The sequence below is a fragment of the Bombyx mori genome, chromosome 22, assembly GCF_030269925.1.
Source record: "Bombyx mori chromosome 22, ASM3026992v2".
NCBI lineage: Eukaryota > Metazoa > Arthropoda > Insecta > Lepidoptera > Bombycidae > Bombyx > Bombyx mori.
In genome coordinates this window covers 227,790-290,207 of record NC_085128.1, presented here as the reverse complement: position 1 = coordinate 290,207, position 62,418 = coordinate 227,790, and the positions used below count along the sequence as shown (strand labels likewise).

The 62,418-nt window shown below is 41.8% G+C and overlaps 2 protein-coding genes across 4 annotated transcripts; one reads left to right on the top strand and one right to left on the bottom strand.

Moving 5' to 3' along the window:
* Positions 1-32,546: 32,546 nt before the first annotated feature.
* On the bottom strand, positions 32,547-55,762 carry LOC101745226 (uncharacterized). 2 transcript variants are annotated; one of them, XM_038018787.2, is made up of 19 exons: positions 55,550-55,762; positions 55,130-55,293; positions 47,599-48,296; positions 47,322-47,528; positions 46,696-46,792; positions 46,527-46,616; positions 44,574-45,181; positions 44,143-44,350; positions 43,633-43,873; positions 43,376-43,527; positions 43,111-43,308; positions 40,932-41,225; positions 40,601-40,843; positions 38,710-38,845; positions 37,600-37,762; positions 37,467-37,524; positions 36,376-36,431; positions 36,138-36,192; positions 32,547-33,774 (listed from the first exon to the last, which is right to left on the bottom strand). In XM_038018787.2, exons 1-19 carry the CDS (start codon positions 55,605-55,607, stop codon positions 33,676-33,678), a joined length of 3,825 nt encoding a protein of 1,274 aa, XP_037874715.1. In that variant the 5' UTR covers positions 55,608-55,762; the 3' UTR covers positions 32,547-33,675. The 2 variants fall into 2 exon arrangements, with proteins under 2 accessions (XP_037874715.1, XP_037874716.1); XM_038018788.2 differs by having other exon boundaries at positions 32,547-33,771.
* Positions 55,763-58,377: 2,615 nt separating this feature from the next.
* Positions 58,378-61,293, top strand: LOC119630274 (uncharacterized). Of its 2 annotated transcripts, none has more exons than XR_009976036.1 (3): positions 58,378-59,140; positions 59,642-59,893; positions 60,257-61,293. XR_009976036.1 is itself a non-coding variant. In XM_062674839.1 (3 exons), exons 1-3 carry the CDS (start codon positions 59,380-59,382, stop codon positions 60,404-60,406), a joined length of 585 nt encoding a protein of 194 aa, XP_062530823.1. In that variant the 5' UTR covers positions 58,378-59,379; the 3' UTR covers positions 60,407-61,293. The 2 variants fall into 2 exon arrangements, 1 of the variants encoding a protein (XP_062530823.1); XM_062674839.1 differs by having other exon boundaries at positions 58,378-59,562.
* Positions 61,294-62,418: the final 1,125 nt, after the last annotated feature.

The window sequence follows — 62,418 nt, the reverse complement described above, 5'->3', positions numbered from 1 at the left end:
CGCATCGTTGTATCCATGCACTCTAATGTAATATAGCGTCAGTTAAGCTGTGAAATTTTTTGTTCACCTAAACTGTGAAATGAGCAATAAATAAATAAACTAAGTTCAGGTCGACTTCTTGTTGTGAGTTTGAAAGCAGACAAGCCGCGGCACGTGGAGTTAACACAATCAGCAATTCATAGCCGCGGAGGGAGCAGGGCTGCCGACTCTACAAAAACAGAAACAAACTTAGATTCAAATAGTTTTTATTGTGATTAAAATAATCGTACGCTATTATCGCGTGTAATATAATTTCTGTGTTATTAACGCAATAACAATCAAAATTATTTTGTTGCTAATGATATTTATAAGAAAAAATATTTTTAAAATTTGGGATATAAAATACTCGAAACCTAGCTATAGATATAATAAATAATTCAAATCCAGCAGTGCATACAACCTAATATTATAACGGGGTTATAAAGTAGCATTTCGTTTTTAAAAAAGCGGAAACTGAGCGGTTACTGTCACATAGCGTCTGAGATAATTATTTAAAAAAAAAACAATAGCTTAAGAATTGTTCCCGTGTAACAGCCCTAAAAGAGTACAAGAACGGCCGGCTCGTCCGGAATCCCTAGCTCCCCGGGATTGCGCCGGGATCTGCTGCATTTCCCCGGCGCCCGTCTCTTCCCGGAATTCAAAACGTTTCGCGTGCTGCATTTCGAACAAGTTAAGTGAAAACTTTGTAAGTTTATTAATCGAAATGCTCAATAGCTGTAGGTGCAGAGGTGATTAGCTTCATTCAAAGATTCCGTTACAGGTCCTGCCAGTCTTCTATTGCGGCGTAATACGAATGAGCTTCAATAAGCAGTAGGACGTGTCTTTGAGATCGCGGCTCATACATTCGGTGAGCTGACAGAGACGGTTGCCTCAAGCTGCTGCTTTACTGGTGGTAGGACCTCTTGTGATTTTACTGGTGGTAGGATCTCTTGTGATTTTACTGGTGGTAGGACCTCTTGTGATTTTACTGGTGGTAGGACCTCTTGTGAGTCCACGCGGGTGGGTACCACCGCCCTGCCTATTTCTGCCGTGAAGCAGTAATGCGTTTTGGTTTGAAGGGTGGGGCTGCCGGTGTAACTATACTTAAGACCTTAGAACTTATATCTCTAAGTGGGTGGCACATTTACGTTGTGGATGTCTATGGGCTCCAGTAGCCACTTAATGCCAGCTGGGCGTGAGCTCGTCCACCCATCTAAGCAATAAAAAAAAAAAAAAAAAAAAACACGTTCAATTTGTGACGATTACGAGCTCTGATTACCATTTTACAACTAGTGAACTTGTTTGAGCTTGGGTTTACATTTTAATGATTTCATTTTTATTTCTTTTTCTACATTTAACGTGAATTAATATTCTTTGTGCTATCAGAAATCTAATAAACTTAGTTAGTTTAAACTTAAATTTAGTTAAGTTCTATGGTCGTAATTTGCAGTTATGACACTTTAATTTTTGTATAGTATTCCCGGTTAACCTGTTTTATACGGCCGCCATCGCCCATAGACATTAGAAGTTCTATGAGGTCAGTAAAGCCGTCGTTTACCGCAGTTTTCTTGACAATGTTTAATCGACGCTATTTACCATAAGTGGTGAAGCCCAAATACTAAATAACTTCTAGCAGCCGTGGTCATCGGTGTGCCTTGATAGCGCCTGTCCCACAGTGACCGCAACTTAATGTATGTACCTTTGAGAAGATTTTGTTCAGATGAACTGCCATTATCGAACAGAAAGTCGTCTAGAAGTATGATTAGCAAAGCCGTATAATATTCGTAATCCCCGAACAGAACTTCTCTAAATTCGCACAAATTAAAGAAGACTTACAAACGTTAGCTGTAGTCTCCCGGAGAACACGCGACGAGCTAGTTAATGCGAGTTTCCGACGCGTGACATCGCTGCATTGCAAGCCCCGGGTATTTATACTATATATCCGGGTTATTTATACCAATATTTTTACGGACGGCACGCGCTGCCCCGGCACTTCACGGAGAGCAGGAGCGGTGCGCTGCAGTCACCTAGTTCTAAGTTAGACTAAGTTAGGTTTACTTTAGATTAAGTTAGGATAAGATTAAATTATAAAAAGGGAAAAAAAATGGAGGAGAGCAGCAGCCGTCCCCCCAAGAACGAAGAAAGAAGAAAGGAAGAGAAGATAGAAGAGGAAGACAGAAGAAAGAAGAGACCGTCCCACCCATCAAGTCTTCAGGCCTGCCAAATCCCAAACCTGCAGCTCATCACTCCTGCCTCAATAGGCTGGGAGTAATATGCCTGTGCCCCCGCAAGGGGACGCGACGACCCCACGGCACGCAGTCAGTCAGTAATCGGAACTACTCGAAGCGAAACAGCATAGGATCACCTGAAGCGAAGCGGAACAAGCGAATTGAGAGTTTTAAAGTGTTTGTTAAGTGTTTTAAAGTGCTTGTGAAGTATTTAAGTGTTCTAAGTGTTGAATACAGTTTTAGTTGTACTTTGGTGGAACATTTTATTTGTCCCGAACCCCAGCGCGTAACGACACATACACATCTATAGATACACATTAAGCTAATAAAGGCGTTCTAAAGTAATCGATCTTGATGTCGAGGGAGTACTGGTGCCGATATAGAAGTGCTCTTCCAACGCACCATCAAACAATGTTACATTCCACTTGCGTAACAATTACCGAAACCTATGTATATATAATAATACCCATGTGATCGGACATGAGAGTACACTCAACACAAAAATTATATCATGTCTTGATCCTTCCTAACTTGAATATTCACGGAGAACAAACTGCTGTGTAATGCATGAGCCACATGGGAAATCCGGCGGGAAACGAAGGACTTCCTCAGTGTGTCGGCGCCGGGGCTGCAGCGTTCCGTGAGCAGCATTAGGGAATGCGCACCCTCGTTCTTAACGCGAATACTCAGCTTACCGAACACAGTAGACACATTGTGAACGCAAACCATTTTTACAAATTTTTGAATAATCAAAATAAATATAATGTACAGTTTGTATGTATTGAAGCCTAATTAAGGAACGCTTTTAATCAAACCTTACTTTTGTATGGAGGGAGTTGACTTAAAAGAATAAATTAGTGAGAAAAAAGTTAAAGTACATCAAGGCCTCGAAGACTGGAGAATCAAACCGGTTTCCCGTGGTACAGAAACAAAGCTGTCACTACCCAATGGTGACCAATGAGGTGATCGAAGTAATAGATAGTTCCTAATAAGATGTCCTTGATCAATTCAGGAAATTAATAAATTCATTATGTTAATTTTAAATTCGTTTCTTTCTGTTCTTTGTTTTCGTTTTATGACATAAATAACTAATTCTTATTCAATTAATGTATTTTGTTGTTTGATATTCTAATTAATTAATATATTTACTGACTGCATTTAATGTAAATAATTTAGAATAATATTTGCACGCCGACCTGGTAGAAACACGCTGTTCTATTAAATAACTATCAACAACTTTGTAAACCGTGTTTTAGCTAATAAAGCTTGATTTGATTTGATTTGACGTCTAACTTATTCCATCCATTGCTTTTATTTTTCAACACTGGGCAGTGACCATTGATAGTGTGCACTTGGGATCATTTTGAATAAAACTAAATTTTTGCATTCCTTATCGAGTTTCGTCTGCCTAGCTCAAGATATACCGGCTTGAAGAGGTACGAAGTAAGCACATACACTAGAGACTGGTTTGCACAATGCTCGGCGTTACCCCTCCAGGGACGACTATGTTTTACTACACGTTCGCCTTGTATGGAGAGGAATATCTGAGCAAAGAGGTTTAAAGATAATAATTTACTGTGTTTTTTTACTGATACATGCCATTCAAGTATGATGCTACTAATTACTACAACTGCATACAAATGGAGTCTGGAGCTAGATCATACACTCATCTGATGTTAAATAGCCACCTAAACTCTTTTTTTTTTATTGCTTAGATGGCTGGACGAGCTCACAGCCCACCTGGTGTTAAGTGGTTACTGGAGCCCATAGACATCCACAACGTAAACGCGCCACCCACCTTGAGATACAAGTTCTAAGGTCTCAAGTATAGTAACGACGGCTGCCCCCACCCTTCAAACCGAAACACATTACTGTTTCACGGCAGAAATAGGCAGGGTGGTGGTACCCACCCGCGCGGACTCATAAGAGGTCCTACCACCAGTAAAAAAGACAGTATATCGTGACAGTAGATCGAGTTAGACATTATATCGTGAATTTGGTCATAAATGTCTACTAAAGCCGTTTTTCGTTGAACATTTCCATATCCATACTAATGTGACCGTTCTATGCATAACCGAAACACATTGAGGCGGCTCATCTCGTGAGATGCACATTTACAACCGTAACGTCGATCTTTGTGTCGCCTTTTAGGATATCACCTGGTCGAGAAGCGTCATCTCCATACTTTAGGATTTTACAGGCATATTTTTATTATTTGCCATCTGCTTCACTTTCTTCATTTTACTTACATATATTGCAGTGCGCTTTTCTATCATCAGATCGGTCGCTAGACATTCACTGGTGAACAGAGAGGACTTATTAGATCCAGCAGTCCCTACGAGTATTTCAAGAAAAATTAATAGAGTATGGTGTATGGTATGGGGTATGGTATATCGCGTCATGACATGGCCTGGCTCACTCGCTCAGAGCCGCAAATAAAATAAAAATCTTCTTCGCTTCATATCACTGTTAAATTGTAATATTAGCCAAGATTTCAATTATTTAACTTTGATCATAGGAATAGAACTTACGATATCACTGGAAGACAAGTGGCGTATTTAAATAATCGAATACCTTATATTAAAGCGATAAATATTAAAGGTTACTGTCATTTGCTTAAGTGTGTCCTTAATAAATAGAGAATGTGAGTAATAAATCGGCGGGACGCGACAGTAACAAGTCGAGCGTTTAAACATCGCCTCCTCGGTACACATCACTCTCACGTCGCGTTAACGCGGGGGGAGTATTATAAGTCCAACGTTACACATCTCGACCGCGCGATAAGAGGCTATCTTTTAAACTTTAGTTATAGTATATTTTATAATGATTACTTTTGTAAGAATCGAGTCTTTCAGTATTATTCAAAGCAGTAGTAATGTCGCTACTGACACAGCAGCTGCATTTATGCCAATAACTCGTCTGTCATTCATTATTAAACTAACTCGTTCAAAATTTATATTTTTAAATGAAAAATTTCGAATTCTGTATTTGGTACTTTCGTTATCTAGACCGACGATATTATTTTACATTAAATACTCTATCAATTGAATTTCTACTCGACGAAATATGACAAATAGTCATCGACTTAATTTCTAGTGACTGAGAATAACCCCATCTGAGAGCACAATAAATGAACATCTCCGTCGACCGTAGCGGAGGGCTCCATTAGCTGAATTAAACGGCTCCTACACCCGGCCACCAGCGATGCGATACACTTGTCGTGTCATAACATACGTCACGGGCTGTGTGCTATACCTCAGACGACTACCTGCCGCTTTCTCATTTTATACTTTCCGGCCGTCGGAAGGATATTTTTTGATTAAGGTAAGCGTATCCTTATGAATAGGATGGTATTCTTTTCATTGTCAAAAGATCAATCGTAAGGCAGGGTATTCATATAGTATAAGATATTTTTTAAATAACGCATTCCATTCCGAAAATCATAACTACATCTTTCGTGTTACGATCATCTTTAGAATTGCATATAATATATTGTTTTACAACACCCCCAACAGAGGACCGTTAATTGTGGGACATTTGTGAATTGGCTTTATACATCGCTACGTCCACCTAAATAGCAACAAAAAAAAGAAAAATTATAAAGTTTTAAAACTTTAAAAATACACTTAAATAGCAAACCGAACGGAAACAAACTAAAAATTAATTCCATGTTTTGTTTTCGTGTTCACGTTGATTAAGATATTAAAAAATCAATATGAAATTAATGTTATGGCTTTTTCTTGGCTTGGTGATATTGGCTTGTCCTTGATGCGTGTGTTAATTTTGAATATGAATTGACACACATACACATATATGCATACACAACCCCCCTAAGCACACTAAAGAGCGTTGCAATCGATTAATGATTCAAATTACAGATTAAAACTAGGTACATGATAAGAAATAAATATAATTGTAAATAAATATAACAACACATTACTTCATTAACTTTTTATGTGTTCGTACAGATATATATCTATTGCCGTATCATGAATTTGTATAAAAATTTCAACAAAACGCATATTCCGTTTAAATGAATAAATAAACTACTTTATGTGAAAGCTACATCTGAAGTCCTCGTACTCTTCGAAGTGGTTACGCTACGAAACACTACGTAACATGAATACAGATCCAACCGTCAACTGAGCCCCGGGGCTCCTCAGTTGAAACTGATCCAACGCATACAACACAAACTACCTCGGGAAAGGTTTCTATTGCAAGCTTACTTACGATGACCGAAGCGATATATAATTCACTGTTTTCACATCCCGCTTCGCAGTAAATTAACGACTACGCGTTGAACTCTTTTCAAAGGCTATAGACAGGCAATACGTCACAGCTGTTAATATTAGGATGTGAGTTTTTGATTGCAGTACGGTACTGGCTATTTTTTTTTTGTATTCATAGACGTGCTCAAATTGACTGCCTTAGTTTTTCCACCACAAAGTCTTGAGTGTGGTAAATATTATAATTCAAAATGTATCTTCACTTAAACTTCAAATACATACTTGTTTACTGAAGTACATTCTCACTGGTGGTAGGACCTCTTGTGAGTCCGCACGGGTAGGTACCACCGCCCTGCCTATTTCTGCCGTGAAGCAGTAATGCGTTTCGGTTTGAAGGGTGAGGCAGCCGTTGTAAATATACTGAGACCTTAGAACTTATATCTCAAGGTGGGTGGCGCATTTACGTTGTAGATGTCTATGGGCTCCAGTAACCACTTAACTTACTTACATGACTTAACACCAGCTGGGCTGTGAGCTCGTCCACTCATCTAAGCTATAAAAAAAAAAAACATAGGTGCAGGGTGTATCAGAGACCATGCAGATCGTTGAGTCTCACATACCCCTCGCGCCCCTTTTGCAAGGGGACCTCGAAGGAAAAAAAAAAAAATTGTGTATCAGAGACTAAGCAGTTATTTAGTCCTTAGTTTTTTTAGCCGCAGACACGACCAGAGTAGTGCTATCCACCGGGTTCAAACTTGTAATAGTCACGTCACAGAGTATAAGCTAGAAATGGTTAAATAATAAAACCCGACAACTGTCAGTCGATACAATACTCGTTCACTTTGTAAATATCTGAATTGATATTCAAGCAGCGAGCATCCCGACGAAATTTAATACGCTTCAATATTGTTTGTTCTTTATAACTCACTAGTCCCTACTACCGGCGTTATTCGATTGTTTTATTGTTTAACATTTATAATAATTGGCTGCAGTAACTCATATTCTTTGCATGTCGGGTATCGAAGGAAGTGATAAATGTGTTGAGTCAGCAAAATTACGCTCTAATGAAACAGTAATAGATCCTGGTCATGTGTAGGAATGGCAATCCTTCAGGACTCCAGTGACTTCTCACGGCACGCCAATGCGAATAATATTTTAACACAAATGTTGTCAGCATAGCCCATTGGGATCCGAGTTTACAGAAAGTAATCTGTATGTATCGGAAGTCACCGTGAAGTGTATTTAATTAGCACTAGATTAAAATCGTTAGTTTCCTATCGAGGGAGGGCGAGTAATTCGCTCTTTTATGCAGCACCAACAAACAGTTTTAAGAAAAAAAGCGTTTTCTCTCAGCATGAAAAGGACATTCAAATAAAATAGCGCCCCTCTCCAATCATACGTGAGTATTTGTAGTGTAAGCATAGAATAGTAAAATATGATAGAGGGGCGATATAACGGAAGGTGGCGTCGCTTGCGATCCTATACTAATAAAATATGTCGCTGTCAATAAACAGCTGGTGGGTCTTAGGGTTGGCGATGGACAAATTAAATTTAGAAATCAATTTCCATATGGTCCGTCCCCTTAACGTTGTGTTGCGATTTTAAATATACGAGTTGCTAGTTTCATGACCTTAGAGTCCCTCGTTATTATTAAATACATTGAGACTCGCGCGGATGCCGATAGCCTAATGGCTATCGTGTAAACGGTCAATGTCAGTTAATCTAGACACAAAGATATCGTGAATTAAATTGGTTTAGGATACTGGATAGCATAATCCCTTCGAGGTAACACAGAAACCAGACGACCACTACTAGCCCTAGTCTTGCTACGAGTATTATCTATTACTGATATACTACTACAGACTCTACGTCAGAATAAATGAATAAATCAAGCATTTTGCCTCTCACAGCAGACCAGGACATTAAAATTTATTTATATTGATGTAAATTTATGAAAAGTTGTAGCCCTAATAGTACGCATGCCATAGTAATATATGAGTGGGCAGTGAGGCGAGCGCGCGACGTGACGTGAGCGATACGTGGCCGTAGTGTGACCGCGCTCTGACCGGACCTACACTCATATTGCAGATACAATATACTTAGTATGTGAACACCATACATTCATAAACTTTATAGATTTTTTTTATTGCGTGAGTAATGATGCAACTGTGTTATTATGCAGAAATAAACTGATATAGACATTTCCAATTAAAAATAAATATTGATTTGATATCATGTGTATTTAGAGGATAAATGTCAGCAAAATGTTATACTGTCCTTTTCAAATTCTCTTAACGTTCATATAGTATTAAATTTATACATTCAAAACAAAAGCGCCCCCACTAAAACAGATTAAAACTAATATTAAATGAATTGCGGGGGTTGTTGTTAACTATCACCCCGAGACACAAACTTGTGCTCGATGTGACACATCCCTAACCACTAAAGTGAACTAAAATTTTACAAGCGTCGTTCTTATTAACACAGACCCACCTTCAGTTGAGCCCCCCTCGCAAACTCCACAACAACACTTCATGTTATGATAACAAATGTATTCGGAGGAAATGTACCACAAATGTTAGCTACGAAACTTTGCTTAAGAAACTCTCGTTAACGAATCATTGCTTCAGCCCTCAAACCCTTCCGTTGAGGGAATAAGGCTGGTACAGTACTCGGAATTGTTTCGCGAAACGTAAACACAGTGTCGAGTGTACAATCCGCCATGTGACCGGTTCCCATGCGTAAACTTCCTCCGTTGTACGCTGTCATAATATTTTTCTTTGACGCAAACGTTTTCTAAGAAATTTTAACTTATAACAACATCGATAAAACACGCTTCGCAATTCCAGCGTAATATCAAACGTATTTTTTGAGGATTAGAACCGGTGATCGTTTTTCGTGAAATGAAATATAAACATCATTTAATACTTGTACTTTATAATTACTATAAAATGTATGCACTGCATATATTATCTAAACATCAACACTGATGAATTCAGTCGATCAACTTTGAGCGCGTTAACGCTTTGGGCGACGCCATTCGCGCTGCCTCCACTGCACAACACTTTATCGCCATTGTGCAAGAATACGCCGACGTATACGCGTCATTAAATACGTACGTCTTCCCCTCACTCCGCCGGTAATCAATGGCGTATATAAGTAGAATAAAGCCCCTATCCGTAACGATAGGATTTTTTAACGCTTACGGTCTCGCAAATCAACGTGATCAGGTTTCTGACTTTTTGCGTGACCATCAAATTGATATCTTTTTAGTGCAGGAGACCCTACTTAAGCCAGCGCGCCGTGACCCTAAAATCGCGAACTATAACATGGTCAGGAACGACAGGCTCTCTGCTCGTGGTGGTGGTACCGTCATTTACTATAGAAGAGCCCTGCATTGCGTCCCGCTCGATCCTCCCGCGCTCGCTAATATCGAAGCATCAGTGTGCCGAATCTCACTGACGGGACACGCGCCGATCGTTATCGCGTCCGTTTATCTTCCACCGGATAAGATCGTTCTAAGCAGTGATATCGAGGCGCTGCTCGGCATGGGGAGCTCTGTCATTCTGGCGGGCGACCTAAATTGTAAACACATCAGGTGGAACTCACACACCACAACCCCGAATGGCAGGCGGTTTGACGCGTTAGTCGATGATCTCGCCTTCGATATCGTCGCTCCGCTAACACCGACTCACTACCCGCTAAATATCGCGCATCGCCCGGATATACTCGACATAGCGTTATTAAAAAACGTAACTCTGAGCTTACACTCGATCGAAGTAGTTTCAGAGTTAGATTCAGACCACCGTCCCGTCGTTATGAAGCTCGGTCGCGCTCCCGACTCCGTTCCCGTCACGAGGACAGTGGTGGATTTTTTTTTTTTTTTTTTTTTTTTTTAATTTATCATACAAATATCTACCCTTGGCGGGATTCGAACCCGCGACCCCCTTGTATAGTGACCATGTCACTTACCACTACACCAGACGGCCGTTGGCACACGCTGGGCATCATCATCATCATCATCATTTCAGCCTATCGCCGTCCACTGCTGAACATAGGCCTCTCCAATAGATTGGAGAGGCCTATGTTAATAATAAATTAATAAAGATTATAAATAGATCCAATAAATCCTCTCCAATGGGCATCAGCCTGGCTGAATCTGATCCACCATCCCTCCCGTTTAACCCGGACTCTACCCCGTCTCCTCAGGATACCGCTGAAGCCATAGACATCTTAACGTCACACATCACCTCGACATTAGATAGGTCATCGAAACAAGTTGTAGCGGAGGACTTCCTTCACCGCTTCAAATTGTCCGACGATATTAGGGAACTCCTTAGAGCTAAGAACGCCTCGATACGCGCCTACGACAGGTATCCTACCGCGGAAAATCGTATTCGAATGCGTGCCCTACAACGCGACGTAAAGTCTCGCATCGCCGAAGTCCGAGATGCCAGATGGTCTGATTTCTTAGAAGGACTCGCGCCCTCCCAAAGGTCTTACTACCGCTTAGCTCGTACTCTCAAATCGGATACGGTAGTAACTATGCCCCCCCTCGTAGGCCCCTCAGGCCGACTCGCGGCGTTCGATGATGACGAAAAAGCAGAGCTGTTGGCCGATACATTGCAAACCCAGTGTACGCCCAGCACTCAATCCGTAGACCCTGTTCATATAGAATTAGTAGACAGTGAGGTAGAACGCAGAGCCTCCTTGCCACCATCGGATGCGTTACCACCCGTCACCCCGATAGAAGTTAAAGACTTGATCAAAGACCTACGTCCTCGCAAGGCTCCCGGTTCCGACGGTATATCTAACCGCGTTATTAAACTTCTACCCGTCCAACTCATCGTGATGTTGGCATCTATTTTCAATGCCGCTATGGCGAACTGTATCTTTCCCGCGGTGTGGAAAGAAGCGGACGTTATCGGCATACATAAACCCGGTAAACCAAAAAATCATCCGACGAGCTACCGCCCGATTAGCCTCCTCATGTCTCTAGGCAAACTGTATGAGCGTCTGCTCTACAAACGCCTCAGAGACTTCGTCTCATCCAAGGGCATTCTCATCGATGAACAATTCGGATTCCGTACAAATCACTCATGCGTTCAACAGGTGCACCGCCTCACGGAGCACATTCTTGTGGGGCTTAATCGACCAAAACCGTTATACACGGGAGCTCTCTTCTTCGACGTCGCAAAAGCGTTCGACAAAGTCTGGCACAATGGTTTGATTTTCAAACTATTCAACATGGGCGTGCCGGATAGTCTCGTGCTCATCATACGGGACTTCTTGTCGAACCGCTCTTTTCGATATCGAGTCGAGGGAACCCGCTCCTCCCCACGACCTCTCACAGCTGGAGTCCCGCAAGGCTCTGTCCTCTCACCCCTTCTATTTAGCTTATTCGTCAACGATATTCCCCGGTCGCCGCCGACCCATTTAGCTTTATTCGCCGACGACACGACTGTTTACTATTCTAGTAGAAATAAGTCCCTAATCGCGAAGAAGCTTCAGAGCGCAGCCCTAGTCCTAGGACAGTGGTTCCGAAAATGGCACATAGACATCAACCCAGCGAAAAGTACTGCGGTGCTATTTCAGAGGGGAAGCTCCACACGGATTTCCTCCCGGATTAGGAGGAGGAATCTCACACCCCCGATTACTCTCTTTAGACAACCCATACCCTGGGCCAGGAAGGTCAAGTACCTGGGCGTTACCCTGGATGCATCGATGACATTCCGCCCGCATATAAAATCAGGCCGTGACCGTGCCGCGTTTATTCTCGGTAGACTCTACCCCATGATCTGTAAGCGGAGTAAAATGTCCCTTCGGAACAAGGTGACACTTTACAAAACTTGCATAAGGCCCGTCATGACTTACGCGAGTGTGGTGTTCGCTCACGCGGCCCGCACACACATAGACACCCTCCAATCCCTACAATCCCGCTTTTGCAGGTTAGCTGTCGGGGCTCCGTGGTTCGTGAGGAACGTTGACCTACACGACGACCTGGGCCTCGAATCAATTCGGAAATACATGAAGTCAGCGTCGGAACGATACTTCGATAAGGCTATGCGTCATGATAATCGCCTTATCGTTGCCGCCGCTGACTACTCCCCGAATCTTGATCATGCAGGAGCCAGTCACCGTCGACGCTCTAGACACGTCCTTACGGATCCATCAGATCCAATAACCTTTGCATTAGATGCCTTCAGCTCTAATACTAGGGGCAGGCTTAGGGACCCCGGTAACCGTACTCGTCGAACTCGACAAAGAGGTCGACGTGCAACCTAATCCATGCATCAGCCCGCTGAGTTTCTCGCCGGATCTTCTCAGCGGGTCGCGATTCCGATCCGGTAGTAGATTCATTCGCGAAACAATTGCTCTTGAGTTGTTAGGTCTCCTTCGGAGGCGCTCGGGCAGTTGTTAGCAAATCCCACCCCTCTTGGCTGAGCCTTTGCTCGCCCACCTGTCCTGGTGAAACTGGAAAGGCCTTCGGGCCACCAGTAAACTTTCAATCATAAAAAAAAAAAATAAAAAAAAAAAAAAAAACTGATGAATTGCTCGCCTACCCGGTGACCCATAAAAATAACAAAAATGTCCCCTGAACAAACTTGACACTAAATACAGTTATGTCTCTCGGAAAACACAAAAATAATATCTAGAACCTAATACATCTAAATAATATCTAGAACATAATACCTAGAACCTGCGACCACTACTATAAAAAAACATGCACTATACCACTGTGCTTGCACATCACACAACAAAATACTTTAGTTGCCAAAATTGTACTATACCTCGAAAAATCTTTTGTCTGTCTTATTGTACCGTACCTTACCGGGCCGTACCGTGTCGTGCCGTACCGTGCCTTACCGTACCGTAATTTAGTGAACTTCGTAAAAGACGGAGTCAAAAAAACTTTTTTCAAAGAAAAATTTAACATTAAAAGTTAGTACAATTTGTTTTTGTATGCAAATAAGATCTCCCTCTTAATGTTCTTGACTCGGCCTTCGATGTTCTGAAAATACAAGTCAATGTTATCGCCTTCACAACATTTTCCAGTACAGCAGTTAACTTGCGACAGCAAAAGGATATATTTGGCTTATTTTACTTAATTTAGTTTACCTTGAACCTAATTGTTTACCGGCCGAATGCCTATTTTAAAGTGAAAGCTTCATTAACGCCATTATTATATGATACTCAATTGATTTAATAATTTTAACGGTTTCATTTCTACCACTTGTGAACTGCACGCACAATTTTTATTATCAAATAAACATTCCCTATTTTTGACCCATTTTACGAGAGTCAGCAACTCATAGGCAAGACATAACTATATCATCCGGGACTAGCATATGTTTCAGGCTAGGTGTTACAGTTGTCAGGGTCACTAATAACTAACCATACCATACGAGCAATAAGAAGACTAATGAATAAGGTTTACTTTGTTAAATGTCACAAATTATGTTCTTGCAACTATAATTATATTGCAAATAGTGTTTGTTTCGACAGAACTAACAATAAAGAAATACGGTGAGAATACCAAAACGAACATTTAAGAACTGACAAAACAGATTCACAAGTTTTTTTTATTTTATTTGTTTTTTATTGACCTTGTAGGCAGACGAGCATACGGCCCACCTGGTGGTAAGTGGTTACCATCGCCCATAGATTTCAGCAATGTCAGGACAAGAGCCAAGCCGCTGCCTACTAAAATCAATCGTAAATCATCTATACTAATATATAAATCTACAGTGGTTTTCACGGATGTTCCGTTATAACTACTGAACTATGCATCCGATTGACTTGAAACTTGGTATCCATGTAGAAAATAGATGTACTTAATGCATAGGCTAATATTTATATGAGTGTTGGACTCCCTACACCAGTTGCGGGGGCGTTAATGATGAGAATCTTTGTGGGGGTGAGAAATAATAATGTTAATTTTAAATGCCCAGCGAAGCGGACGAGTACAGCTAGTTTAATCTAAATCTAACCAGACAACTCTTGAAACTACATAATAAACAACTAAAGACATCAACCTTAATGCAGTATTAACATACACCCACAATTAAACCGGAAGTTAATAATTAACACGATCAAAAAACCTTCCAGTCAGCCGTGGGCTCCACAGCGGACAGCGGTCATCTCGCAGCAGATAATAAAGGAACACCCTCGGGCCACGCCACTGAGTGCACAAAGAAAAGACATGTTGAAATATTTACACGTCATTCAATGTGAATATCAAAGGCTAATTTTAATGTAATATTTCTGTTCTTTTCATGCTAGTTAATGTTTATTGTAGTTTGTACACATCAATGGCTATATGAGCAAACGCTAATCTCGCGTAAGCTGCGACCGGACGAATGAATGTTTTGACAGTACCTTCTTATTACAAAAGAACAGATTACTTCATCAATTACCAGACAGTGTGATGGAGCGGGGCTTTTTGGCCTGAGCACTCATAACTATTTCGCTCTTAAGCCTTTGTAACTGCCGGTGGTGCTAGTTTGGTGGCTATTATTGAAGTCATGAGCATGTTGTAAGCGTGAATCGCAACTTCGGCCTGTCCTATGTCTACCACGAGGCGGTGATTTATTCGAACAAAGAGTACCTATAATATGTTCTATTTCAATAAAACTTGGACTTCAATGTGTTCCTCTATTAGCTTTACACAAAGTGAACCGTAAGTATCTTTTTTCATTTAATTCGCTTAAAACTAAGAAAAAAATTAAATAGCTCTGTCAGTAACATTAGCAAGTTCGTTGAAAACCATAAAAACCACACGTTCTATGAAAGAATCTAAAATTAAATACTGCGAGCGAGAAATTGTAAGTTCAAACAGAGAGCTACGTAAGTTTTCAGCAAAATGTTCATGTATTTTTGCACGAAACGTCCGAGGCAGTAAATATTCGTGGTCCGGTGGACATAACGGCGCAGTAACTCAGCACGCACCGAGACGATGTCCACCCGCGTATCTACCTCCGGTTACTGTCTTCAACTAATATGAAGTTGATTTTTGATCAGGGGATGCAGTTGTTCCAAGTTTTCTGACTTTTATTCTAAATACTTTCTTGCGATGTCTTATTAGTGCTTCTGTGCTGGCAACATTACCAAGCGTGACTTATGGACATCTACAATAATTATCCTAATCAATTGTTCATTTAAAAAAATTGTCTTATGAAAAATGTTTTATGAAAAAAAAGTCTTAATGAATTATCACCTATTTTACAATATGTGATGCAATTTACACAATGACTCACCTTTAAAATGCATTAAAATTTGTCATCAATGAACATGAACCATTATCGTATGATGTTGTGCTATTAAAAGTATTTATATTGCTTAAAATTCACTGGTCTAGGAGGAAAGATCGACCGAAACGCTAAGAAGATATTATTATGTTCAATTATATTGATATTTAATTTTATTTCATTATTATTTTACATGTATAAGCCTTTTTTTAGTGCATAGATGAGCGTACGAGTCCACATCCTACCTAGTGCTGAGTAGTCATCAAAGTCCATTGAGATCACAACTGGGACGCTGACCTTGAGACATGAGGTCAAAATCTTAATAGTATTGTTTAACGGCTGTCCCGTTCTTCAGACCGGAATCGAATTATCGAATCAGTCTTCTGTTGTGGTAGGAATTGGCAGGAAAGTGGGACCTACCCGCGCGGGCCTAAAACATGTCATAAAATGAGTAAGTGCTGTTTGAAGATCGCAGTCAACTGAGATAATACTCAGAGAAAACTGGTGATCCTTAAGAGGCGAATCCCTAACTCCTTTTATACGAATCCTATAGAGAGTGATTAGTCCCATAATGCTAGACCAGCATACATCACACAACCATAATTTTAAATTCCTTGTTAATATTTCTACAAAATGTATAATTATTATATATATTAGTGCAATACAAAACTCATATTTAACAAGCTATCAAGAACATTGAAATGGCAATTCTAAAATTCAAAAGAAGCAATATTTTATTCGCTTGACCCCTTCCTGTCCTCCCCCCCCCACTCGTCCCCGTTTCCCTATCGGTCCTCCGGTCCAAACTATTCGATATATTCGAAAGGCGGGGTAATGCATGTTTATTGATAGAAACCCGTCTGAAGGACATCGTGATCCTTTCAGACAGATGGAAAGTCTGAGAATATAAGCCAATAATAGAACATCTTTGAAAGACTGCGCGTAACGTACGTCTTTTCAGGAGTTTAAGTAAATTTGCTTACGTTCAATGTATTTGGGGCTAAATAGAAGATACACTAAAGATATCGGATTTTAGGATTCCATCGCAGTGCCGGGTGCGAGTGAGAGGGCCGTTGCCTCGTGTCGTTTTATGCTCCACGCTGCTGTCTTGATCTTCCGGTCGATAACCGTTTGATACGTAAACTTCGGTGTGTTTGTTACAGATATGCTTACGAACAACTTCGACATGACATATCTCAAGATGGGTGGCGGCATTTACGTGGTAGATGTCTATGGCCTCCAGTAACCACTTAACAACAGGTGGGCTGTGAGCTGGTATACAGATCTAAGCAATAAAAAAATAAAAAATAAAATTACAATGCACAGGTCAAGTGATCTTGAGCGACTACGATCTGTGAAATTGTGGAATGAGTGAAAACATTAAAATGAACAGATTGTAAGCCCTACAACTCCGAGAACCTAAAATTACCAAAATTGAAACAATTAACAGGCGCGGTATTAAATTATGTTCATTATTATATAAAACAGGGTTGACACAAATATATCTACAAATACGTCATTAATAATATTTTTCCTATCTAACATACTAGTGGCAGGATATGTTACAAGCCCCCCGGGTAAATACCACTATCCTATTTCCTCCCTTGACACCGCAACCTCTTGATTCTGACGTCAATTTGGCCCACTAATATTTGCGCTTTCCTTCATTATATAAATGGGCAGACGAACTCATCGCTGACCTCATTACCACAAGGACACTGTCCTTAGGTCACGACGTCAAATTAACTAAGCTATATCTTGTGTTATACCCTATGCCATTTTTCCCTCTTCAATAAAACTAATTGATACCAAAATTATTTAAAAAAATACTTGAAAATATATGATTACGCGCCATCCCTAAACATTTAATTCTATTCGCAGAGTTCTGACGTTATAACTGTATTATTTTATAAGGTTATAAAGTAGATAATGATGCTTCTAAATTCAGTTGTAAGGACCTTCTAGTTATGCAAATAAGATAACAAGGATAATTTAAAAGAGTTAGGTAATAATGGGTAACGAGATTCGAATACACCCTTGGGTTGAAAATTGATCAGAAAATACGTTACGAAGTGGATAATTTGAAAGCGTGTCCCAGGCGGAGTTGCGGTGACTCCTTGCTCACGACCAACTAGATCACTATTGTTTATGTGTTTTTCGACGCTTTTCATTTAATTTTATTGCCTTTACTCGGTGCACGTTTTTGCCAGATTTCATGCATTCTATTCAGATAGGACCTATACAGGTGGTGGCGACACAGCCGCACAAGACTCCCACTAGAGATAGTTTTCATAAATTTATAATCACACTGTACTCTATCTAAAATAGATAAACGGGTTTATACAAGAAACAAAAATGAATTTCAAACACATTGAATTCTCCTCCAAACTCAACTACAATTTTATAGTCGAAAGAAAACAAAATTAAACAAATCGTAAATTAATCAAGAAGCATAGTTAAAACATTTTTCTCACGTCTTTGTCGCTGACATTGTATAGCTAGCTAACTGTATAGTAAATAAATTAATTAGATTATAAATAACGTGGATGATACTTTCGGGCCACGGCGCGATACCATTTATTTGTTTAATCTAAATGCTAATTGTCGGGGGTCGCTCTCAGAGGCCGGCGGGGGCCCGGGGGGCGATACCGATTACTTGTTACAAACAAGGCTTTTGTAGCTGACCATTGACACACTCCCAACCTACTATAGAGCGAATAATGGCTATTGAATGTGCTATGTGAAACAAAATACTATATGATTAAACTACGATAACCTGTTATGATTATGACAATTCACTGAACTTACGTCATCACATTGTTCAAAATGAAATATTACCTAAAAAAACTACCATTTCATAATTTTCATGTACTCAGTTCAAAATAGGTGAAATCGGAGGAAGTCCACAGCAGTAGGTAGCGGCTTGGTTGTGCCCCTAGCATCGCTGATGTCCATGAACAATGGTGACTACTTACCATACATAAACTTTTTGCAGTTTATCTGAAAGTAATGAAATATCGAAGCTCGTAATGACGTCACATTTGAAGCTATTTTATTGTAGTAAAACTATAAAGCTGCGTGTACTGGGGGCCCACGACGCGGCGCCTAGCTACTGAAGCACAGCGTAAGCAGAGCGTACGTGCCTGACCCCGTCTGCCGATCGCCAAGTCTCGATTGCATTACAATAACAAGTGTTCTACAACACTACAATTTCCTGAATGAATTGTCAGGAGCATCTTGAAATGTGTATTTTCTCCGCAATGTACCTACCGTAATTTATTGTAAGCTATTATAATATGTATGTATTGCGTTGTATTCTATGCATACTGTATATATTTTGTGAGGATATTAATAATTTAATTTTCAGTTTCCAGTTTTAATGATTAACAATAAAGCAACGCACCCAGCGTCCTCAACGATTTCAGCACCACCATCGGAAGCCTGGTTGAGAATGCTCGACAGACATTAAGTTCAACACTGTAACCCTTTGCAGAAAGTCAAATAAATAAATAAAATACGATTTTTATATACAGATGGTATGATTTTTTTAAATTTTAGATTTGCACAATAATAAACATAATTTATTTCAATATCTATTCTATCTATCTATTCTTCATTACGTGAAGGAAGTAGACGAGCTCCCGGTCTATCAGCGAATACCGACATCCACAGATAGCTGAGGGTGAATGTAGCTCCCACGTTAAGCATTAGGTCGACCTATACCAGCCTGCGAACTGTAACGCAGAACTACGCGACAGCAGTCTACAGGATGCTGGTGTCTGGGCTCTCTATGACAATTAACTATTTCCTATACTTGACAAGTAATAATGATAATAATTCCAATCCGGTGGTAGATTCTGCGAAACACTGCTCTGGCTAAGGCTACTTTAGCAAATTCTCTCAGGTTGAGCCCGTGAGCTCATCTACCCGTGGGCGTAGCTGAAATAGCCTCGCTACCAGCAACCTCCTCTGGTAGGACCTCTTGTGAGTCCACACGAGTAGGTACCACCGCCCTGCCTATTTCTGCCGTGAAGCAGTAATGCGTTTCGGTTTGAAGGGTGGGGCAGCCGTTGTGACTATACTGAGACCTTAGAACTATATCTCAAGGTGTGTGGCGCATTTACATTGTAGATGTCTATGGGCTCCAGTAACCACTTAACACCAGGTGGGCTGTGAGCTCGTCCACACATCTAAGCAATAAAAAAAAAAAAAAAAAAAATGAGGTAGGGAAAAAATAATTATGATTATTATAATATTGAAATATTTCACCAACACCATGTACCACAGCTCAGCACCCATTTTGATTTAGAACCCGAACTAAGTATAGAGGAATACGCAACCGTAAGTAGGTGAGGGTGCTGGGAGCTCGCGAGCACACTGTGTATTGTGTGTACGTGTGCGGCGCGCCAGTAACATGATCAGCCGCGCGTCCCCGGATACTTGGATAACACAAAGAGTGTATATTTATAACGATATACCGAAGATATCGTATCACATTTGCCCCGAAGCCCGTCACCCAGTTTCCTACATACACACCGTCCTGTAATCACTCACAAAGGCTTGTCGTATTTTAATAAGCGTAATATTATTTTTTATTCTATGCTATCATCCCACAGACGTCCACTACTGGATATAGACCTCTCCCAAGCCCCGCCACAAGGATCGATCCTGTGCTGCTTGCATCCAGCGGATCTCCGCGAACCTCAATAGGTCGTCGGTCCATCAGTGGGAGGTGCAATATTAAACCACAAATAAATTGTTAAAGCACAACATCTCAGGAACGAGAGCCAGATTTTCGTATGGCCATAGTTACCATTCTAAGCAAACTACCGGTGGCGGGCATGCTGTGAGCCGCACGAACAGCTACTACCGTGCTCCCTAGGATTTGCTTTCTCGAATTACGCAAAGTAATATTTGCGAAATGGAGGACAGAACATCTATTATACAATTGACTTCATTCAACCTAACTTCTCACGGTGGATGGCGCCATTCACGTAATATAGGTTGCAGTAATCACTTAACACCAGATGGGCCGTGAGCTTTATCATCCGTCTACAAAACAATTAAAAATATATTGTCATGCACAAGACCCTCAACCAGCTTACAAAGTGTTCACAAAAAGTAACTGATCAACTAACACAGAACGACTTTGTTCCCGTGGTCGTTAATCCAGCAATTCAGTTAGAAAACCAATTAGTAATATAGATGCGACTATGGAAGACAGTGCATTATACATTGGAACCTTTGAAATTTTTACCCCTACTTTATTCTATTATTTGCTGGTAGCTTATGAGGCTATTGACGGCTAGGTGAGCTCACGGGCTTAACCTGGAAGAATTTGCTAACACTAGTCCTAGCAAGAGCAGTGCTTCGCAAAATCGCCCACTGGATCGGAATCACGACCCACTGAGAAGATCCGGCGAGAAACACAGGGGACTGTCTATGGATTAGTTCGCTCGTTGAGCTGTTCGTCGTAATCGACGAGTTCGACGAGGACGGTGACCTGTGCTTGAGTGGCCTAAAAGCACCGAGAGTAAATCCGGGGGATCCGACAAGACATGTTTCGGGCGACGATGGCTTTGCGTTGCCCTTTCACGATCAGATAAGTAATTAGCAGCAGCCACGATAAGAGGGTTTTCGTGTCACTCCGCTTTGTCCAAGTAGCGTTCTGACGCTTCCTCAAGATACTTAGGTACTTATCGGTACTAAATTTAGGTCGTCGTGAAGATCTAAATTCCCCACATACCAGGACGCTACGACGGCTATCCTGCAAAAACGGGATTGAATGACCTGGAGAGAGTTTATGAGCATGCCGGCCGCGCGAGCGAACACTACACTTGCATAGGTCATGACCGATACCTGTAGATGATTTTCAATGGAATGCAGTCCAAGTAAGCCGTCAACGCAACCAGAGCAATCAAAATAAATAGCATTTACATTTATATAATTTAAATTGTTTGCATTTAGTATAGTCATCGTCCACGACACGGTTTGGTTGTTTTTGGAGTACCACAGACGAGACCCAAACTACCTAGCTCGGCCATAAGTTCATCTGCCTATAAAATAACAAAAAAAACTTTGGCGTCATCTGCCAGCGCTTCATGGTAAGTCAATAAAGATTGCTGTTAATATTGAACAAGATTCGGCCGAGTACATTTCGGTGTGTAAGTCGGCCATCAAGCCGTCGTGGAGCGCGGCTCACGATCCTTCCCTTATTCAATTCCTCGCTTTGCATAAACTGTTTACTCGGGGACGGAAAGGCCGACACGGACGACGGCATTTTGACGCTCTGCATACTACAACGCGAACAGTACCTACACACTCGGGATACTAAAATATTATAAAACTATGCTCCTTCGTACTACTTACTGCTACTACCTAAATATAGGAGGGCAGGGGTGGATTGGAGACTGAACAAAATCCCAGTGATGTTAAAAATGAAATAATTTACAACATTTTTACTTTTTTGTGTGTTGCAAGTGCATGTTTCCCGCACACATCATATATTGGCAATGGTTGTAATGTAAAGCTTCATTCGTAGCATCATTACACATCGCTGCGTCGGACAAGTAATGTTCAGTAAATACTAACATAAAAAACATATCTATATTTTCTAAATATTAACAAGTCTTTTCAATCAATTTCGTAAACAAACAAGTATAACAATATCATTTGTACACATTTCATCGAAAATTCCTTCAATAAATTGTAAGAAAACGTCAAGAAAATATAAAGATTTTGAGTCGTTTGAGGCCGCAATAGGAAAACAGCAGTAAACAAGGTGAGGCCTGACCTCCGGCTGCGGGTCCAAGTGATATAAAGTTAAGCAATAAGTGTTACAAAGCATCAGCGTGTTGTTTGTTTGCGCATAACTACATCGGGCACACTTGTCGCACGATATGTCGAAGGACGATCTGCGTCTAAATAATATGACCTATGAGGCTCCATGGTTATTTTCAAAACGATACGGTCAACGTCACCGACGCCATTCTCTTCCTCATTCCCAATGCCTTCCATAGGGACAGTAATTAAAACTTAATTTTTCAAACAATTTGTTTATTGAATTTCAAATGTACAACGCTGTCAACAGCGAGCTCCGCTTCATTCGGTTGCTCGAGCCTAATTTATGTGTATTATCTATAGCTCAAACCAGAATGTGTTGTGCAAAAAAAGTAACTTGTATTTAGGTATTGTAGAGCAGTGGGGTAGTTTGTTCGTTAATACCTGAATTTTCTGAATACCGTTTTATACAATTATTGACATCGTTGGACTTATACCAGTTAACCAACAATTTCAACATTGAGGAAATATTGAACTGTAACTAAACTTAATTAAGTAAAGAGAAGGGTTGCGCCGATATGTATCATTAAATAATAATCAAATAAATAGTAAGTAAAGCTTGCAAAATTTTTAGGAGTTGAGAAACTTGCGTGAACCTCGGTGGACCTCTTGACGCTTATGACTCCTATAGCTGTTGTTAATGAACGACGATAACCACTAACCATGCCAGGCTGCTTGAATATTTTTTTTAATTTACAAGCATTATTGTTCAAAATTACTCTTAATAAAAAATAAAAAAATGTTGTCGTACCTAATCCGACAAGTATTTGGACCTGCTTATTTACGTTACGAAGCAAGACGACGTTTGCCATTATCCAACCGACATTAGCTATCCTCTAACATAGTGTCTGTGAGATATGCTCCGTCTCCCCACACTCGCGGCCGGTGTCCCGGTAAACAAATTAGTTACAGTGGAGTTCGGACGCGCGGCTCTACACGGGAACACAACCCGGGGCGTTTTGACAAATGATCTCACTTTCATTATACCCGTTTTACGTGTTTCATCAATTTCACTAGAATAAATTGAGTGATGTTTTCCTAAGAACATACTATTTGGTTTCGACTTTAGGTGCCTGAGCTACATTAATAATAGTTTGCGAATTATAAATAGAAGGTTTTAAATACAAATATTAAATAAAAAATATAAATTATTCCAAAATTTAAAACGTTCACATATTGCGATCTACAATCAGTATACTGTTGAGTTAGACTATAAGCCGCAAGAGATATCTTTCTTGTGATTACTGGGACCGAGCCGTATGCTTTACGAGAATAACGCACTATAGTACTCTTAGTAATTAACTAGGGAGGAACGTACAGAGCAGAAAGCTCTGTCTATCTTTGCTACAAGACATACAAACTCGTTTGTATGTTCCAATTTGAAGAACAAATTGCGGCCATTTGATTCCCGGCTTGTTTCTGCCGCGACCAGTTCCAGGTATCAACCTTGTTATTCCATTGGAACAGAGTTCGTTTTAAGTTAAACCATTTGGCTATTTGAAACTGCTCGTCATTCCCGATAGCTTCAAGAAAGCCGCGTCTCGTGCTTCCAACGTCCGTAAGTAACGGTAGGGCCGCGCTCATTGTCTGGCGCGCCGTAAGCTCGTCTACCAATGATGGTAATGGTTAAGTATAAAAGTACTTATTACAAGTTACTAAATTCATCATCATTCATCATTATCCTGCCCTTCTCCCAGTCACCTGGGGTCGGCGCAACATGTTTTCTCCTTCCATACTCTTCTATCATATACCATTTCTTCGCTCACTCCCCTCTTACCCATATCGTCTTTCACACAATCTATCCATTTCTTCTTAGGTCTACCTCTTCCTCTATATCCTTCCACATTCATAGTTAACACTCTCTTACCAACCTCATTTTCATTTCGTCTCATCACATGTCCATACCATCCCAAACGCGCACTCCTCAGCTTCTCTGTCACCAAGTGGCACCCACTTTGTCACTAATACAAGTCACTAAATGATGAACAAAAATTTAAAAAAAAAAAAAGGTTTTCGATCTGACCATCAACCGGAGGATTTTCCTGCATGTCATTTATTTATTTATTTGTCAAACCAACAGTACAAAACAAACATATTATATATTAAAAAGTAGCTAAAACAATAACCAAACAAGTTTCCACCATCAAAATCATAAATAAGTACCTATAAACTGAACAAAGGAAAAAAGAGAAATATATTATGTACGGAGTCACTCGTATCAAACGTAAACACAGTTCTAGTAAATTTACCGACGGAGTGATCCCTCGCGTTATACAATTTTAAGAATTATTTTTTAATTAAAAAAAAAAAAAATTCATCTTCTTGATTTTCATTAAAAGAGAATAAACTGTGGCTATAGACTAAATGTTAAAGAACAATTTTAGGTTGCACAAGGATGTATTTTGATCAAATAAAACGTCGATTATCCGTTAAAATTCGCCGACTTGAAGTGTTTCCCATTCATAAGTGAATAGGGAGACAGATGAAGTAACTATACGTCACCAGCTCTGAGGCAGATGCCAGCACAACGCGGGGACGGAATTAGACAACACAAACTGTATACCCCAAAATAATTATATGTTCATTGAGAGAAATCTGTTGTTGATCAAAGATTAAAAAATAAAAATAATTATAAAAAAAAACGGCTAATTTTCTATGTAGTAAACGAGGATTTCGTAAGAAAAAATTACGTAGAATATACAGTTCGAAGAACAACACCAAAAGAAAAAGGCAGTTATGTCATTAAAAATGTAAAAGCCAGCGTCAGGGCGGTGCATAGATGAAATCTCTCAACTGTTCTACTGGGTAATAGCGATAGATCGCTCCTCCCTTGATCAGATCCTCACTATCTCAAATATTGTCATAACTGCTTTCTACCTAGTCAGGTCATAAATTCTGTCACATGTTTAATGTAAAATAATTGAAACAAGTTTATTCATTATGTACCCATTCATATACCAAAATGAACTTAACAAAACATAAATTCTTATGACACTAAAGTTTATTCAAAATGACCTCCGTGATTTTGAATACAGGCCTTCAATCTGCGCGGCCAGTCGTCTATCGCAGCACGAACGAGGTCCATGTCAATATCGGCGGCTGCCTTAATCAAGGATGTCTTGAGTGACTCCAAATTGGGATGAGGCTTTGAGCACGCCTTTTCCTCCAAGTGTTGCCATATCTTGTAATCTAACGGATTTAAATCTGGACTGGAGGAGGGCCAGTCTTCGTGCCGGATGAAGTCGATTTCACGCGCCGCCAGCCAGTCTTGTGTGCTCTTCGCTCTATGAGCTGGCGCCGAATCTTGTTGGAATACCCAGTGCCTGTTATTGAACATGGTATGAGAAACAGGTTCCACAAGGTTCGTCAGGACTGTATTTTGATACACAACTGCATTCGTTTTTACACCTTTCTCACAAAAATGTACCTCTGTTAAGCCCCAATAAGAAACTCCCAACCATACCATGAGCGAGGATGGAAAATGACCACATTGGACACGCGGAATACGGTTGCTCGCTTCTTCACTACTGTGTGCGTACACTTTATCATTTTGTTTGTTGTAGCTCTCTTCTACGGTAAAATTTTTTTCATCCGAAAAAGAATTTCCCGATATTTTTTTCCCGCGTACCGCTTCAACAAAGCGCGGCATCTCTTCAGTCTCAGGTCCATTAGACGAGCATTCAAACGATGTCCTGTTTTTCTTCGATATGCCCGAAGCCCTAAGTCTTCATTTAACACCCTTTTCACCGTGGTTCTGCTTAACCCCATCGAGTGGTAATATATCGATGCTTAACCCCATCTGAATGGCCAACAGTTTCTGCTTACGTTTGGGATTTCTTTGAATTCGCGCCTTCACAGCTTTCATCACTGCTGGAGTCCGAACAGACCGAGGGCGACCACTTCTTGACCTGTCATCTACACTAGAGTCTTCATTGTATCGTTTGATGGTACGATAAACGAATCTTTTGGTTATATTCAAATTTTTCAGTATGTTAAAAATTTGAATTGGCGCGTAACCGCAACGATGCAACGCAATAACTACAACACGGTCTTCTTTAAGCGTCCACTCCATATTTAAAAATGAGTAAAATCTAAAAGTATACATTTTTATTTTCATGAACAATTCGAAATTCGAATTCAATAAACTTTTTTGTGGTCAGCATCCTAAAAGAAAAGTATTTACTGTGTGACAATACTTATGACCTGACTAGTTATACTTTTTTACATAATAGTATTAATACGTTAATTTTACTTTACAGTTTTCGTATACACGGAATTTTGAAATCCTTTGACAATTTAATTACTTAATAATCTAAATAAAAACGTTAACATTTAATTATTTGTAATGAATGTAAGGAACAAAAACATCTCGAACGTATAAGACGTGTTTACTTAAGACTCTTTAAGACATGAGGTCGTAGTCACAAACACAACATAGTGACTGCTCCCCTAGGGGATTCCTAGGAATCCAAACTGAGGTGGGACTTAAACGCTAACAAAATAACAAAATAGCAGCTCCAAGTACATTCCCGTGTCGCCAGAGGTGTGAGGTCTGAGGAGAGGAAATAGAAAAACTTGGCTCGTTTACAATGAGGCCCGGCCCCGGAGCGCGCTAACGGCTCTATTTGTTCATGAAACTTTACTGTACGGCTTACCATCAAAACTGAAATATATTCTTTAGAATCGCTTTTATATTATACGATATCGGACTTTTTTCTTTCAATGTTCAGTAAGATCTGATACACTCGTAGCGCAAGTCGGGCTTTCCTCCAGGAAGGATATAGTGTGAAATTGGACTTACTGGATTATATGGACCTTAACACTCGCAAATCGCCGCTCAGCTTGAGATGAAACCAATATTATTCTTTACTATTCTTCACTTCTCTTTACTATACTTCAATACTATTCTTTGTTCTATGAACACTGTTTTTTAAGAAAACATAAAATCTTGAAACCATATTCTTGTCCACCTATTAAGATGATTACTTTTAGTAGGTCTATCTTCAATGCACACAGATGATGTTTTATGTGATAAATTCCATCCAAGTGCTGGAGTGTTCATAATGCGTGTCACTTTAGAGGACTGACCAGACCGTGTAGTGGCGTGTAGAAGCTACGGACTACCTGTAGGATTAGAAAGTTGCGAAACGCGGATGATACCACCTTCTATGCAACCAATGGAATGGAATGCAATTTGAAAAATCAGTTATTAAGGGCGGACCGTGTATATCTTAACTTGGTTTAAAGATTAATCGCAATAAGACCAGGATGTTGAGTGTCGACTGCACTAGCAATAACGCGCCAGGTCATGACTCCAATACCGAGCTGCGATGTGTTCCAATCCTACATATATCTTGGGTAATTAATCTCAAGCAATAGCAGATGAATAGATGAAATTAGATGAAATAAATACCTGGCTGTCATGAGGCCAGTGGTGAACAAACTAGAGAAGTTATGGAGTATATGTGCATATGCATATGCATATAACCACGATCTAAGACTATAAAGACCAGGCTAATTAGAACGGTAATCTCCATTCAAATGTTAGTTCCTAAATACGAGAGACATTATTGAATTTTATGTTATTTATTATTTGGCGCTCTTTGAGTTTATTGAGCGTGTTTCGATAATACGATTACCGATTGATACGAGACCCATTTCCGGTCGGCTCCCGTTTACCAGCAAACACTGCGCGCCATCGATTCTAAATGTTTATTGTTTGTGTGTGTGTGCAGTGGCCTGCACTGTCTCCGTGTGTACTGAGCCGAGCGTGTATTCGGAGCTTTGAAGACCGATACCATTCTGATAGTCGACGAAATCGATTTCATGTTCATAGATTTTACTACATTATGTTTTTCCTAATTAACTTTATAATGCTATTAAATACATATATGTTTATTGCTTAGATGGGTGGACGAGCTCACAGCCCACCAGGTGTTAAGTGGTTGCCGGAGCCCACAGACATCTACAACGTAAATGCCACCACCCACCTTAAGATATGACTTTTCAGTATAGTTACAACGGCTGCCCCACCCTTCAAACCGAAGCAGTAATGCGTTTCGGTTTGAAGGGCGAGGCAGCCGTTGTACTGTAAAAACTGAGACCTTAGGACTCATATCTCAAAGGTATGTGGCGGCATTTACGTTATAGATGTCTATAGGCTCCGCTAACCATTTAACATCAGGTGGGTCATGAGCTCGTCCACCCACCTATGCAATAAAAAAAAAAGGTGATTGAAGTCTCAATTCTATTGTATTATAAGAGTGTGTTCACATAAGTAATGTTGGAGCGCGGGACGAAACAGTCTCAGCGTCGCATCGCGAGTGCATACCTACAGTGTGAACTCACTAACAACTCCCGTTTCGGTACACGCAACAGTTGTACTACACTTCGCGCTATGTGCTCGTCTCAGCAAATATGTCGAATCAATAGACGGCGATAACCAAGCTGAGACACGACAGAGTTGCAAGACTAGCAACCGGACCTCGGATGCGGGCTCGGGTCTCAAACTAAACAGATTATCACAGCCTAGTGTTGCGAGCATGCTGCATCATTTGCACGTACTTACGTCAATCAATATTTGGAGCAATTCTTGTGTCTCTCTTGCAAACAGATTAAATTTCTTTTTTAAAGACATCATTTTTTATGTATTATTAATTATTATTTATTTTATTTACAGTTTAACGGAATATGAATCCGCAAGGTTAATAATACCAAGTTGAACCGTGTAGGTATATCGACATTATACTACTTATATAAAATACCTTCAATAAGAATTTGAACCTATAGTACAGTGACAAACTGATTAAATAAAAATAATCGGTCGTTTATTATATTTAAAAATGCGAAAAAAATAGCAATACAATATTTTTAAAACCAGAATGCACAAGTCAGGTTTTAGAATTTGTTTAAAACAGACATTCAAAGTCAGCCAAGCTGAGACAAGCTGGACAAATTCCTTTAATATTCAAAATATTTGTTACATCACGCATATAGGTATTTGTAAGTCATTTAGATGAATGTGGATATTATAATAATAGAAATCAATATTACGGATTACCTATAAGTGAAAGATGCAAATGGTATTTGACCCGCATTCTCTATTCGTACAGAAGCTACAGCTCATCCCATAACGACAAGTTAACTCGACACTTTCAAATTAACTTCGCTTAGCTACGCTTACCTACTGGCTTAAGTCTTCGGGGCTGGAGACAGATCTTACTGTACTTTTGTTTGTGCCACACACTCATTGCGTATTCATTAAGAAAAGTTTCTGTAAATACCTAGTTTTGGAAAAGTTGTATGGTGGTTGGAAATAACTAATATCAATAGTTTACTGACTAGTACCAACCATAAACACGTGCGAGGAGCACGTGCGATGTCCTCTTACCTGTCGAATAAGGACTTTCATGATTGTCTCGCACAACAAACAAACACCATTAATTATTAAAGCAGTCAAGAACACAAGTTTTAACAGTCGAGACCGTTGCTCATCTACCTCAATGTGCTTATAACTTAAAAGACAAAAATTGTATGTATTAAATTATTTAACATCTAAAGAAAAGGATGCATGTTTTTTCCCAAACAGCTTCCATACATAATCCACATGCACACTAAGCATTAAATTCATTTACGAAAATTCACTCACTAGTGCGCAAAGCTCTCACTGAGATACTAAAAACACTATAAAGTTTTAAGTCTTGAAATTACTTGAGCCGTTTGTGCTCACGTGAATATGCAGCGTTCTCGTAATTGCATTTATTTGCATACAACTGAAGTCGCTCCGCGCAGACTTTTATCGCTCCTAAGTGAGCGCTATCCACTTAGTAGAGCGCTCCACATAACTTGCACGCTACATTATGTACTTGTAGTCGACTACTTTCAATTTTATTGGTTTCATTTCAAACAATTTCGCGAGTAACTACTAATTCTTTTTTTTACTGCTTGGATGGTTGGACAAGTTCACGCCCCACCTGGTGTTAAGTGAATGCCGCCACCCTGCGATATAAACTCTAAGTTTCAGTTGAACAGGTCAAAGGCTGCGCCATATAACCTAAATGCATTACTGCTTCGCGGCGTAAATATGCCTAGTAGCCCACCAGTGGTAGGTATATTATAATTTACAATGAAGAACAGAACATTAATGAACTATGAAACATTTATGATATAATAATCTGGCCAATAAATATCAGCGCTGTTCAGACGCGCCAACACATCTCTTATACAAAGTTAACATTGGTTGGTACTAACCTACGAGATAAAAGTAAATCTAGATTTATAATGACATTAATAAGGCGCTTAACTCAATAATCTTACGTAATGAACGTACACGTCATTCTGATGGGATACTCTTTAAATGAATGGTAATGACATTAGAGCACGGGCACCTCCCTACATCGGGAAGGTCCGACTATATAATTATGTTAATTATAAGCTACGAAGCACGAGATTAATTCTCACTTTTGTTCTTCTTAATGTCCGGGGCTCGGAGCTCGGAGTGCCACCTAGTGAATTAATGAATACACAAGTGTACTTCCTCGTCTTATATTGACGGTGAGGGATTTAATAATCTCTATTATTATATCTTAAAATTCTAAGTGTGAACGATCTACGCGTGTTTACAATATTGATAATTTATACCTAATTCACAAGCTTCACGTTCTCTCGGGTTTCTTATTTTCTTTTTTTTTTGGTTTTTTTTTTCCTAACTAAGCTGGTAGCCTAGAGAGGTTATTCCAGCGTAACCGTAACTAGTAGGTGAGCTCACGGGGCTCAAACCTGACGACAATGCTAACACGAACCCTAGCAAGAGCTGTGCTTCGCAGAATCTACCACCGGATCGGAAATGCGACCCATTGAGAAGATCCGGCGAGAAACTCAGTGGGCTGTGTCTGAGAGTTAATTTACTCGAGCCCTTCGTCGCAAGCGACGGGTTCGACGAGAACGGTGACCGGTGCTTGAAGTACCTAGAAGCACCGTTAGTGAATCGGGAGGATCCGAGATGACGTGTTTTGGGTGACGTCGACTGCTTTCCATTCTGTCCGCAGGATCGGGAATGTAGTTACCGGCGGCCACGATGAGAGGGTTCTCGTGTCGTGCCGCTTTATCGAAGTGGCGGGTTTCTTATAACTTTCGAATATAGACGTGTGCATGCCGCTCACCTGATGATGAGGGGTCATGTACGGTAGTGTGCGTCCTAGCCGCGCTGCCCATCGCCTCCACACAGTCCAATTCACCCTCCCGACGCTACTGCTAGCATCTCGTCCAAAATTAGATACTGTGCCTCAAAACAGACCTTCAATATCTTTGTGGTCTTCTAAAATAAAATAAAACCTAGGAGTCACCCTTAACAGAGGGATGGCATTCGATCCCACAACGCGACTAAACCACGTTCCTACTTGGTCGACTCTACCCCATGATCTGCAAGCGGAGAAAATTATCCCTTTGCAACAAATTGACACTAAAAAACTTGCATACGTCCCATCATGACCTATGCAAGTGTAGTGTTCCCCCACACGGCCCCCATGCACGTACTCCCTCTAGCTCATCCAATCCCGTTTCTGCAGGATAGTCGACGGAGCATCGTGCTCTGTGAGGAACGTCGATCTTCACAATGATCTAAACATAGAACCGATGCGTAAGTATCTAAAAGAAGCGTCAGGGCGCTACTTTGAAAAGCGTCGCGACACGATAGAACCCTTATCGTGGCCGCCGCTATTTACAATTTCGACCCCGGCGACGGGGCAACGCAAAATCGTCGTCGCCCGAATCATGTTTTGTCAGATCCCCCAGAATCAGGCTCTTCAAGCACCAGTCACCCTCCCCGTCACACAACACAACCCACAGAGTTACTCGCTGGATCTTTTCAGTGGCTCCAACTTAGAGGCTCATGAACCTCATCTATATAGCAGCTGAACCCTCCTGGGAAAGTACTAATCTATATCATTTAGATCACAAAATAATAGATCGTTTTAATTAAATAACACTTTATTATGAGTAAAACTTTATTTATTAACATTTTTATATGCTTACATAATGTATATATAAAATATTTAAGTATGCGATTTATAAGAACGTTAAGTAGTCAAATTCGTTTATTATAAAAATCGAAAGGTATTCATTACATCGTGTTCACACATCTGAAGTAACAACAGCGCGGCCGGTGCGGGGGGGCGCGTGCTTACCCATACAAAATAATCATAATAAATAAGAAGCTAATAAAACAGATGTAAATTTAATTTTTACAAATCAATAATTACATGAAAAGGAACTTATTTAATCTGACTAACATTCTCCTCCCCCGGGGCACCCCCTCTGTCTGTGGCAGTTCGTGTGTGCACATTTGAATTAAAATTAAAAATGTTATGTATTAATTTAAATCAAAAATGAAAATGCAAAAAGAGTTTAAATCTTATAACAACAATTAAAGTAACTGAGCACACAGACAGCGTAAACACGAAATAAAATGTAGTACTCGTTTATGTATTTTGATTTGAAGTAATTGAACAAGAAAATACTTACTGTAAAGGTTTAATATCGTTTCGTATGATGCTCCACAATCAATATCTTTAGATATCTTGTCAATGTAATATCAATATTCAAGCAAACTATGTTCGTTACAATCGACCCCGAGACCCGTCCCCCGCACCTGTCCCCCCACGGGGGGCGAGGGGGCGCATGCGGGGGGGTCGCGTGCGGGGGACATCGTAGTCAAAACGTGGTGATGTGAAATGATTGTACCAAGCATCGGCCGCATGAAGCTTGTACTGAATTAAATACCTGATAACATAATAATATAAAGACTCTACAATTGAGCTTCTATTCTTGTACTTCATAAAAAGATTAACGCTACGAACTTTAAAAAACAGCAAAGTGTCGGAGCGCCGGCCGCCGGCTGCTGCCCACCGCAACACACTACCTGTGTTACTTTCTCTTCTTTCACACTAAATTTTATTACCGAGGTTAAAAAATCTTTGGTTTATTGTTGTGTGTGTGTGTTGTGTGTGTATTGTGTGTGTATTGTGTGTGTGCGTGGAGACACGTCGACAGTGTCCCCCGACACTGTCCCGGGGGGTCGGGGGGGTCGCGGGGTCGGGAGGGTCGGGGGGCGCGGGTCTATGAGTCGGGCGCGGGCGCGTGCTGCAGCGAGTAGGTCTCCGCGCGGAACGTGGGGGGACACACCAGGTGCGGGTACTCCGCCCGGGGTCCGCTCTGCTGCAAACAATACCAAATTGTAATAGAACATTAATAACAGAATATTAGTGTATTGTAGTGTGTGTGTGTGAGGTGGTTATTCTTGATTGAGTACCGTTAGGCCTAGGCCGCACTATGATTAAACCGCAGTAGTTCAAAACCGTTAGAGTTTATGAAATAGGAAAACGAATACAAGCGGCCGCACTTACGGTTTTTTCCCATAACTAATTTTAAAACCGCGAAATCGAAAATTATCGCGAAATAAAACGCAACGAATTTTATAATCCATAGAACTACCAGGTGGGCGTGCACGCACGATGCGTGACCGCGCGGTCATCACGAACATTTTGCATCCATGAAGGTATCATTTATGGACGCACATGACAAAATTTCTACATTGACCAAAATTTTATCGAAGTTGACTGACTGACGTCCGATAGTTATTGAAAAATATCTCTGGATGTTTTCTTAAGCTTTGATATTTCTTAAAAAAATCCTTACTCCAAACTACGGCTAGTAAGTGGACGGACCCAATGTTTGTGAAATTTTCGTTGACGTCTATTTTTTCTATGTCTTCGTACCAGAGCAACAATACATACTGCTCTTTTGAAATCCATCTTTAAACTGAAAGTCGCGGGTGGTTTATAGTTGCAGTGTGTGCGTCTTGAGCGGTTTCGCGGTTATAGCGGTTAACCGCTCCGGGAAAAACCGTAGTGCGGCCCGGGAGTTGAAAGTCTAGAAGAAAACTTATTTTATTGGTCTTAATAACATTGGATTATTCCAAATTTAAATTTCAAATAAGAAATTAGATCTAAAATAATAGGGGTTAAAGTATTAAATTGCCGTTTTATATCATCCTCCGTATTCGCTAGATCTTGCTCCAGCGGATTACCATTTTTTTCGTGATTTGGACAATTTTCTACGTGATAAAAAGTTTTCTTTCCTGGAGGCAGTACAAAATGCTTTCACACAGTTTGTAGAATCTAGATCACCAGAGTTCTATCGCATTCCTATTAGATGGCAGCAATGTATAGATAATAATGGTAGATATTTTGATTAAATAAATATGTTGAATGAAAAAAAAACGAATTTCAATTTTTTAGTACAAGTCGGCAATTTTATACTTTAACCCCTAATATTTGTGCGGCGTAACCCTAGTCAAGATTTTAGCTTACCTTCTACAGTTTTCAGTGTGCTTAGTGCGAGTTTTTTAACGTTCTCGATAGCGTAAAAGTTAACTCAAATCAGTATGGAGTTGGAACAGCGCCTCTAGCGGCAAACGTAGGCAAACGTTAAAAAACTCGCAGTAAGCACACAGTAGTTTGGTTTCAAATTAGTTTTAAAACAAGTTATCAGTTAATATCGAGTTAAGCCCTTGTATGGAGCATGCGGCGCGGGGGAGCCGTGTACTGGGGGCAGTCAATCCGCTTTGGGCGGAAGTCGTGTTGGCGGAGGAACGGACCTTGTTTGGATCACAAATACCATGAAATACCATCAGAGATACCACTGAATAGTACCGTAACGAGGTGTTGATATCTGAAGTCCCGTGTGGAAACCAATTTTAATTGAATAAAATACTAAGTATCCCTTTGACGCGCGTTGACTATTATTTTACACCGGATATTCGACCATTAACTCTGAACCCACGAAGGCTTCACGACAGAAAAAGCACAACGGAGACATCTATCACCTTTTTTTATCGATGGGTGGATGAGCTTACGGCCCCCTTGGTTTTAAGTCGTTCCAGAGCCTGTAGACATCAACAACGTAAATTCCATCAATCTTTTTGTTTTTTCAGACAGGGGCAGTACCTTATACATGACATTTTCGCGTCTAAGGGGCGCGCGGGTGTTGACGACTCGCAGATGTCAAGCCCAAGAATGTTTTAGGGTCCTACCCACCAAACGACTCCCCTTGCAATCTCTCACCCAACGTCCGACTTCCGGCGGGAGTCCAGAATCCCGGCAGAGTAGGGGGATTCTCGCGGTTAGCTTGTCAAGCCGCTCCGGCTCCCAATAAAAAGGGTGAGAGCCAAGCGAAAGCCCTTTTCCGTCCTCCGGCTCGACGGCGGTGAATTAATGCGGAGAGGGACCCAGCCATGGGCGGTGAGCACTTACATCAACCGGGAGGTGAGACGATGGTCCGAAGACCGGCGGACGGATTCACCGAGTGGCGAGACCGCGGCTCCAGCACGGAGCGCTCTCACCGCTCCTTCCCCGGGACGCGGAGCCCGCCTCGCCACGCTTAGTCGGCGGCGAGCGCCTTCGCCTCCGGGTCCCGGGGCGCGCACGCCGAATGATTCAAGTGAATTTTAAGTCTCGATTGTACAGTACAGCGTCTGCGTGTGTGCGTGTGCGTGTGCGTGCGTGCGTGTGCGTACTCACGTGCGCGCCGAAGACAAGTCGGAGCCGCGACACGCCGCCCTCGGCGCCGGCCCAGCTGCGGACCACAACACGACATACAGTTCGCGGCGACACAACCTCATCTTGTTGCAAGACTAAACGTTTACGAATGCTAACTGCGATCTCTTTACAATTCATTCTGAGTCAAACTACCGGACAAGTACAAAAGTTCAGTCACTTTAACTGACAATTTAGCAAAATAGAATAATAGAATATGTACCTGTCGGTGGTGCGAGCGCGCGGCGACTGCGGCGCGGCGGGCAGCGCGCTGTGCACCTGCACAACACGCGCGTCAGTACACACCAGACCGCCCCAAGACTCATCCCCGAACATTAGCTCTACATCTTTTTTTTTTCCTACCTAAGCTGATAGCCTTGAGAGGCTATTTCAGCGGAACCTTAACTAGTAGATGAACTCACGGGGCTTAAACCTGACGTTGTTGCTAACACGAACCCTAGCAAAAGTCGTGCTTCGCAGAATCTACCACCGGATCGAAAACGCGACCCACTGAGAAAATCCGGCGAGAAACTGAGTGGGCTGTGTCTATGGGTTAATTTACTCGTCGAGCCCTTCGTCGCAAGCGACGGGTTCGACGAAAACGTTGACCAGTGCTTGAGGTACATAAAAACACCGCTAGTGGATCGGGAGGATCCGAAATGACGTGTTTAAACTCTCTACATCAATACGGACGCGCCGCTACGCGCGGGTCCGCCCGGCCAGAATAAACGTGTCCCTGGGCCAAGTTACGACCCGATATGTTCTGAACATTCATATCAAATCGAAAACCTTTAGAGAAGGTTTTAGAAATAATTAATGAACGGTTTATATGTTTTTTTTTCAATTATGTTAGTGTTTATTATTTTTTATACCTCCTTTAACTTAATTATTTATTTTTAATGTCATTACCGTCTTCTCATCAGTTTATGTTTCTTGCTCACAATTAAGAACTATACCAATTTATTTCCTTCTTTAGTTATACTCGTATAGGCATATATTTGTTGAAGTTCGGAAACAACGCTGTTTTGTTTCTGGATCTCTTTTGATCGAAAGTTTAAAAATGCTAAAGAAAATCAAAATAGGATTAATTAAACTGTAGATATCTGGCAGAGTTAATTGTATGTACATAGTTATCAAACTATCGATTTTAAAATAATCATTGTAATTTCATAGACAGATCCTACCCGCTGTTCAGCTATTTTATTCGATAAAGTTTTTGAAGGGTAGTGGCCATATTTCGACCCGAGCGGCCGTTCCCGGGCCGCATTGTACTATTTGCCTTATGTAGACTACCACAAACATGGTCATATTCACCTTGTGATTCCTTCCCCAGGCAGGCTTCTCCTCCGCGCGGTACACCAGCCTCTCGTATCTGGGAAATTACATTTATCAACATTGACTCAGCGTGGGGACTAGTCTCCGCCGGCGGACATCATATGCCACTCACCCGTCCCTCCCTCTGACGGAGACAGGCTTGGGGGTGGTGCTGCTGTGGGCGGAGGGTGCGGTGGTGGGCGCGGAGGGCGCGGAGGGCGGCGCGGAGGGCAGAGCGCGCCCCTGCACTGCAGAGTTGCTTCCCGTTCGCACTTCCCCGTAGATTACATCTGGAACTATTACAATGGTTTACTTCAATAAGCTGTGACGTGAAAATGTATTGAAATAATTTAAAATGAAACGAGGAAGGTGCATTCCGGCCTGCAACACCATTAGGGTTTGTATGCGGCGGCTGAGGGGTTCAGCGGAGAATAGGTGTTTTTCACACAGAACGCGTACTTAGCGCGCGTCAGAACGCTAAACTGACGGCGCGCTACGACGCCGAGATGTGTTGTACTAGTATGGTAATAAAGTGTCAGACCGAGCGCCAGCGCTAGCAGTACGCAGCGCTCTAAGGCCGCGTTAGGACGCTAGACGTCAGGCGTTGTTATTTTTTACAAATTTTATTTTAGCGTCCGAGTGAATATGTATTAAAATACTGGATAATGCCCGAAAAATTGATAGAATTAGTTGGAAAATACTCGCGCTTATACAATGCCACATCTGAATCATTCGACATCTTAATATCTTTAAATTTTCACACTGCACGGAGAGCACTATGATTTGGCGAATGTTACGTTGCGTCAAGGAGCGTTGGGCTCGTCTAGTCAATTTGTGTGACGTGCACAGAGCGCGACGTTAAAACGCAGCGTTAAGTACTTGCAACTTAAGTTGCATCTACTCGTACGTTACTGTTCTTTATTACAGAATAGAGTCAATAATTCCTTGGCACTGCGCTGCACTGGCAAACGACACTATTCGTCGGGCAACAGCACGCGCGGGCGGGGCTGAGGACCCGTGGAGCTAGGAGCTGTCCAGCGGCCAGAGCGATTGCGCTGTGACGTATTTGCCGATAGTTGGGGAACACTTTTTTCCAAAATAATGCTATCTTTAGCATAATAATAGTACTTAATAATTTTAACAATGTTTTTTGTGTTAACCAGTCAGGCGTTTTGGTGCAAACTGTAAGCGTGACTTTTGAATTGAATGGGATAAGTAAATAAATAGCTTGCAGCGCCCGCACCGATGCTGTCGAGCCTGGTCTGCAGGTCGCGGCGCACGCCCAGCAGCACGCGCTCGGAGTACAGCTGGCGCCGCTCCTCCGCCTGCTTCTCCAGCATGAACTGCTCCAGCGTCACCGCGCCCGGGCCCTTGTCCAGCTGCAACAAGCAACCCGCGCTACAGCGAGACAGTCGTTTTGAAGTCGTCGTGGCCTAAAGCATAACACGTCCGGTGCATTCGTATCTAGCGATGCAACGGTGTTCGAATCCCGCAGGCAGGGACCAATTTTTCCAATGAAAGACGTACTCAACAAAAATTCATGATTGACTTCCGCGGTGAAGAAATAACATCATGTAATAAAAAATCAAACCCGCAAAATTATAATTTGTGTAATTACTGGTGGTAGAACTTCTTGTGAGTCCGTGCGGGTAGGTACCATCAACCTGCCTATTTCTGTCGTGAAGCAGTAAAATAATACGTTTCGGTATGAAGGGTGGGGCAGCCGTTGTAACTATACTGAGACCTTAGAACTTATATCTCAAGGTGGGTGGTGTATTTACGTGGTAAATGTCTATGGGCTCCAGTAACCACTTAACACCAGGTGGACTGTGAGCTCATCCAACCATAAAAGCAAAAAAAACAGTCTCCGAGCCGTGAAAGGAGATGGGAGATACTCTTTAGTACTAGGAAAAGACTAAAATCGCTTTTCCCCAAGAGACAGTCATTTAATATAACATTAATTCAAATAACTTTGCAAAAAAAATTTAACAACGGCACGGGCTCCGCCCGCGACATTACAGGCCGGGACTGCAGTGGGGCGCGGCCGTCGACTTTGAGGACAACAGATTAATTGTAATTTAGATTATGAATAAGATGCTCTTAATGTTATGTTCGTAAATATGTATGTAAGTAATAACAAAAAACGGGTCTATTCCACTACCACTCAAAAGTAAAGTATTTAATAGAAATATACTTCCGACTATGACGTATGGGTGTCAGACCTGGGCTCTAACTCAGAAGAACATCAAAAAACTGCAGACATGCCAACATAGTATGGAGAGAAGCATGCTACATGCTAAAATAAAGGATAAAATAAAATTAAAAGATATCCGTATGAAAACAAAAGTAACGGATGTATCATACATACACAATTAAAAAATTACAGTGGAAATGGATAGGTCATTTATTAAGAAGCAAAACAGAAAAATGGGCTACATTAGTAACTGAATGGTACCCTCAAAAGGGGAAAAGATTAAAAGGACGACCGTTCCAAAGGTGGGTAGACGATATAAAAGCCGTTGCAGGCTCTATTTATTTTATTTATTTATTTATTTATTTTTGTACACACAGAAAACAAGACACAGTACAGAGTAATAGGAAAATTATGTACAAAGGCACTGCTTATTTCTTTGAGAAATCTCTTCCAGCAGACCTGCGAGAGGACCTGCTCTACGTGGAAGAGGAAATGCCACGACCGGAACTTATGGCAGGATTTGGGGGAGGTCTATGCGAAAGCAAAACAATCTTAGCGGATGTCAAATGAAAAGAAAAATGTACCTAAATATGAATTAAGGTTGTTAATAAAGGCTTCTTTATCTTTATCTTAATGTTATGTTTCCCATACAATGCCGTACTGGTGTCCCGGTGCGTACCGGTGCGTGCTGCAAGATCCAACAATTCGTACCTCGATTTAGAGTGTGTTTCAAGTTAACAGAACATTATGTCCCGCAGTGTAAAAGTAGCTGCAGTAGTAGTAGTAATGTAAAAATTATCGAACTAATTGTTTTTCTGATTCACTCAATCAATTTACAAAACTTTACGGGATTTTGAGCCCGGTTGACTTAACCGTGTCAGCACGCGGGCGGCGCGCGTGTGTGCGTGCGTGCGTGTGCGTGCGTGTGAGCGGCGCTGACCTTGGGCTCGGGGCGCGGGACCCGCAGCGTGGGGCGCGTCACAAAGTCGCTCTTCTCAAAATCGAGCAGGTTCGGGTTGGAAGCGTGGATGTAGTTGATCGGCTTCGGTATCTTGTTGGCGAGCGGCTCCGGGGGGGCGCGGGCGGGGCTGCGCGCCTGCTCCGGGGGGCCGCGCGCGTGCTCCGGGGGGCCGCGCGCCTGCTCCGGGGGGCCACGCGCCTGCTCCGGGGGGGCCGGCTTGCTCTGCGACAGGTCACAGTGCGCAGTACAGAACTGGCGGGTATGGGACAGGGGGGGCCACGAGCGTGGCCGGAGACGGCGTTCGACTGACCTTGGCTGGTTTGGTCTCGTCCTTGCTCTTGTTCCTGAGGAAGAACCTCAGGTACTTCCTGTCGAGGCTGGTGGAGGAGTGGCTGACGATCTCCTGCGACTCGCTGCGCTGCATCATGTGGGTTAGTTTCTTTAAGGAACCGAACTTGGACTTATCTTTGTCTTTCTCTTTTTCCTTATCTTTGTCCTTTTCTTTATCTTTTTCCTTCTCCTTCTCGCTCCGTTTGTCGGGGCTCTCGCTGTCGGACTCGGTCTCAGAGTAGTCCGTCTCCGAGAACTGCTTGGACACGTCCAGCTGCAAGCACGCGACAGAAACACGTATGTTGTGTGGGCAACTCATCTTATACAAATTGTGTCCTTTAATACTACAATAACACAATTCAATTGACAATAGGACAATGCCCAAAAGTGGGCCAATTTTGTGTCAAAACTATTTGTACTTGAAAAACATGCCTTATTTTTTCACGTTCTTTAGTTTATGTATCAAAATTTCTTTCACCCTGGCATTGTTTTACAAAAAAATAAATTACTTATTTGATAACATCCGAAAACTGAGTACATCCATCATTCATAGTTTTTAAATTCGCTAATAGGCAGACAAAGGGCTAGCCCATACAGACTTATAGTAAACCTAAATGCTGCCAAAAGAAAGAGATGTTGACTTGAACAACAAATTAAAAAAAAAGCTAACGGAACGGTTATAATTCACAGACTTTTTTAGTTTATTTTTGTTCAATTCAATATTTATATATTGTAATAATAATTATTACTTAAAACCATGAATTATTTAACATTTTTAGACATTAATGATTCCATTAGTAAAAATCTCAATGGCCCACCATTACTTATTCTTATTATCTATGGTCAGAGTTTTGGCAGCAACCCGAGTGAAGCGTCACTTGAAGTTTTATTTTAATGTTTTTTTAATAGTTTATTGTGATGTATAATATATAAATTGGGTGTTGTTTGATGTATTAAACGTCAATAACCGTTATTCACGATTGTGGATATTGAAATAAAACTGTGGCTAACATAGCAGTGACTGTTTCTTTTTTTTTTTTCAAGATAAAAGGTCTGCGGAAACTCACGCTCAGTCAATGTGCTATTCGTCGAGTTGACGTCAAAACTCCAAAAAAGCAATAAAAAGAGATACACCGGCTTTTTATTAACATAAAAATAATATAACTACGACAGACTAGGCTGTTTAGGTTACGCTCTTTGCCTGCCTATTGGCGAATTCAAAAACAACAACAGCAATATCGTTGCTGGCTTCTGGATTTTCATTTCCGAAAGAAGGGTCAATGAAGTCCATTCTCAGAAACCACCTTCATTTTATTATTAATATGAGGATATAATAATAATAAAACGTACATAAGGGCTTATTTCTAGCAACATTAACCACAATTCACTTATTTAACACTGTAATTAATTATGAGAGCGATTTTCGAAGAAAACAACAATTTAATTTTAGCTGCAGAAAAAAACAGATTTCTCTTAAACCTGGGTGAAAATATTAAAATCGTTTTCTGAATATGAAACGATATTTCTTTGTCTATCAAATTAAGTTAAAACCATCATGACACGACAACTTTTTTTAGGGGCCCAAACGCCCAAAGAAAATGGACATTATCCTTTCAAAACTTCATCATGCATAAAAATATCGTTTCTTTATTTTTTTTATTCTGAGCTAAAATATGTAATTCTTATAATTTTACATCACTTAATTTGTGAGTAAATAATTAAAAAGGGAAAATGTTGTGGTGGCGTCATGTTTACGAACTGCATAAAAATATTCCTTTGCCGTTCCGACATTGCTGATCTTTTATACTCTGTGGCAAAAATGTCAAAATATGCCACTATTATTACAAAACAAAAGCGACCGGGTTCCCAACTTTGTATTTCTCCCCCCTAAATTTAGGGAGGAAACAAGTATTTTTATTTTTTTAAACGGATTTTTTGACCTGATAACTAATACCTTTATTTAGGTCATGTCTTATTTTAATTTATATTCTTATTTTTATGAAAAATGATAATATGGAGTGAAATGAAATTAGGATGATTAATTTGAGACATCAATCAACTGAGATGAAATTATATGAAATGAGATGAGATGATATGGGATGAAATATAATCTCAGTAAAATGGTGGTCATTTACTGAGACTTTTTCAGTGGACAGTACCTGGTGGCCCAGGGAGGGCAGCATCGTGGCGCGGTGTATGAGCTGGATCCAGGCCAGCATGTCGTCCCGCGACTCGCAGGCGAAGTAGAAGGCGGTGCCGGTGTGGTACACCTTGAAGGCGTGCGCGCGGGACTTCACCTCGCCCGCCGCGCACACCGTGAACCCCTCCAGGTAGATCATGCAGTCCGCCTTCGAGCACTGCACAAAGGGGGCGGGTACAGGCGGGGCGGCGCGCGGGGGGCGGGGGCGGGGCGGGGACACGTACCTCCGGCGAGCGGTAGGCGTACAGCAGGTTGTGCGCCAGCAGCAGCGTGCGCGCCACCCAGCGCGGCGCCGCGCCCCCCGCCCGCACGCGCTGCCACACCGCGCCGCCCGCGCCGCGCGCGCCCACCCACCGCGCCGCCACCTGCCGGCGCTCTGAGCCACGCAATGCCACTCGTTGTTCAAAACAATACCAAATCAACGTTTATAGCTATATTACTCATAATTGACAATTTGTATGTGCTGTTGGAATTAACTCACTGGCCAGTATGGAGCTCTTCTTTTTCAGACTCCTGGATTTGGACGAGGGGAACATGCCTCGCACGGCACTAGTGGGCGACAGTGCGAGAGGCCGTGAGGAGTGGTGATCGTCGACGGGTCGCGGAGTCGCGGGGGCGCCCGGGGGGTCCGCCTCGCTGTTGATGGCCGGCAGCTCGTGCATCACCTCGTTCGGGATCATTTTGATATCGTGCTTCGTGATGTGCCGGAGCGGAACTGAAATCTGATTGATATGACCGTGACACACTACGCAACATCTTCAGCCGGATTATTACTTGACGCCAGTGATGAGGAATAACTGAGTTTTAAAATTAAAATGTTACAATAAAACAGCACCATTCTTACAATCGCCGACTCCCCCAGTGATGACGAACACACGAGCCGATCTATAGCATGGGCCCGCTGTGGGCGAGTCGCAGAGTGACGCAGAGCACCACACCGCTAGCTCCGCTAGATGACTACACTAGTCCGCTAGTAGCAGAGTGCTGCTACCTGTCCGGCGTCGATGGTCCGCATCGGCTTGAGCGGCGAGGTGGGCTCGCTGCGGTCCGGGCGGCGGGGCACCGCGCGCAGCACGGGGAACGAGCCGGCCTCGGCGACGAGCAGCGGGGGGGGCGCGGCGGGGGGGCCGGCGGGGGCGGCAGGGGGGCGCGAGCGCGGCGAGGGGGACGGAGCTCTAGTGCTGCGCATGTAGCCGTATCTAGTAGCAACATATATGCACATAGTGGTAGTCGATATTGTTTGAATACATCGTACATATATGATAAGGAAACAACGCAGCATGCCGTCCACAGTTCTGTTAACATTATAGTACACCATTTATAATAATAAGTACTGGCGCATGATTAAATCCAGGACTTTAGGTCCCGGCGTCAAAATTGCATAGGCGCATCATCCCGATTACAAAAAGCTAACGAACATACCTGGCCGGTAGAGAACCTTTCTCCTCGTAGTGGTCGTCGAGGTTCCCGCGCTCTCCCGTGCACAGCTTGGTGACCCTGGCGCTCTCGATGGCGCGGCCGTCCAGCACCGACCGGCGCCGGTGCTCCATCATGGCGATGTTTAACGTTTCTAAAATTTTCTCAGTTGTTGTTGCGTCCCTCGCGCCCGGCCCTCCCCCCGCTGGCGGCGGCGAAGCGCCCTCCGCCGGGTCCGGCCTCTTGTGGCTGAGCTTGTGCTCCGTGTCGTCGGCGGCGCGCCGGTGCTGCTGGTGCAAGATGGCCTCGCCGATCTGCGAGCTGGACTTCTTGAAGTCGAGAATCTGTCCCGCCTTCTCCGCGTGCAGCGTGTCAGTCGGAGACTCCGGGATCACCTGCGTGGCGAGCGAGGGCGGCGGCTCCCCGGCGGAGTCCCCGGCCGGCTCCGCGCCGAAGTCGTATGCCGGGGTCGAGTGGCTCTTGTCGAGACGGGCGCGGTCGTCGTGCGGGGCGGGGGCGGGGGCGGGTGCCGGGGGGGCGGGGGGCGGACTCAGCACGCCGAGGCAGGTGCGCGGGCGGGGGGACAGCTCCAGCCCCGTGCTGCACGACACGGCCTGCAAACGATATCTCTAGGTCTACACTGTACTCTAACGATGTTACGAATTTATGTTAATTTTTTTAAGGGATTTTATGACCTGGTAACTAAGACCTTTAGGTCAAGTTATTTTAATGATACGTAACTTTTTTATATGAAAATGATATTATGAAATGAAATGAAGTTGATTATTATGAAACAGCATGAAGTGAAATGAAAACGAAATGAAATGACATGAGATGAAATGATATGGGATGTGGTGGTCATTTACTGAGATTTTTTCAGTGGACTTTTTGGAGGATCCCGAGAAGTTACGTCCAGCGGCTTTGTTTCATTTTCCCACATTTGTGCACTTTTACAGATATTAAACAGTTAATAAACCACCGCTATTACACATTTAAACCTGAAGAAACACTAAATAGACATAATAAAACAAATTCTATTTCTGTAATCTAACGAAGCGTGTTGCGGATAATAACATGTACTTTTAGGTTAGGAATATTGTTCTTTTTTTATAATAAATTTATTTTCGTAAATAAAACAAGTCACCCAACTTCACTCCTCGCGTTCCCGCCAAAAAGTCCAATTTATGTTAACGAGCTCATTCTAACCAACGTAGTGTGGCGGGTAGCCATCATACAACGCAAGATAATTGACAGATCTCGCTTACGACATTTTCAAGATAAAGCGCATATATACAAGTTCCGAACAACAACATTCGGACCGTCGGTCTACCGAGCAAATATCACCCGCTCGGTGGAAGATCTTTCCTTTCATCGTTAAGACTCCCATTATTTCTGAGGAGTCATTCTGTAAGATAGCCCTGGGATGAAATATAATTTCTATAGTAGAGTGGTTAGAGAGGTACACAAGTAATGGTTTACTTTGGCCTTCAATATAAACTATTTTGGTCGTTGGTTGGCATTAATAATGTCTTTATAATACGTTACAAGTTACACAAAAAGACACGAAGAAAGTTTTTTATTTATGACGAAGCGCAAAAGATAGAAAGAAGGAGAAAGTAAACAAGAAATAGATATCCCAAGTAACACAAGTAGGTACACGAAACAAGAAGCGCCAATAAAATACGTAGCGCAGAACGGTGACGCGGGCTGCGCGCTCGCGAGGCACATTTCGACTTGCGGACAAAACCTGTTGAAAGCTTAAAGGTCGGAGAGAAGATCCTCTACCCTATTATCGCTCAATGATCGGAATTGGCTGAAGACTTATATTCATTTTATATATTACATATTTTATACCGTTATAGACATTATGGATAAGGCAATTAAATTTATTATTATTTAAATTAATTCATAATAATATAAAACAATCCAAAGGAGGAAACAACAAAAAGGAGTCGTTACCTTGTCCCGGGCGTAGGGCGCAGGCTCGTCGTCCGCCCCGGGGCGCGCGCCGCCGCGGGACCTCTGCTGCGCCCTCAGCTCCTGCAAGAACTGTGCGGCGAGCGCGCGTGAGTGGGGTCGCGGGGGGGGCGGGGGCGGGCGGGGGCTGGGGGCGGGGGTACACACGCACCTGCTCCAGCGAGTGCGGGGGCCGGCCCGCCGCGGGGCTGCCGCCGCTGACGGTGTGGCGGCGCTGGGCCCGCGCGCGCGGCTTCGGCGGGTACATCCTGCGGACGCGCCGAGGAACACAACTACTTACTCCTTTCTTATTATTATTTACATACAATATCAACGACAACCTATTTAACTGACGGTAGATAGAGATGCATACAAACAGACAGACCGAACAACATTCTGATAGTCTCTGGTTTATGTACTATTATTTAGATATTCCTGTTTCACTGTCATTAGTTTTCTTGAAAATAACAGCAGCGCATTTCACTGTCTATAGCGCCGTGACGGGCCCCGGGCCCTCACGCAGGTAACTGGCTTAGTTTTCTAACGAAGTACACACTTGGCACATATTCAAGGATGGTTTCCATGATAAAAGGAATTAAAAATGCGAATAAAACTATGGCAACCAGTTAACACCAAATGGACTGTGATGTGGTTCAGTCGTCTATGCATTAAAATGAAGCGAACAGTGATCGCTTACCCTGCGTCACAATAGTTCTTTTTCCACTTGTAGTATACTACTAATGAATTATAATTAGTACAATCTAAAACGAGTGAAGTAACGTAATGCGAGTGCGGCACCTCGCGCGGTCGGGGTGCAGCTGGGTGGGGGACGCCGGCGGGGACAGCGGCTCGCTCTCGTCCGACGACTCGCCCGCCGCCGCCTCCGCGCCCTTCGCGTCTGCCGCAGCAGCCCCGGGGACCGCGGCCTCCGCGCTCGGCGCCCGGGGCTCCGGCTCACCGTTGACCGCCGCCAAAATCGAACCGCGGGGGCTCTCCAGCAACGTACTGCAACAATATGGCGGTACAGCACGTCGGCACGTCAGCGCGTCAGCACGGCACGAGGGAGGTCGGGTACCGTTCGAGATGCGCGTGCATGTGCAGGCGGGCGCGGCGCGGCTGCAGGTGCGCGGCGGGGGTGCGCGCGGTGCGGCGCCGCAGCCGGAGCGCGAGGTCGTGCTGGCGCGCCTCCCGCTCGCACTGCAGCAGCACGGCGGGCGCGCTCCAGCCCAGCACGCAGCGCGCCCCGACCTGCACGAGCTCGTCCCCCGCGTGCACGGCGCCGGACGCGTGCGCCGGAGACCCGAACTTGATGTGCGCGAGCTGGTTGTGTCCGCAGTAGGACGGCACCACGGCGAACCCGAGCGGCCGGCCCTCCTGGCGCAGCACGACGGTCTCGAGCGCGGCGGGCTGCAGCACGACGGGCTCGGCCGCCTCGCGCACGATGTAGTCGGCGGTGGCGGCGGCGGCGGCGGCGGCCGCTCCCACGGTGCGGACGGGCTGCTCGGCGAACCGGTCCCGCTGCGCACAGGTGGCGGCCTCCAGCGCGAGCTTCAGCAGCGCGGCTCGGCTCTCCGCGAGGCCGGCGCCGACGCCCCAGCGGTCGAGCCAGCAGACGAGCGGCTTGACGGCCTGCACGGTGCGCGCCACGTCGGCGAGGGTCTGCGTGTCGAGGCGCGCCTCAGAGTGCTGACGGAGTGCCCGCGCCAGCGCGCCGCCCAGCACCGACACGCGCACTGCCAGTTGCTGCACGCACTCGCGAAGCAGCTCGTATTGCTGAGGAATTTAATCAGAAAAACAAGCTACAGTTCATTTTGTATAATGGCTATCCCATGCTTCCTATGAAAAACATGAGTGGTTTTCAGCAGACAAGATGTTGCTTCTTGCCTCTACAAAGTTGACCATATTATTATATCTTATCACCAATAAGGAACAAGTACTATATCTGTATATAGATATGGCTTAATAGTGCTGCTTTAAAAATTATGCTGAATTCATTCATCCATCCAACTGACACCATTCACCTCTTAATTAACACTTTTTTGATATTATAAACAAATAAATCAAAATGTTTATTTTATACATCTTTTACGTGAGATAAATTTATTAAAAATTTAAAAAAACATGAGCAACTAATAACATGAAAAGGCAAAGAGGGGTAGCCCAGACACATTACTGTCCAAAACAGATTCTTGGAAATGTGCTGATATTCAAACACCCCCACTTTCCTGTGGTGTTGTGCTGGATATAAAGCATGGAGGGTCAAACTAGCATGCACCACTTCGTAAACACAAGCCCGCTCATGTCTGCAACAAAACAGTGTGGATGTGGCAATAACAATTTTATTATATTGAAAGTTTAACCTTATACCCACAGCTGGGTTGAGGGATCAACATTGCCATATCTATGAGCTCCTGAAATCACTTGATACACTGTGCTATGAACTAATCTGCCCATCAAGAGCTACATAAAATGTTTTTTTATTCCTACCTAAGCTGATAGCCCTAGCGGCTATTTCAGCGTAACCCTAACTTTAGTAGGTGAGCTCACGGGGCTCAAACCTGACGATGTTGCTAACACGAACCCTAGCAAGAGTCGTGCTTCGCAGAATCTACCACCGGATCGGAAACGCGACCCACTGAGAAGATCCGGCGAGAAACTCAGTGGGCTGTGTCTGAGAGTTAATTTACTCGTCGAGCCCTTCGTCGCAAGCGACGGGTTCGACGAGAACGGTGACCGGTGCTTGAAGTACCTAAAAGCACCGTTAGTGGATCGGGAGGATCCGAGATGACGTGTTTTGGGCGACGTCGACTGCTTTCCATTCTGTCCGCAGGATCGGGAATGTAGTTACCGGCGGCCACGATGAGAGGGTTCTCGTGTCGTGCCGCTTTATCGAAGTGGCGCATGGACGCCGACTGCAGATACTTACTGATGGACTCTAAGTCCAGGTCGTCATGGAGGTCGACGTTCCTGACGAACCACGGGGCTCCGACGGCTATCCTGCAAAAACGGGATTGGATAATTTGAAATGTTTTTAGGTGTATGCGGGCCGCGTGAGCGAACACTACACTTGCATAGGTCATGACGGGGCGTATGCAAGTTTTGTAGAGTGTCACCTTATTTCTAAGGGACATTTTACTTCGCCTACATATCATCGGGTAGAGACGTCCTAGGATGAAGGCGGCACGATCGCGTACCGTCTTGATGTGGGGGCGGAATGTCATCCTACTGTCGAGGGTGACGCCTAAATATTTGACCTTCGGGGCCCACGGTATGGGCTGGTCGAACATCGTGATTGGGCGAACGGCGGGGGCGGGGGTGTTGACGCGCCTAGTCGGGAGAGGGATGCTCAGCGTGGTGTTCGGAGGGCGACCCCTTCTGAAGAGCACCGCTGTGCTTTTCGTGGGGTTAATGTCGATGCGCCACTTCCGGAACCACTGTCCCATGGTGGTAGCTGCGGTCTGAAGTCGTCGATGAAGCAACGCCTTCTTCCTACACGAGTAGTAGATGGCGGTGTCATCGGCGAAGAGCGCCAGATGGGTCTCCGGAGACCGGGGTATATCATTGATATACAAACTAAATAGTAACGGGGAGAGGGCGGAGCCTTGCGGGACTCCGGCTGTGACGTGACGGGGCCGGGAACGCGTTCCCTCGACTCGATATCGGAACGAACGGTTCGACAAGTAGTCTCGTATGATGAGCACGAGTCTGTCTGGCACTCCCATGTTATACAGTTTGTATATCAAACCGTTGTGCCAGACTTTGTCGAACGCCTTCGCTATATCGAAGAAGAGGGCTCCTGTCGGAATGGTAAAATGTTCATGTCTCAGTAAACAAAGCAAAATTTGTTATCAAAATATCATCCACATTTAAAAACTAAACCAATACTTAATGCATCTACTTCATTTCAGAGAAGAGTGAATACTGGTCATAGTGAGCCTGTGAAATAGCCAGAACAAGAAACTTACCAGTATCTGTATTTGTGTGTGTAAATATTTCATTGAGTGACATGAAGTAATAATAATACTCGTAGGTATTTTACTAAAAATGTACCGTTTTGTATATACAAAAGTTAATCATTCTTTTTTAATATATTTTATTTCTATCAATCAAAATATGCACCTATGGTATCAGTGCATATCTTCCAGCACTGTGGTAATTTTTCAATGCTCTTCTTGAAGACGTCAGGTGTACCAACTAGGGCCAACAAACTCTTCAAAGGCATTTTGTACTTTTTGCACATCTAAGCTGTGATGATTTGTACTAGTATGTACCAGACCACCCAACAAGATCATCAAACAGTTATCATGACTTTTTTAAGAATTTTGTTTGGGGCATTGGCCCGGTGCAGAACCAAGGTTTAACCAATATAATGAACGCTTACTAGTGGTGTATTAGTGCAGGTACTTATTCTGCTCTTCAAAAAAGAATTACTAAGTGCAGATTCTACAAAATGGAGACACAAATGAACTGACATGTTAACCATCATATGTGCTTAGTTTGTATTTCGCTAAATAGAATATCAATATACAGGGTGGCCCATAAGTCCTTTGAAAAGTAAAATTTGAATAAAACGAACAGGGCGCGCGTGAGCGGTGCAGGGGAAGCGGGGGGAGTAACTTCGGTTTCTGGGAATTTAGTCGCGATGGAGCGTTTTACCGGAGCGGACCGTGCGTTTTGTGTGCGCGAGTTTTATAAAAACGACAATTCGGCAACCGTTGCGCGGCGTAAATTTCGAGAACACAAAGGTTTACACAACTTTGACGACACTCCAACTCTTCAAACGATTAAGAACTGGGTTGCTAAGTTCGAGGAGACCGGTTCGACGTTAGATAAACCGCGGTTGGGTCGCCCAAGGACGTCACGTACGGAACAAAACATAGACACAGAGACACAGTCTATTCGCGAAAATCCGACACAGTCAACTCGTAAGCGCGCCAGAGCATTAAACGTATCCAGGACATCGTTACAACGGATTTTGAAGAAAGATTTACATATGCACCTTACAAAATTCAGTTGGTTCAAGAATTAAAGGAAACTGACGGTATTCAAAGACAAAATTATGCGAATGAAATGTTGAATCGGTTTACTTCCTTCAATAACATAATGTTCTCTGACGAGGCTCATTTCCATCTTAACGGGCATGTTAGTAAACAAAATTGCCGCTATTGGAGCCCCATCAATCCAAAACTTAAGCATCAGAAGCCCTTACATAGTCCGAAAGTGACTGTTTGGGCCGCTATGTCAGCCCATGGTATCCTAGGGCCTTACTTCTTTGAGGATGGCAGAGGGCGCGCAGTTACTGTTACGTCGGAGCGATATGTGGCTATGATCGAAGAGTTTTTCATACCAGAATTGCAAAACTTTTCAGGCTTTAATGCCAGGACGTGGTTTCAACAGGATGGGGCCACTTCTCACACCTCTAACACTGCTATGCCCGTTATCCGTCAACTTTTTCCTGGCAAAGTTATCTCTAAGAGAGGAGACATTTCCTGGCCTCCACGTAGTCCAGATCTGACCCCGATGGATTTTTTTTTGTGGGGCTACCTTAAGGCTAAAGTATACGACACAAACCCGCGGTCAATTGAGGCCCTAAAAGAAAACATCCGCAGAGAAATGACAAGCATTTCAGCAGTGACGTGCCGCGCAGTCATCGACAATTTTAGACGTCGTTTACAAGAGTGCCGTGATCGCAACGGATTACATTTAGGAGATGTTATTTTCAAAAAATAATTCCCGTTTTTTAAGCTTTTTATGTAAATAAAAATTTAATTCATAATGTAATTAGTTTTATTTTAATAAATTTTTTTTCATATCAAAGGACTTATGGGCCACCCTGTATAATATTTTGATTATCAAAAAATCCATTTTGAATCACAAGTGACAAGATTGCCACATTTCAGTGTCTCTTAAGCAAGACAGGTCATACTTTAATGTGTTTCTTGTGCTGGCGATCGTTCAGTTTGTGTGGCAGCCATTTATGAATATATTTTTTTACCTTAACAATTTGAGGCAAATATAAGAATATTGTTTTAATGTTAATGTTGAAAGCTGTTGATAACTCAGCAGTATGTTGAGTATTGTCAATTTCCCTTATCACCTTTAATTCGTCATTTTTTACTTTAGTTTTCAGGCAACCACAACATTCATTTTTTAGATCAAAAAGCTTCAAACAAAAACCAACCTTGGGATTTGTTGTAGTGTTCACTCTGTATACATCATCACAGCAGTGAGCTAAATTGCAGCATTGCTACCAACATGAAACTCTTATCCCATAATAACTGGTATTTTTATCTTGTCCATATTGATGAAAAAGATACAAATGTAGTCAAATTAGTATATAATCAATGAACATATGACTAAATTTAAAAATATAATTCCTTACATATATAAATAATAATAAAATAAATAAAAAATAAAAAGCCTTTTATTTCTTACATGTGACATAAAAAAGTGACATAAAAACAAAAATTTAATGCAATGCTTAACTAATAAATAATGTATCTGTTGAATAATACAAGGTATTATTTCCCACTTGCAAGAACCTCTTCTCGGGTAAAGGCCTCCTCCAAGGATAGCCAATCTTCTCTGGATTGTATAATTTTACGTCTTGTTTCCGATAGTCCTATAATGAATTCTTTCAATATTTCGTTTAATTCTATTAAACGTTCATGTGATAGGTGATCTGACATTGTATTTCAATATGTAGAATTTCTTTTGAAGGTTTTTTTTTTTTTTGAAGGTTTTTTTTTTTTGAAGGTTTTTTTGTTTTTGATTCCTTGGAGGGTTTTGGTCATAATCTTCCACGGGGACCAACCGTATTGGAAGATGTTTTTCTTGTGTATTTTGCTTGTTTTTCTTGTGGGAGGGGGGTGGTAGTGTCTATATATTCCTGTTTTGATTGTTCTGCTAAATCAGTGCGTTGTTAGTATTTTTTAGTGCGGAAGTTGAGCATGCCCGGTTTCAAGACACCCTCCGATAGACTAGATGATCTTTGTATCGGAGCTTGTGTTTTGTTCTTCTTGCTTGCTTGAGTCTTTTTCTCATCTTGAGGGCGGTAATGAAAACAGGGGGTTTCGGGTGAAGCAGAAAGCATTCTTTTATTAGTATTTTTTGTATTCTTGTTCTTATTTATTACTATCATTTTATCATACTTGATGAACGCAGTGTTGCCCTTCTCTCGCTCTTCCTGTACCTGTTTTTTGTAGTTCCTTCCTTTTTTTCCAAAATGTTTTGTGGATAATCCTCTTTTAAATAGTATGGAGTATCATTCAGTTTTCCTCTGTTTTTGTATATATCTATTTTTAAACCCAAAGTTACAAATGTCACAATAATTGATCGAGGCTTTTCTCCTTTCTTACCTATTCTCTTAGCCTCCTGAATGTCTGTAGAATTCAGTTTAATAGATAAGTACGTTCTATGAAACTGGCTAAGTTTCTTTCCAAGTTTGAATATGAAATTTCCGTTTCTTCCACCCCAAAGAAGACAACATTCCTTAGTCTTGCTTGTTTTTCTAAAACATACAGTCTTTTTCCTTGATTTTGCACTTCAGCTTTGAGATTATCGAATTTTTCTTCCCAGTAATTAAACTTTTCGTCCAGTATTTTATTTATGTTTTGAGTCACTTGTTCTGTCACTTTCTCGCCGCTTTTTGTTCATCCAGTTCTTTTTGGATGGTTCTGAGTGCAATTAAAATTTCTTCCATTGTTAGATAGCGTAACGATAGAACGAGTAACGAGTTGTTTTGATACTGGTGGCACCCTCTCTTGTCTTAGGTGTATCTATTTCAACGGACGTTCAATGCGCGGCCAATAGTAGTCGGGATAATGCGAAGACTGGGTTGTGACGAAGTTTGATAGCATCGGCAGATGACGTTAATTGACGTAGCGATTTATGGGTATTATAATTATTAAAGGGACTTAGATTATTACCATTTTTCGGAAACTCTTTCCAAACCCACTAACTTATGCTTGTTCGACACTCTGTGCTATCCGTTCACTCCTCGTAGATTTTTTCCCTCGATCAGATCACAAAATGATACTCAACGATGTTCTTCTCACTAGAGTAATTTTTACAATTATTCATTAAATCCTTAAACAGTTGGCTGGTATTCACTGTTTAGCTTGCAGAGTACAGGCAATTACGCGTACTTAAACTCACTTTTTAAGGAATGGCACTATTTTAATATTTTTAAATCACGATAAAATACAGAGCCGATGTGTATTGTGGCAAACTCATTTGAATTTTGATTTATTGCCAGCCATACTAAAATTGTTTCAAATGATCAGTATTGGAAAACAGTAACTTTATAAGTAAAGCCCTAATATTAACAAACTTCCAAAGCTACAATTAGCAAATATTTAATCTTCTTACATGATATTGAGCTAAAATAATGTACTTCTTCCACCTAACAAATGTTGACTAATGTCACTATCAGTTGTTAACAGATCCTCTCATATTCTTGCTATGCTCAGTTTATTGTGAGATTTATAAACAATTAAAATATAAAAAATTAGCATATTACGTATCGACGGGTACTTTTTCACTGTTTTAGCCAAGTGTGTTAAAAATAAAGGTTTTCATCTGTAATTCTATCTAATAGAACTTACAAAGTTCCTAAGATGTTCCACAGCTTCTAGCAAGAGCTCTTGGTGTCCGATGATATGCATGCCCAAGTACTCTAAGTCATCACATCTCAACATCAATAATCTAGTACCATTTAAGCCTTTGGCTCGCATTTGTGGGACATACTGGGCAACAGATGCGTCCAGCCCTGAAATGATAATGTAAACATAGAACACAGCTTCCAATAAGTAATGATTTACAAATCACAGTAGTGATATCTCATTATTACATTACATGTGCAATAAAATTCAGAATAAGGTAGTCTCAGAGAACTGAATAATATGAGTCATATTTAAAAAAAAACAGACTTTATACGGCTTATATATAGTGGTTTTATTTGTCTAACCAGAGCCGGCAGTCTAGCCTGACTCACCGTCTGTACAAAACATGAAACGGACACTCACCGGACATCCATTCAGCTACTTGGTCCGCAGTCCATTCAGCAATATTTAATCCAGCCATTGTAATAAGCACTGCGCATATTTCAACTGATTGAATATATTTTTTATTTTATTATGAAACAGAAAAAGTAAATATGTAGCACTATCGCGCATTTCATTTATTGTTCGAAAAAACAAGCTTTGATTACGTCGTAGGGATGTTGATCTGAGATCGACCATTCGAAGAATTAAAGCTTTAACCAAAAATATCGATTTTTTTAAATCGATCTTAACTAATAAATCGTTCTCAGTTAGCAGGAAATTGTGATTCGATTTGTTTTGCTGCAGCTAGAACGCAATCAAACATGATTATAAATTATTTTTTGGGTTCAATAACTTAGGTGTAAAATATTTGCTCTTGTAGATGTTACGTTTTTTTAGCATTAAGCGAGCAATAATGGTTAATTTTTACTTTTTTAAATCTGTGAAATTAAATAAGTATGGGAAAATGATAATAAGTCGCTGGTCGTGGATTCTTGGGCTCGTCCTGTGGGCTTATCCCACATCTCATGCACACACATTTACTCTTCACAATATAAAACTTATATAATATATTTATTTCATATAATTATTAATACACACAGAGTATACATTCACACATATAACATATCTATTAATATATTATTACTACATTACATATACAACAGACATACACACACGACAATTTATCGTACCACGTCAATCAGCTGGTCGCCCGTTCGTTTGCGCTGTGGACACGCGCGCTTGAACGGAATGTCGCGGGTAGCTTGAAAATATATTCTTGCGCAGCTGATCGCGGCTAGCCACGCCCCCAGTCGAAACTTACCTCGAGACTAAACGCACGTCGCTTTTGCTAATTATATACTGTTGTATTGTTTTCGAAGCTTTTGCCTCACTTGTGATAACGCGCTTTCTTTGTGTTTATCGTAATAGTATTGTCGTAAAGTGTAAAGTGTCTTCTACTTATAAACTGAATCTCTTCTGTGCTCGTAACCTTCAATTCAATAATATTTATATCAATCAATAATTATAATAATATAGACTGTGTTGTATTTTCGTGTGGACTCAGTGTTAGTTGAATAAACATTTCATTAGTGTGCAAGGTGTCGTATTTAATTTATTAACCGAACACCGTCGACGGCTTCTCAGGTACCTACTTACCTTTACCTCAATTACGCTACAAGTCCGGACGACCCGTACATACTCAAACCACATCTCCAACATACGGCAGCCCACAATTCGAGTCTATAGTCCAAAAAGTCCACTGATGTCTTAGTAAGCTCCCACTACTTTATTGAGGTCTAAATCATTATATCACGTTTCATTTACTTTCATCCTAATTGATACCAAATTAAGATAAGACGAAGACGAAGAAGCTTCATTTCATTTCATCCTATCGTTTTGCCGTTATATGATTATTAATACGTATGTACTTACTAACTGAAGATTTCTAACCATATCACCAGACCAATGAGACCATTTTGTTCTCAAAAAGAAAAACTTCTCACATACCTACACAACTACTGTTAACCGATTAAGGAAATAATAACAGCTTTTTGTTCATGTGTGAAAATGATCTACGGCTTATTCTTACTTTGGTTTTTATTTGTTTCATTTGTCCTCATTAATTAATTCTGGTGCGAAGTGATTTATTGACTCTTATTATTAATCCATTCTCCATTTTATCTTCATTTATAAAAGTTTAAACTATTTATAAATATCATTTTACGAAATCAATCCTTGCGACTTTTGGATTTGGATCGAATCTGCAAACTTCGAATTAGATCGATTTAGTGATCGATTGAAACACCGAACAGAATCGCATCCCTATTACATGGTTTTTGGCCCTTACTTTGATTTGACAGCGTTTGACAACTGACATATTTTCGGTTGACAGACGACAATTACATAATTACGTACCGGTAAAATGGGGCGATTAGGGATTGAAAGGCGAATCGGGAAAAAACCGGGAAAATCTTTCGACGCTCAATATAAGTTTTATATTCGTTGCAAAATCTCCCGTTTTTTGTAGTTTAATAGTAGAATGTTGAAAGTTCACAAAACAAATCTGAATATGCATGATAATAGCTGCTAACTTATAAAAAATCGCGTTTCAAATTAACTTCCTGTGGTGTGGTGCTAGAAACTTTGCTCTCTTTTATTTATTTGATAATAATAGAAGACGACTATGATTTATACACGTTGTTTAGTGTTTGAACCAGCATATATATTAAAGGTAAGTCCCAGTTGTTATTGGTTTTAATGTATTTGATTAAATAAAAATACATGTAAAAATCTGTTGTTTTTGGGGACATTGGGGACGTCTTAGGTATAAATAACAACGAAAAAGGGGTCAATTGGGATGAGAATACGTGAAATGGAAACGACCTAAGTATAAATAGGTACAAGTTTGTAGGGTTGTCTATGTAGTTATAAAATATTTTTTAAATTTGTTTGTAAAAATCTGGTTTATTCGAAGCGAAATTGGGAATAAGTCTTTAGTTGAAATAGATAAGCAATTTAATATAAGTCGATTTTGCAGAGACATGTAACAAGATCAATGAAATCTCAAGGTGGACAAAAATGTCTAAGTAATACATAATAAAATATTTAATATTTGTTCAGAGTGGGGGTATTAATCTGATTAATCCATGGAATAACCGACACACCTAATCTCTTAACCCAGATAGAAATATCAGCCCCTAAGAACGGAGAAATATAAACCGTTTCTAAGAAAGCCCACTATATATGTATAAATATATATATATATATATTGTTGTTAATGCACTGTCGATTGCACTGACGATTGAGGTGATGTCTGCCATGTACTTTTGTCAGTTTTCAATTTTTTTTATTGATGATCACTTTGTTGGTGCAACTAAATAAATAAATAAATTAAAACTATATATAAAAATAAAAGTAGTGCCAACCCTAGCAAATTTCTCATTTCGTCCCAATTAACCGCAATTTTCGGGTAAATAGGGATTACACCTATTTTTGCATTTTTTGCTTAAACTGGAATGCTAGTTGCATAATTTTAAATTAGACAACAAAGATGCCCCCAAGACTCAACCATTTTGATCCTGATATAGCATTATATACATCAACAACTACCTTAAAATTGCTCATAAAGTTGGAATTTGTCCCTAATCGCCCCATTTTACGGTACCTACTGGGTTTCCTACTTCAGTGGTACCTACATACTTATGTACTTTTATTATTTTGACATGGCCATAATGGCAGTTGCAGTTGGAAGTTTTCAATTTTGTTGGCTCAACAACAGATGGCAGCATTGTGTGGAAATGTGCCTTCTTGTCTTTTGCTGTTTTGTTACGCTGGTGACACTTTTTTTCTATCCCGGTGGACGGACTACTGCGTGTCTGTCATTCTTGCCTCTGCGAGTGTGACCTTCGCAGTCCGAATAGTGCGAAACCTCGTCTCCTTCGAGGCCTCTGGATGTGGAGACGGAAGGTCTAGCCTATAAGTATTCGTGACGATGTGCCCTCCGCAAACGTAGACGGCCATGTCATAATGAACCATGGTAGAACTTTCGGCTAATGCAGGTGCTGACAACAGGTAAAGGCGGTTTCGGCCGTCACCGGCACCGCGTCCTCGGGAAGGATCAGACAACAGACTCCCATCATTAAGGTCATATGACTGCGTAAACGCTTCGGCCTGCTTGGGGTTAGCAGTGTCATGTTCCCGTCGCATTGGCAGAAATAATCTTACTTATACCACGTCCCGTGGTTACGGACATCTTCTAAGAGATTCATCACCCAGACAAAATTATATAAAAAAAATCCAGGCAATATAAAATGACCATCGAAACCGTCAGCAGACGTGGCCACCAAATTTTGACGCCCAGCTTAAGACATGAGACCCTCGTGAATTCTCAATTAAATTGCACAGCTGTTGTCCCACTCTTCAAATTGGAACGCATTATTTTTTATGCCACAAATTATTATGACCATACATTAAACTGTTTCAACGTAATAAAAGTAAGATAGAAGATAGTCATATTAATATCATAAACTTAAAACATATATTGAGTTAAATCCAGTGGCAGTTTTGTTTTAGGTGCAGCGTAGAAAAAGTAGGGAGAGACCGGGGCAAAATGAAGTTCGGGGCAGGACGGGAAGTAAGCTTATGTCCATGAATGGTAATCGTGTTCGGACCGGTAACGGCGCCATTTGCACGAAATTCAGACTGCGCAAGTGCGTCCGAGCAGAGCGAACGTGTTGGATCTCGTTTTTGCGGTGTATAGGAAAAAAAACTGATTTTGCAAGTGTTTTTATCCGGTTTTTGGTTAAGAAACTGATGTGCAGACATGTAAGTACTTGAATTAATATAATGTTTTAATTCTCAGCGTGTTGTAGTACTATAACACTTTAAATTCAGATTAGATTTTGCGCCGGTAAGATTTAAAATTAGAATTGCTTCAACTTATTTGAATACATGTGGGTCGGGGCACACTGATCGTGTGGTTTAAGTAATACCTTCTGTGTCTTACCTATTGATAGTATTGCAACTGGTTTTGCAAGCGTCCATAGGCTACGGTAACCGCTTTCCATCAGGCAAACTGTAAGCTTCTTTGCCGATTTAGTGGTATAAAAAAAAGTATAAGTACATATTGTTGTAACTTCTATATTAGGAAGATATATTGTTGCTTTCCTCACAAAGTTTTTTTCTCAGATACAATGGTTCGGAACTATAAACGAAAAACAGATCGTGGCAAATGTGACCCTGAAGTTCTGGGTCTCATGGGTTCTTAATAACAGGATGGGGCTTCCTCGAGCCTCAGCCACATATGATGTTCCGCCGCCGTGTAAGAAAAGCTCGTGATACTGTGGATGACGACACTGATTCCGATAACGACTAAGTATGGGAAAGTATGGGCATTTGTGACGATTCAAAACTGTTTTACAGCAAAACAAGAAGATGAGTTGGCGCAATGTGTGAAATCTGGAAGCACGGTTAACAGGAATATAACTTCGTGTAATAGCTTATCAGTTGGCTCAGCGAAATCATATAGATAGTCCACTTAATGAAGAAACTGTCATGGCAGGAGAAACCGTTACCGGCTCGCGTACAGACGCCCAAAACCAACAACAGCCGCACGAGCTATGCATAGCATAGTCATGGAACGCATATCCCACCCATGTACAATATACGCTCGGAAGCAGATGCGAGATGAACTTTTGGATGAACGGAAGCGGATGAAGACTGATGGACAGAAGATTAAAAAAGATAAAAAACGAATACATAAAGTTGGAAATAAGAAGATAAAAAGGACGGAAACCAAGCGTCAAGCTAAAAGACTCGCCAAAGAAATCGAATCGGAATATAGTTCATCTTAATTGGAGGACGGTGACTGGGCCTGCATCTATTGTGGTTACTTATACTAAGAGTCAACCGATGGTTGGGCTATCTGCAGTATTTGCCATGTTTGGGCACACGATTCCTGTGCCGGAGTAGATGAAGAAGACGACGAGGCACACATTTGTGAACGCTGTCTGCCCGATTAAAATACGTACTCCCTTTGCCCCGTAGCATTTCCCATCTTACCCCGTCCATGGGGCAAGATGGGAAATTCGCCGCATTATCGTTAATCATTATTTGTCAAAAAAAATCTGTGATTTTGCATGATCAAATTATTAATTTTAAGAGACAAATGTTTGGGTTACTTGTTTTCTTAAAGAATTTAATTAAAGAGTATAATTGTCTTTGTACAGCGAGTTTTGTCTTAACTATCTCATCTTGTCCCGGTCTCCCATATGCTTAAAATAAAACCATATCTCAAATTTCACAATATTTTACAAAGTTATGCGTGTTAACAGGTAGAAACCTTATCTTTACAAGACAACAGCATACGGACTCCTAAATCACGTTATCAGTAAACGTTGGTGTCGCAGATAAGATGCCTCGAATATCGCGTTGAATTCTCATTTTACGCGCTGTTATGAGTAATTTATGTTCCAAGTCGACGCCAGTGATCGATAGCGCACTGACTACATAACGCACATGCCGGTTCGATGAACCTGATCAAACCTAATGAACATCAGGTAGTAATGTATGGATGAACATTTCAAACTTTTGGTAGAAGTCAACATGTCGTTTACATCAATAAAGGTCAATAATGTACTGTCAGATCGTCGAGCTCACAAATGAAAAATCTCGAATGTTATTCGTTATCTTAAATAGGTGTCGACCGTGGGTCGTATCGGAAATACCTGGCGTAGTCGGTCGAAGGTTATATCTCTGTCGAACGGACACAAAAAGGTGAACACATCGTTATCAAAAGTTTAGCAGTTTGTGTGATTAGTCTAAGGTATAAATGGAGTGCAAGCAGGTAGCGCGGGCGACTAATTACGAGCGGAGCGTCGGTCCGAGTGACGGGTGCCCGGCCACCCACCGAGGGGCACTAGATTCCACGCCCGCCGCGTTTTTTACACCCTAATTAAGCTAATTTATCGAGACAATAAGAGAAATTATCGGTAGCGGGTCCCCGGTTAGTGGCCGCTTTATGACTGGTATTAAAACAGGGGATTTAAGAGCGCTACCGGACTACACCGCTCCGAACGGCTTTCATGCCCCAATAAATATACAAAAGATCCCGTCAGATAAGATCGACGGGCCGTTTGTTCTACCGCTCTTAATGAAAGCTCTCGAACAGGATTCCATGCCGGGATCCCGATAATGCTACCATCACGAGCGCGACACGTCCGCGTCCTCTCCGCCCTGCACCACCTGGACTCCTCTAAACTTTTTGTTACTTTTCTTTTTATGAGGTTAGTGTTATCTTCTGCATGGACATATGTTTTTGCTAAATACTAGAAACATAATGTAGTTATACC

Excerpts from the sequence above, each read along its gene's own strand:
- LOC101745226 (XM_038018787.2), bottom strand. The coding sequence starts at position 55,607 with ATGGCTGGATTAAATATTGCTGAATGGACTGCGGACCAAGTAGCTGAA. Across the intron at positions 40,844-40,931 it reads ACGAGACCAAACCAGCCAAG|AGCAAGCCGGCCCCCCCGGA; the intron begins GTCAGTCGAACG and ends GACCTGTCGCAG. Across the intron at positions 36,432-37,466 it reads CCTGGGGAAGGAATCACAAG|GTGCACAGCGCGCTGCCCGC; the intron begins GTGAATATGACC and ends CGTGTTGTGCAG.
- LOC119630274 (XM_062674839.1), top strand. The coding sequence starts at position 59,380 with ATGACCATCGAAACCGTCAGCAGACGTGGCCACCAAATTTTGACGCCC. Across the intron at positions 59,563-59,641 it reads ACTGTTTCAACGTAATAAAA|GTGCAGCGTAGAAAAAGTAG; the intron begins GTAAGATAGAAG and ends GTTTTGTTTTAG. Across the intron at positions 59,894-60,256 it reads AGAAACTGATGTGCAGACAT|ATACAATGGTTCGGAACTAT; the intron begins GTAAGTACTTGA and ends TTTTTTTCTCAG.